Source organism: Mustela lutreola, chromosome 1 (assembly GCF_030435805.1).
Source record: "Mustela lutreola isolate mMusLut2 chromosome 1, mMusLut2.pri, whole genome shotgun sequence".
In the NCBI taxonomy this organism is placed as follows: domain Eukaryota; kingdom Metazoa; phylum Chordata; class Mammalia; order Carnivora; family Mustelidae; genus Mustela; species Mustela lutreola.
In genome coordinates this window covers 285889447-285958189 of record NC_081290.1, presented here as the reverse complement: position 1 = coordinate 285958189, position 68743 = coordinate 285889447, and the positions used below count along the sequence as shown (strand labels likewise).

Here is a 68743-nt window from a genome sequence, read left to right as displayed (position 1 = left end):
CTGTCTGGCCTGCTGTTAACAGCCCCAGAGCCTTGCCCCTTGCCCTGTTGGGGTCTCTTTCTTCTAGGCCAAAGCCCCCCATGCCTTGATGTGGTCTGGCTCTCACAATGGGACTCAGCTGGGAAGACAAAATGCAATTTCTCCTGGGTGTCACAGGGCTCTCCTTCGCTGAGGCCTGGCCTGTGGAGCCTGATTGTCCCCCAGGCTCTGTGGGTGGGTAGCCTGCTTCCATGTGAATGCAGAAGCACATTCTCCAAGCCTCCTGCTCCCCTCCAAGGACATCTTTGTGCAGGAGGCAGGGTGTGGGTCCTGTGACTTTCTGGCCTGATGCTGGTCCTTGGGCACATGCTGGTGGCACCAGCTGACCGCCAGGGGGATGCCCATGGTCTGCCTTCCACCAGGGGTCCTGCTGACCCCTTCCATGACTGCAGTCCTTGGCCAGCCATGTCCACCACTGACCAAACCCACTGGCTGTAAGCCTCGTCCTCCACCTGGCCCAGGACAGCGCTTGACCCCTGACCTTTGCCTTCGGCTTGCTGTGCAGCACCACACCTGGCAACCACGGCAGGTCTGTTTGCTTTGCTCCAGGAGGCTGCCCTGGAACCAGGAGAGCCCCTGCTGACCCCCTGGAGATGCACAACAGATCTTGATGGGACTGTGCCCAGGAGGCAGGGGCAAAAAAAACTGGATAGGGGTCTTCCCAGAGTTGTTACTAGTCCTAAAAATGTGTAGGATGTTAGTGACATTACAAGAATGGGTTGTGACGGGTGCTGGGTGGCTCAGTCAGCTAAGCGTCTGCTTTCAGCTCAGGTCATGATCCCGGGGTCCTGGGATCGAGCCCCGTGTCAGGCTCCCTGCTCCGCGGGGAGTCTCCTCCTCCCTCTGCCTCGGCCCCTCCTCCCTGTCCATTGCTCACGCTCTCTTTCTTGCTCTCTCTCAATTAAATAAGTAAAATATTTGGAAAAAAAAAAAAAAGAGTGGGTTGTAAAGCTAAGTAGTATCTTTAAACTATTTATAATACAACACAATTTTTGATCAACCATGCTAAGAAAAAAGATTATATTAATTCTCAGTTCCCTTTATGGAAGAAATTCAAAACTGTTACCTATGAAAAAATGTCAAAGAGTGCGCAGCAAGAATGGTAGAAAAAATATTGCAGATGTTTTCCTGTATTTTGCATTATTTGTGGTATTTGTCACTTATAAAAATCTACAGTTTGCTATGATTTCTTGTCCTGTTCTAAATAAATGGTCATTGTTGCATCTAACTTTGTATTTATGATTTTGTTTTCTTTTTCTTAAGGAGCATCCCCCTCTTGTTGATAAGCTTTGGTCCCCACAGAATCTGTACTAGGATGGAGGACAGAGGAATTACCAAACTCCAGGATGGTCAGCAGGACTCAAAGGGGGACCACTGAGCTACTGTCATAGACATCCATGAGTAGGAGGATCCCCAGGACCACCGGGCAGGGGGCTGCTTCCAATGGCCCAGGATAGCTCATGTGAACAGAATGACAACTCAAAATTCTAATGTCTTGTTTTGAGGTTAGGACTGCGATTCAGGGACTCTCTGTGACACTGTGGAAAGAAATCTGTGAGTACTGAGTGTGTCTTCAGTACACAACCCACACCCTCCAGAGCTGGGGCCAGCCACTCGTCTCCAGCTTGTTCATGAATCTGTGATATTTTTTTTTCTCCCTTCTAGAGGGCAATCTCCCTGTGAGGCGGGCCTGGCTATTTTCAGCCTCATCCAAGGCTAATGGCAAAGACTGACATCCGTCAAAAAGAACTTGACTTTCAGAATGAAAAAACAAGTCCGTGCATGAGCTGCCAATTTGCTTTATCTATTTTGAAACTAGGTTATTAGGAGCATACAAATTTAGGAATGTTATATCATCCTGGGGAGTTGGGGCTTTGGTGACAAATTATGAAGTTACTATCATTGATCCTAGTCATGATACGCCTTACGATCTATCTCATCTGATACTAACTTGGCTGCACCAGCTTTCTTCTGGAGGGCACTTGCATCTCCTTGCCTTCTTTGACTTTTGACCTTTTGGTATTCTTCGCTGTTAGATCTATCACTTTTAAACAGTTGAGAATTGGGTTGAGCTGCACCTTTGGACATTAAACCCAACACTACAGTGAGCAGGCCTGGTCCGCCATCCCTCCCGGCTGTCAGTCCTGATGAGCTGTACAGGTGAGCAGTCCTCACTAAGCTGTTTTAGTGATTGAGGAAAAGGACGGGCTCTGGTTTTCATCCCGATTCTGTCACCACTGTCCTGGGTGCCCTTGGGCCCACCTTGCACCCTCTCTGAGCTGTCTTCTCCTCTGTATACTGGGACAATCACCTCCCTCCTCTACCAACCTTCTCTGTGGAAAGGACACACAGGTCCCGCATCCATCCATCACTGGGCACTGAGAAGCACCACCCCAAAGGTGGAACCCTGGGCCTGTAGTGGGTTAGAGATATATGGGCACAGCCCAGCCCTGTCTGAGCTATCCCAGGCCACTCTATCCTGTCCCAGGGCCACCAGGGTCCATTAAAAGATGTCAGCGCAAGGGGACTTGCAGGCTCCCAAAGGATGAACGCTCCTTTCAAATAAGGTCGTGATTTATTTGGCTCTTGAGTCTCCTATGTTGCATTTTCTGAGGCAGGGCTGAACTCTGTCCTGCACTGGGGCATTCTGCTGCAAACTTGGAAAGCCCAGGACCTACTCAGGAGAGTAAACAGAGGGCTGGCCAGGGGCACTAGGAGGACAAGAGAAGTCAAGATGACAGGGACAGCGGGGTTGGCGGTACACAACCTCCCTTCCAGTCCACTCTGCTGCCAAGATCCCCCACCCCCACCCCCAGAGGCTCCTCTCACCTCCCTTTTGTCAAAGGGAACATTTGCCTTTTCCAGACCTGGCTCCCTGCGGTCTGTCTGGGGCAGAGCCAGGAGCGTGCAAAAGAGGGAAATGCAGAGAGAAAAAGGAGAAATGGGCCGTCACCTCCCGAACCTTCCTCCTGCCCCAGACTCCTCTCCCTTCTCAAGCATCGATGAGGGAGTGGGGAGCAGGGGAGAGAGGGCCACTTAAGAGAGCCCCGAGACCCTGCAGGTGTAGGTGTAGAGAAGCTTCTCAGGCCCCACGAGAGAGGCACACAGGGTGCTGTGGCACAGTGACCGCCCCGCAGAGTGCTCAGCCCTCCGAGAGTGACCTGAAGCTGGCTGTCCTCTGGCCAGGCTGTTCATCCTGCACAAACAGAACCTGATCACCGGAACAGGGATGCGAATCAGGACCCTGGGCGCGCCTGCCCCTGCCATAGGGCACAGCCCTGGCCCCACCCAGACAAGCCCCATCCCAAGCCCAGCACCCACTCCAGCAGGCCCCTTCAATTAAGCTATGCCCCAGGCTCCACACACCCCCACAGGCTCCTGCTCTGCCCACTGCAGGCCCCTCCCAGGCCGCGCCTGAGCCCCACGCCCAGTCCCGCTTTGCCTAGCAAGCTCCACAAGAACACCCGGGCCCAGCTCCCGCCGGGCCCCGCCCCCCACCCTCAGCCTCCTAGAAAGGATTCCCCCAGCAAGGGCTGGAGTGTCTTGCCTGGCGGAAGAGGAGCAGGCCTGCCTGGAGAAGGGGCAAGTACCGGGGAGCCCTGGAAGCTCCAGAGCCCCCCGCGAGAGCCCCTCTCGTGCACAGAGCCTCCAGCAGCCACATCCCCACCCTGGAGTCCCTGCCCCCTGAGCTTGGATCCCAGGGGCGCCTGAGACAGCCTCCCCTTACCCAGCCGGGTCAGGGGAGGCCATGGGCTAAGTAAAGGCGCCCTGCATGATGACCACAGCCGCCCCCTTCTCCGTCCCCCGCTGCGACATGACCCAGGACTTCCCCTTCCAGGGGATTGCTCGTAGGGAAAGAATTCACTGAATCTACCGTACAGGTTTACAGTGAAGTTGAAATGAGCTAGAGCAGGGGAAGGACCGCATAAGGCCAGGCACATAATACGGACGCAGCACGTGACTGTAAACCAGCCATGACTTGCCGGCCGGCAGCCCCCGCGACGGACCAGGCGCCATTCTTAACACTATACGGCCATGAACTGTACAGTCCCCCGCAGCACTGGGAGGTGCTTCTACCAGCACCTCCTTTACAGCTGAGGCAGCTTGGGTGGGAAAGGGCTGACTGGCTTGTCGGAGAACCAGGAGGCTGCAGAAGGAGGCTCTGAGGCCAGGTATTCAGCTCTAGGGTCCCTGAGCTCGGCCCACGTGCTGTCCTGCCTCTGGAGGGTGGGCGCCGGCGTGGGAGAGCGCATCGCTGCATTTCACACTCTTCAGCAAACTCAGAGCCCAGCCCAAATTCACATTCGTAAACACCAAGCGGATGACAAATGCTTAGTATTCTCCAAAGTAAAACAAACCAGCCTCAGGTTTGTATCTGGCGACAAGACCAAGAGCAGGAATATGGGGCCGTTCTGGAAAGGAGACAAAAGTGAAAGCACACCCTGGTCAGAGCAGAGACCCCCCAGCTCCCTGGGCAGAAGGTGGGAGGGTCCTCACCGGGTGTGTTAGGATGCCTGTGGCTGATGCGACAAAGGACCACAAGCTGAGTGGCTTCAAACAACACAAATGTATAATCTTACGGTTTAGGAGGTCTGAAATCTAAAATGGATCAGCAGGGCCGAGTTCGCCCTGGGGGCTGTAGAAGGGAATCTGTGTCCTTGCCTTTTCCAGCTTCGGGAGGCCATCGGCCTCCTCCATCATCAAAGCCAGTCAGCCACCACCTTCACATCACTCTCTGCTACACCCCATCACCTTCCTCTCACAGGCCTGCTTCCCTCTTTTAAGGATTTATTAAGTCCGCCCAGAAAATCCAGAACCACCTCCCCATCTCAAGATGCTCCATTATGTCTGCAAAGTCCCTTCACCATTAAAGTCACTCACATCCTTAATGGTGAGGATGTGAGTGACACAAACATCCTTGCGGGACCATTATCCTGTCTACCATCCTGCAAAATGGCCTATCCAAGAGATGAGACCTACAGAGTGTGTGTAGTGCTTTCTTACAAAAACCAGTGGTCCCTTCTCTATAAACTGATAGTGAAGCCAGTAGTCAACTCAGCCGGCCCCCCCATCCACAGAATTATCCATCAGCTCTTAGTACCATACTCTTAAATAAAAATAGAGTGGAAGATCTCCAGGGAAAGTTTAAACATGAAAGACAAGATGTGAAAACAAAATGGAGAAAGAAACTCTGAGGAAACAGACCGTGCAGGGTGCTGCAGGAAGCAGCAGAAAATACTGCCTTCCAGCATCAGGCTGAAAACGATCCTCAGCCTATGATCCAACCATCAACCCAAGTCTGAGACCAGATAAAGAAAAGTCTTCCAAAAAAAAAAAAAACCCCAAAAACAACAACAATTCTACCATACCTTTACTCTCTAAAGGCCACTAATATCAAAAAGCAAGAAAGAGGGGTTTTGAGTTTTATGAGAGTGTTTGAGGCTGTGCATAGAAAGTGCATAAAAGGGTGCCTGGGTGGCTCAGTGGGTTAAGGCCTCTGCCTTCGGCTCGGGTCGTGATCCCAGGGTCCTGGAATCAAGCCCAACATCAGGTTCTCTGCTCAGCAGGGAGCCTGCTTCCTCCTCTCTCTCTCTGCCTGCCTCTCTGCCTACTTGTGATCTCTGTCAAATAAATAAAATAAAATCATTTTTTTTTTTTTAAAGATTTTATTTATTTGACAGACAGAGATCACAAGTAGGCAGAGAGGCAGGCAAATAGAGAGTGAGAGAAGGAAGCAGGCTTCCTGCTGAGCAGAGAGCCCGATGTGGGACTCGATCCCAGGACCCTGAGATCATGACCTGAGCCGAAGGCAGTGGCTTAACCCACTGAGCCACCCAGGCGCCCCAAAATAAAATCATTTTTAAAAGTACATAAAATTTAAGCAAATGAGAAAAACAAGGCAATCAATAACTAGTAAAAACAAAGAGTTGTCCAAGAAAGGAAATATAATCAGCACTTATCATATTTATTTCCTCTAACCTGATTTGTCCTCCACATGAGCCCATCTAGTCCCATGGCCTATTAGCATTATAGAGTCCGTGATACCCTGTCCCCTATTGTACCCCATCACCCGCCTGCCTATTGAGCTTCCAACTTTCGTATCAATCTGGCTTCTTTTTTTTTTTTTTTTAAAGATTTTATTTATTTATTTGACAGGGAGAAATTACAAGTACACTGAGAGGCAGGCAGAGAGAGAGAGAAGGAAGCAGGCTCCCTGCTGAGCAGAGAGCCCGATGTGGTACTTGATCCCAGGACCCTGAGATCATGACCTGAGCCCAAGGCAGCAGCTTAACCCACTGAGCCACCCAGGCGCCCTCAATCTGGCTTCTTAAAAATCTCTCCTCGGGGGGGTTCCTGGGTGGCTCAGTGGGTTAAAGCCTCTGCCTTCAGCTCAGGTCATGATCCCAGGGTCCTGGGATCGAGCCCCACATCTGGCTCTCTGCTCAGCGGGGAGCCTGCTTCCTCCCTTTCTCTCTGTCTGCTTCTCTGCCTACTTGTGATCTCTGTCTGTCAAATAAATAAATTAAAAAAAAAAAAAAATCTCTCCTCGGGTGTCAAATAGGCTCCACAAACTTCACACATCACCCGAAGAGTCCTTGCAGTCCTGTGTAAATCCCAGCTCCAAAACTCCGTTCGTCTCCTGGTCTGCTCTATCTCAGGAATTATAACCCCATCCACCCAGCTGCCTAAGCCCAAAACTGAGGAGGTGGGGCGCCTGGGTGGCTCAGTGGGTTAAAGCCTCTGCTTTCAGCTCAGGTCATGATCCCGGGGTCCTGGGACCAAGCCCCGCATTGGGCTCTCTGCTCAGTGGGGAGCCTGCTTCCTCTCTCTCTCTCTGCCTGCCTCTCTGCCTACTTGTGATCTCTGTCTGTCAAATAATAAATAAAATAAAAAAAAAAAAACCTGAGGAGGTGTCTTAACCCCTCTCTTCAACCCCTCATCTCCCACAGTCTCTCAGCAACCCTGTAGGTTCCAACACCCAAAATATTCTGCATCCGCCCAATTCTCTCCATCAAACCTGCACTCTCTCTGTCCCTGAAGGCTGTTTTCTACAATCCTGGGGGTCTGCCAAGGACCTCATACAGGTTGGCTCTACGCAAAATCCAAGCTCCCTTCCATGGTCTCTGAGGTCGCACCACTTGGACCCTCCGATCACTCTGTCCCTCTCACGCTTCCCTCCTACTGACTCCTCCACAGTGCCCGTTGGGTTCCTGTCTCCGAGCATTTGCACTTAACTCTTCTTCTGCCAGTTGGACTGAGAACTAGTTGACATGCATCTCTCTACAAGTTTAAGGTGTACGGCATTATGGTTTGACTTACACACACCCTGAAATGATCACCCCGATGACGATTCGGCTAACATCGCAGTCACTCCTGTCCATGCTCTTCACATGGCTTCCCCTTCTCAACGTCAGATCTCGGTTCCAATATCACCTCCGCAGGTGTCACGTCTTTGGAGAAGTCTTCTTGGATCCCATGACTTTCCCCTGGCCACTCTCTGAGATACTCTGACTTCACTGTCCCTCTCCCCACCCCATCCAGCATCACTTCCAGAACATTCCATTCCCAAGGGCATCAGGAACCCTGATGCTTTGTTCACTCCACGCCCCACTGTACCCCAGGATTGGATAGCACCTGCCATTTCACAATATATTTTGAAGAAATAAAGAATCCAAAAAAAAATCATAAATGATCTTACTCAGGAGTGAGCAAACTTTTTTCCGTCCTGAGTCCAGGACAGGAAACATTACAGTCTGAGCACGACCCAGTCCCCACACAGCTACCTGGCACCACCACTTCAGTCAAAAACAGCCACAGGTAAACGAATTGGAATCAAACTTTGCCAACAGACACTGAAATTCACACTTAATACCACTACTGTAGGTCTTCTTTTGACTTTTATTTTCCCAACCATTTAAAAAAGTTAAACCCATTCTTAGCTTGCGGGCCATACAAAGAAGGTGGTGGTGGCCCAGATTTTGGCCGGCGGGCTCTACGTGCCGATTCATCTAAATAAGAAACGCCGGGGAGAGTGGTTTACAAAATTATGGAGAACCTCACAATGCAACCCCAGGAGGCTATTTAAAATGACAGTTGTGACAAATATAAATATGGGAAATGTTTGTGTCTCATTCAGTGAGAAACAGCGGAGCTCACTGGGTCTGGGCAGTTTGATGGCAACCGTGCAAACGTGTGACGCGTGCGGAGGGTAATCTGCAAAATATTAAAACCGCTGTGCTCAGTTAGCATATCATGAGCAGTTTTTATCATGATTTCTTCACTTTTTTTTTTTTTTTCCCCAAGGAGAACCATTATAACAAGGAACGGCTCTGGTCGCAAAATGAGATTTCGGAGGCTGGGGGAAGTGGTGTAGCCGGTGATTAAAATCCTAACTTTTGGCTGGAAACGGATTTGATCCCGGCTCTGGTCCTTAAGCCTCCTGGGACCTTGCCGTGGCTATGCCCCCGCTTCCTCTCCGGGGCTGCTGCGAGCAGGAAGTGTGCACCAGCGTCCGGCAGGCTCCCTACGCTGGCGTGGAGACCGCAGGTGTGGAGACGCCTCTCCCACGGGGACCTTCCTCGGAGCCTTAACTGCAGCGCGTGGTGTCCTCCTCGGTCACGGTCCCTCATGGGCACCTCCTGGACAACGGTCTCCCGTGTCTTGGTGGTCAGCAAGTGCCCCGCACGCGTCCCCCGGCCTGCCAGCAAGCCCGGCCCAGCCCACACAGGCACTAGCCGCGCTCTCCTCGCTCAGAGGGAGGCGTGGAGCCCAGGTGGGGAGGCCAGACCGGCCAGGGAGAGTCAGCAAGTCTTCTCGTGGCCCTGTGCCTCAGTTTCCTCGCCTGAAATATGGAGCTAGCGAGCACACGCCCCTCACCGAGGAGAGTAAGGGCCAACGGAGTGGGCGTCACGAAGAGCCTGGCGGACAAGGCAGGCTGGAAGTCTGGGGCGCTTTTCAAGAAGTCAGGGGAGGACGGCGGGGTCGGGGGGGGGGGTCGCTGGGATGGTGCAATCAGTCCAGCATCCAGCATCCAGCTCCTGGTTTCGGTTCAGGTTCTGATCTCGGGGCCGAGCCTGAGCCCCGCACCGCGCTCTGTGCCCAGTACAGAGTCTGCTCCAGGCTCTCTCCCGGGCGCCTGGGTGGCTCGGTTGGTTAAGCCACTGCCTTCAGCTCAGGTCATGATCCTGGAGTCCCGGGATCAAGTCCCGCATGGGGTTCCCTGCTCAGCGGGGAGCCGGCTTCTCCCTCGGCCCTCCCTCCTCTCATGCTTTCTCACTCTCACTCTCGCTCTCAAATAAATAAGTAAAACCGTTTAAAAAAAAAAAAAAAAAGACTCTCCCTCCCCCTCTGCCCCTCCACCCCTCTCTAAAATAAATACATAAATCTTTAAAAAAAAGTCAAGGGGACTCCAACTGACCATCTGAGACCAGTGAAAACACGTTCACGTAAAAACGTGTACACGGATGTCCACGGCAGCATGACTCACAACAGCCAAAAATGTACCCAACTGAGTGGATGACTAGGAACGGGTCCATGAAGTGGGGTCTGGCCGTACAATGAAATCGTGTCCAGTCGTGGAGAGGAAGGAAATCCTGGGCCGTCGGTGAGGCTTGAAGCGACTCTGCTGAGTGAAAGCCGCCAGACACAGAAGGCCACGGAGCGTACGAGTCCGCATACGAGAAATGTCGTATAGAGAGAGTGCATAGAGACAGAAGACAGGCCTGCAGAAGGAGAGGTGACTGCGAACGGATACAGGGCTTCCTTGTAGGGTGGTGAGAACGTTCTGGGGCTACAGATAATAGCTGTACATCCTTACGAAGCCCACCAAACTGCACACCTTATAGCGGTTAGTTTTAGGTTTTGTGAATTTTACCTCCACAAAAAAAAGCAGCGCCCGGGGAGTGGGCCTGGGGGTGGGGGACTGTCGAGAGCCAGGCCAGGAGTCCTAACCAGCCCCTCCCACAGACACACACACACGTGACACACACACACACACACACACACACACGGCTCTGCCACCCAATACACATGCACCAGCACCCCCGGGAGGCAGACCCTGGGTCAGCGAGGGGAAGAGCTCAGACGGGGACCCTCTCCCTGAAGAGGACAAAGAGCTCCCAGGAAGTTCCACTTCCACCAAGACGCTGCAGCCTTCCGTGCATCTGTCCCCGGCCCCGTGCCGCCCACGGTGAGCCCCGGAGGGACTCCCGCAGAACAGACTGCCGGCAGGTGCCACGCGGCCCGACAGGACTGGAAAATCTGGAGTTCCTCATACGCATACATCCCTGAGCCCGCAGAACTTCCGGGCGGCACGTGGGGATTAAAAGCGAAAGAAATACATTATTATTAAGAACACTGGGGCGGCCCTTCCTCAACCACTCATGGTTCACCTGGGCCAGAAACCTGAAGATCTTCCCCACCCTTCGCGCCACCATGGGTCAGCCGGGCGAGCTCTGATGCCCGAAGCTGCGAATGTTCTACACTTGGGCCTTGCCGCCCTGCCCAGCGCCCCTGCTCACTCCTGCTGCCCTCCCAGCAGGGCCCCCTATGTGATCCGCGCCCACCCCAGGGCACACGCTCCTCATGGCCTCCCCAGAGCCATGTTCCTACAACACAGCTGGGGCCTGTTTCCTCTCCCCGCCACCTGCCTTCCCCTCCTCCAACCCGTGTGAGACCCACAGCCACAGTCAATGACCACACGGGGCCCCACATGGTGCGCGTGGACCCCAGACCCAGGGGGATTCCCGCCTGCCCTTGCCTGTGACCCGCTCCACCGACGGCTGCAAAGCCAGCCAATAGGAGTCATTCCGTTCCAGCAACAAAACCAGTACTCAGCATCGGCGGAAACTTGAAGGAAGACAAGTGCAAACAAGATAGTAAGAATCCCACCAAATCCCAAAGGTGACAGACGTTCACAGTCTGGCCTTACGCCTTGTCACCTTCTTTTGTGCGTAGACAGGTGTTCCGAATAAGTGGGACACTGAGTACGTAGTGTTACGTCCTCCCATTGCCGGTAAACATTCCCGCTCGTGACCGTGTGTTGCAATGACAAAATGATTCCACTGGGGCACCTGGGTGGCTCAGTGGGTTAGGCCTCTGCCTTCGGCTCAGGTCATGATCTCAGGGTCCTGGGATCGAGCCCCGCATCGGGCTCTCTGCTCAGCAGGGAGCCTGCTTCCTCCTCTCTCTGCCTGCCTCTCTGCTGACTTGTGATCTCTGTCTGTCAAATAAATAAATAAAATGTTAAAAAAAATGATTCCACTGGTTCACTTTACACAGTGTCCGTGAGAAGAAGACTTTTCACGTCACGGAGGAGCTTCGGGGCACAGAGGACGGACAGAACCCCCACACCGATGGAGGTTCGCGAAACAGACACGCACCACGCGCTCCCTGAAGGCTCGGGGACGGGGCCCCGGGGGCCCGGGAGGCGGGGTGCGGCGGTGTAAGGGAGGAAGGAAGCGGTGGGTGAGGCCCGAGGGCACGCCCGGGTCCGGCCCCTCCCTGGGCACGAGCGCATGACTACCGGGCATCTGGGGACAGTCCTCGTGCCAACGGGAGACAGGAAGAATATGGAACAAAAACGAGGCAGGAAGCAGCAGACCTCAAACAACACACCAACACCCCCCAACACCATAGAGAGGGCGCGACACAGAGGGACACAGGAAATAGTTCTTCAACCGTAAAAAAGGGGCAAATGTTTACAACCTAATTAGAAGGGGCGCCTGGGTGGCTCAGTCGGTTAAGCGCCTGCCTTCGGTTCAGGTCATGACCCCGGGTCTTGGGATGGAGCCCCGAGTCGGGGGCAGGGGCTGCTCGGCGGGGGGCCTGCTTCTCCCGCCTCTCCCCCTCCTCCCTCCCCCCACCCCCCTCGTGCGCTCTCTCTCAATCTCAAATAAATAAAATCTTTAAAAAAAAAATTAAAAAGAGCAGAGGAATCAGCACAATGGGTGCAGAAAAGGTTCCTGGACAGAAGCATGAAGAGACACTGCCCTAGCTGCCAAGGGGGCCACCCAAGTGGCGCGCTCGACAAGGGATGCCTGGAAACCTCCAAGAGGCAAATGCTCCCGCCCCGGGGTGGGGGTCACAGAAAGAGCCACGTGGGCAGCGCGCGCAGACCCCTGCACGGAGGTCTCACCCCACAGGGCTTCCCTGCACCACGTCTGCTTGTTCTGATGGCTCTGCACACCTTCTAGTCCGTTCGTTTCACTCTTGGTCACCGCCCTGCCCACCACCTAGCACGTGGACTTCACGGCCGGCCACTGGGAAGATGAAAACCGAGCACGAAGCTGGCGGTGCGGGCCGACACGCGCGGGCCCTTCCCATCAAGCTCCGCGTTCTGTCCGCCCGACTCCAGAGACCCCGCTTGCGTCCAGGATGGCCGCTCTGCCTGCCCGGCTGAGAATCAAGGCAGGAGGCTGGAAGGCCGGGGGATCCGCTGGGATCTGGTCAGGAACAAGGGAAGCCACAGCAGGCGCCCTGAACCACGGGATCTGATCTGGGACACTGAGATTCACAGAGAGAATCACCGCGGGAAGCAGCCACCACCTTCAGCACAGGGAGGACGGATGGGGACAGAGAGGGTGTCCAGAATGCAGGAGCTCACAGGACGAGCCCCACAGAACTCCAGGGGCACCGTGCAGCCTCTGAGGTCAGGCGAGAAGCTGCTTTGGGAAGTACCAGGAGAGGCCCGGACAGGAGGCAGCTGCCACTGCTGGGCGAACGCTGGGAAGGACAGGACCACAGTCCCTCCTCCCCACTCCCAGTCCCCTTCAGAGCGTCTGCCCCGAGTCAGAGAGCAGAGGAGAAAGGGGCATCTGGAGCAGAAGCATGTGGTGGGAACACCGCGGCCCTGGGGTGAAGCCGCTGCTGGGGTCCGGGGACAGGCGAGCACATTCTGAAACCTGAGCAAAGAGGAGCAGTTGGCAGATCAGGGTGCAGGGCAGAGAGGTACATAGTGACCACAGGCATTTGGGGGCCTGGAGGACAAGGCGCAGATCTGGAAGGTGTGTGACTGTCCTGCGGTGGCCGTGACAAATGACCACAGACGAGATGGCTGAAAAGAACAGAAAATTACTCACTCATGGTTTCTGGAAATCCGAAATGAAGATGTGGGTGCGCTCCCTCCAAAGCTCCGGGCTGGGGGACGGGGTCCTCCCTGCCTTTTCTAGCTTCCGGGGGCCCCAGGCCTTCCCTGGCCTCAACCTTTGACCTCCCATGGGCATCTCCTCCTCTTGTGTGTCTGTCCCCTGTGTGTCTCTCAGAAGATCACCTGTCATTGGATTCAGAGCCCACCGGCCCCCAGAACGAGCCCATCTCAAGATCCTTACCTACCTCTGCAGACCCCTTCTCCAAAGAAGGGCACCCACACAGGTTCTGGGTATGAGGATGCAGGCGTATCTCTTGGGGATCACAATTCAGCCCACGGCCAAGCGGCACACCAGGCCACTCAGGTTGGGATGTGAGTCTGAGATGCCTCTTAGATACCTAACTGGGATGTGAGTAGGTGGTCACTCGGAGCTGGGGGAGGACAGCCCAGCAGACCACAGCTGGGGACCTTCAGCGAACGCCCGGCACTTAGAGCCCGAGGCTGTGCGGAGGGGCTCAGGCCTGGTTTGCAGGATACGAGCCTGGGACCGGACTCCAGTGCGCGGGGTTTGTTGGGAGAGGCCACGGGGGAGAAGAACGGCCACAGGGCAGACTCGGCACTAGTCAGAGAAGACACGGTCCTAGCTGGAGACCAGTGCCATCAGCGTGACCCCACGGTGGCTCTGCTGATCCCACAGGGGGCAAAGGGCTGGCCTCGGAAGTCTGCCTTATCTGAGTTCCTAAGCCCCAGAACCCACAGGCACGGGAAATGGTTTCGGGTAAGCGTCTCATGCACCCGTGGTAACGGGAACAGCCTTTTCTCCTCTGTTGAGTCAGGAAATCCTGCCCCAGCTTCTAGCTCCAGAGCGGGACCTGGGCTCTGAGCCCCCCTGAGAATCGGCGCTGTCTGTCCCTCTCAGCCACGGGGAAGCACCTGGCAGGCCCACGCTGTCCACACCGCTGCCTGCCCTGCTGGGTTTCTGGAAGGTGGAGATGTTTATCTTCTTTGGAATGTGGCTCCATGTTTTTAAAACTTTTTCCATTTTGTGTGTCGCTGCTGAGTCTGAGTCAGGTCAGACGGGGGCGGAGGGGGGCCGTGCCTCCCAGCATAAACTTGCCATGTCACCTTGACCTCCTACGAAGCGAGCTGCCCTCCATGCTGGGGGCTGGGGACACGCCCGTGGGGTGAGCCTCCTGCTGCCTCACCGCTCGGGAATGAACGCCACGGGACCGTGACGGTTGTCCCGAGCAGGCCGTGGCGGACTGCTGCCTGGCCTGGAAGACAGCTGCGTGTGGGCTCGGTGGAGGGAGAGGAAAGTCATTCCCGGCTGCAGGGGCCCTCCCCGCTCAACGACCCTCTGGCCACCCGCAGGAATGTGTTTTCCCATACATTCGGAGACCTAGCTAGCGGGCTGGAGGGGCTTTGCTACAGCTCCGCCCCGAAGATCTCAGTGAGGAGGGGACAGAGGGGGACAGGGAGGAGCAAGCCTCGAGCTCTGTCCACTCTGTCCTCTCGACTGGAGGGACGAGTGTCAGAGACACCAGGACGCTCCTTCATTTGTGACAGTGGATGGAGCAGAAACTCCCTGCACGGGGTGGGCTGTGTGATCTCCCTCTCGCGCCCCCTCCCAGACCACAGCCAGGGCCGCCAGCAGCCCCTGCAGCGGCGCCGAGCAAGCTGGAAGCCGGCGTCCCTTCCTCTGAGTGGCCGCAGCCTGAGGGCACAACTCAATGGAGAACGGCAGCCCCAACTCAGCCACAAAGCCCCCCCGCACGGTCAGACACGGGGGCCTGACGCGGAAGGTGCGTGCTCGGGGCAAGGGCGAACATGCGTGCGTTCCCACCGAGGACGGTCTCAGCACTGCGCTCAGTGGGGAAGAAGGGGCACGAGAAACCCTTCGGGGTCTGTTTCTCGAAGTCCTAGAATCCCTGTCTCATTTGACGATAAGAACCCAAGCGCGGCTGTCCCACAGAAGGAGAGTCACTTCCGATTCGGAGCAGACCCCAAAACGACGGTTTCCAAATATGCCCGACCACACAGCCTATCGGCCACACGTACTTAAATTAGACACCATGACCGAGTGGGATTTATCCAGGAGTTCGAGCTTGGTTTAACATTCAAAAATCAATTAATGCGGGCCACCTGGGTGGCTCAGTGGTTAAAGCCTCTGCCTTCAGCTCAGGTCATGATTCCAGGGTCACGGGATCGAACCCTGCATCAGGCTCTCTGCTCAGCGGGGAGTCTGCTTCTCCCAAAAAACAAAAACATAAATAAAATATTTAAAGAAAATCAATTAATGTACTAGAGGCCATATTAACAGAATAAAGGACCATCTCAAAGGGCACAAAAAACCTTTGATGAAGTCCCAAGTCTTTGCATGATTTACAAAATAAAAAGTCTAATAAAACCTGCATAAACAAGTAAATGGGGGTGCCTGGGTGGCTCAGTCGTTAGGCGTCTGCCTTCGGCTCAGGTCATGATCTCAGGGTCCTGGGATCGAGCCCCACATCGGGCTCCCTGCTCAGTGGGGAGTCTGCTTCTCCCTCTGCCTCTGCCCCCCAACTTGTGCCATCTCAAAAAACTTAATTAAAAAAGTTTTTTTTTTAAAGATTTTATTTACTTATTTGGCAGTCAGAGATCACAAGTAGGCAGAGAGGCAGGCAGAGAGAGAGGAAGGGAAGCAGGTGCCCTGCTGAGCAGGGAGCCGTAAGCGGGGCTCGATTCCAGGACCCCGAGATCATGACCTGAGCTGAAGGCAGAGGCTTAACCCACTGAGCCACCCAGGCGCCCCTAAAAGTGTCTTAAAAAAAACAAGTAAATAACTAAATGAATACATCAAGGGTCCTCAAAGCAAGGGCAGCAGGGAACATGCGGCCTCATCGCCGCAGCGGGGTGCGAGGGAGTGGGTGGGCGGCGGCCGGCAGAGCCTTCTGCGTCCCCCGCCGCCCACCGAGCCGCAGGCTTGCAGGGGTGGCTTTATGATCTGGCGACGGCGACACACCGGCCACGAGGGCAGGGCTGAGAGACGAATGGCCAGGCAGCCGCACGCAGGACAAGGGAGCAAAACAGTCCTCACGCTGGACACGGTGTCCCGGCAGTCACGGATCCACCCGCCCAGATGAGCCGTCGGCCTCCTTGTCCCCCTTTTCCTCCAAGCAGAGAAGTTTCCAGACCAAATAAGGCTGCAGCTTTTGCACTGCTCCCAGCACACGCCACAGTTCCCTTTAAATGCCAGGTTATAACTCCGGCCTCAAACGTCCCAAAGCAGCACGGTGCCCGTCAGCCCGCCGGTCCCTCGGGTAACGGTCCAAACAATCTGGTAAACACAGAGCGGGCGGGTCCCGTCCTTGGCCCACCAGCAGGGGGGGAGGGTGAGCCCTGTTGTCCCCACGGAAGCCAGGTGTGCCCACGCAGGGCTGACTGGCTCCTGGGGCCCCGGGCGCCCTCCCCAGGGCCCCAAGTGGGCAAGGCTGTGGGTCAAACCCTCCCGAGGCACCTGCCCCTCCTGGTGTCTGCAGCTTTGCAGACCTTCCCTGAGCACGCACGTGCCAGGCAGTCTTGGGGGCCCTGGGACCTTAAAGCCTTTCACCTGCACAGCAACCTGGGGGGGGGGGGTGGCAGGTCCTGTTATTCACCCACTTTACAGATGGGGAAACAGAGGCAGGAGCCACACAGCCCATATGGGGTGAATCTTGAATGAACCCCCAAACTGACCTGGTCCACGCTGGGGCTCCATCCTGTGCCATGTTGCTCCCTAACCCCAAAAGGAGAGACGGGGCTCCCTGCTCAGTGCCCACCCGGAAGGGAATCCTCAGCGCTGGGCGGCTCCTCCAGAAGGGCTGTGGCCCGCAGGTTACCAGCAAGACCACCCTCACAGCCTGGGAAGATATCTGGCTTGGCACTTTTTTTTTTTTTTTCTTTTTTTGGGCTACCCTGTCCGGGCCAAATGTAGAACATTCTTCAAGCAACCAGCTACAAATATCATCCTAACAAGGTCTCCCTGGGATGAGAAACAGAAACTTTTTGTGCTGCAACAGTCAACTCTGACATTTTAACAAGGCGTCAAAACCAGCTGGGAGGTTGGCGGGGGAGGGTACAGGCTCCTGCAAGGGGCAGGTGGGCGTGGCGGCCACAGCAAACCCTGTGCCCGGCACTGCCACGGAGCCTAACCCAGACCTAGGGCTTAGGACACACGACGCTGCCCACAGATCCTTCTGTGGATGCCTTGGCCTGGCTAGAGGTGAAGACTGTTGTCAACCCCATCACCGATGAGCAGAGGAGCTCAGGGAGGTGGGCACTTGTGGAAGCCCACCCAGGGCCTTCTGATTCCGGAGGCCTCCCACCACCCCAGCCCATGCTGTATTGCCTTCCTTCCTCTACTTCACGCTCTTCCTGGCAAGGTGGCCCCTGGGAAGAGCTCTCTCTAGAGCAGAGGTGTCCTGATTTGATACTGCCTCCATGCTGGGACTGAGTATGCCCAGTAAGATGTACAGACAAAGGCATGACTAGACCAGCAAAGATCGTGCTAGCTGCAAGTAACAGAAACCTAAGGCAGACCTTCTTCAGCTAAAAAAAAGACACTAGTTCAGGACACTGGGAAGAATGGGGTGGAGGTCAGGTATGGCTGGATCCAGGTGCTCAAACCACATAATTGTGTTATTTTCCTACCCCTGTTTACCTGTTTCTATGCTGGCCTCCTTCCCGCCTACAGACGGGCTTCCTCTCTGCCAGCCACTCTCAGGAAAAAGAGCGAACATCTTTATTTCAGCATCCGCATGTGAACCCCAGGCTAGACCCCTGATGGGCCCTGTTTGGACTCTGGCCCGTCCCTGAACCAGGCCTTGCTGTGGCCAGAGGATCAGAGTTTATTACCACAAAGACAGGGAGAAAAAGCAAGCATCCTCAGCATGCGAGACAGGTGCCACTGTGTCCCTCGAGGACAGTGAAACACTGCTCTGTGTGCACAGATCTCATTTCCTCGAAATCTTGTTTCCCACCAACCACTGGCTGCTAGGGGCAGCGAGAACTTTAGCTAGCCATCTGCGATGCTCCACGTGGCTCCTGCAGGGGGCGGCACCCTGTGCTGACACAAACCACCCAGAGGACTGTGTTTGGCATGCCATGGGGTCCCCACTGCTTCCCCTTCCTGCACAGTTCAGTCCTAAAGCCAGCTGACAGGAGCAGGGAAGGCGTCCACATGAGGAGGAGGTAGGGGGCCACGGTCCAACCTTGGCATGGAGAGAGGGTGTCTGCCCTAGGCCAGGGAACGGGCTGGCCCCGGAAGAGGGTGGCCCCACATCTGCGAAAGCAGACAGTCCGAGAGCATGAGCCTGGGGCCAAAGACACAGTCAATAAACGAGCTGAATAAAGGGCACTTGGGGACCAGTGGCAAGACAAGACAGAGAAGGCTCCTAAGAACAACAAAGACATCTTTTTTCTTTTTTGAGGATTTTGTCAGAGAAACAGTCAGAGAGAGAGAGGGAGAGCACTCACGATGGGGGAGGCAGAGGGAGAAGCAGGCTCCCCGCTGAGCAGGAGCCCGATGCCGGGCTCGATCCCAGGACCCCGGATCATGACCTGAGCTGAAGGCAGACACCTAACTGACTGAGCCACCCAGGCGCCCAGAACAACACAGACATCTTGAACGCCTGGTCAGGGAGGCTGAGGTCACAGGGACACGAATGGCATTTTGGGTCAGCAGATGCAAGTTCTGTGAGACCAGGTCTGGTGAGGGCAGGCGGGTCAACCCTGGGTTCTGAGCCCGCAGGAAGGCAGGGTCTCTGCCACCTGCCTTTCCTCCCGGGGGCGGCAGCCTCTCTCCTGCCATCTCTCCACGGAGGCTGGCCTGGTTTGGACCAGTTACAACCCCAGCCTTCCCGACTTCAAACTTCCGTTCTGATAAAAATGCCAAGGGTTTCTTCCCTGCCCTTTGTCGTCTGTGAATGGGGACAAGGCCCCCACAGGAGCCCTGCATGGCCACCTCCTTGCTCTGGGTGCTGCCAGCGCCTTCGAGATGCCGAGCGCTCGGAGCAAACGTGGGCTGGCCCTGAGCTCCGGGCCACTCCGGGAAAGGCACAGGGAGCAGAGAGGGGAAAGCGCGTCCACCACAGACACACAACACACACGGCAGGCGGTGCGCGTAGATCTTTATTTTACTCTTAAATAATTTATGTCCCACTTAAACAAATAAAACTCCGAGACGAAGACATCACATCCGTCTGAGGCCGTCCTCCCTGAAGCAGCTGGTGGAGAACGCTAGGGAGCACCTATGGGAGGGCTCCTGCTTCGTGTCGGCCGCACCGCCGCTCTGCGGAAGCTCTTTCCCGAGACCGCCGCCCGCGGAGGGCTCACCCGGGCCACCTGCCTCAGTGGACTCCAGACCTCGCAGGAGCAGGAGCGGTCTGAGCTCTGTCCGCTGCCCTGCACAACCAGGACAGGGCCCCACAGCCGGCAGGGAACAGGACACAGATGGAAGCGGGCCTCTGCCAAGGCAGCTACATGCGGACGCATGGGAGAGGTGCCCGCGTTCTCAGACACGTGATCTGACTTTTCAGGTGTGCTCCCTCCTTCCGGCGGCCTGAAAGCTGGCCGGCCCCGGATGGTGGGAATTTCCTTGTACAAAGATTGAGGGGGTATCAGTCCAGGGCAGGGGGACTCTCATGGCAGCACCCCAAGGTTCAGATGGTGGGATTTCTGTTCTAACTAGGAAGACACCGGGAAATGCTCCAGGCAAGAGAAGGGGGACAGGGGCACAGACGGGCCAACCCACACCAATTCCAGAGAGGGCCACGCGGCAATGACCACGTGCCCTGGGCACCCTCCTCCGAAAGCTGTCGGGGGGAAGAGCTCATCTCCAGAGTCCAGAACCCCACCCTTGCTCCCAGACCCTGTGCCCCACCTGGCTCCGGTACAGGCAGGTGGGTCAGGTTGCACACTGTCACGGAGCAGCTACAGGGAAGCAGAAAGCAGCCCTGCTTGCCCTCGCAGATGTTTTCCAAAGACAGCAGCTCTGGGGCTGCACGCAAAGAGCCTGCCCGTCACTTTTCCTTCTCCTGCCGCTTACTCTTCCTCTGGCCGCTCAGTTCATCCAGCTTCTTGTCCAGCCTCCTCTGCAGCTGGGCCCTCTTGGCGGGGTCCAGGGATCTGTCCTTGGTTCCACTGCCGGCGTAGAGGATTCCCTCCCGGCTGATCCTCTGCCGGGCGTGGGCACGAGCCCTCTCCCCACAGCCATGGATCTGTGGGGGGACACAGCAGTCAGCGTGGAGCCTAACGGGAACAAAGGCCCTGCAACGTCGCCCATCGCAGAGTCCGGGGACCGTTAAGTCCCAGCATGAGGTCTCGGAGGGGCTCCCTCCTCTTCCTGCAGCCGGGCCCCTCCCCATCAGGCTGCCGGGGTGGGGGGTATGAGGAAGCACCCTCCACCCCCGCCCTCAGCTCAGCCCGAACCATCCTCTGAGCACACATGGACGCGTGGCCAGATCCCCACAAGCTCCCGATGGGGGGTGACGCACGCACAGAGCCACCGGCAGCGGTGTGGCAACAAAACGCCAATGCGCTGTCGGCGTGACCCTGCGGCCACGCTGCCCTTCCGTGAGCTCCAGCCCAAGTGCAACCGCCGTCCCCTCCGGGCCAAAGGCTGCACTCTTTAGTCTGTCCCCAGCACCAGGCCTGGGCCAGAGCCCCAGAACGTGCCTGACCCCATGAAGGGCCCCCGTTTCCGGGAAACTCTCACGTAGCTCCTCCATTTGAAAGGAGAGGAAGGGAGACGGGAGGAAACCCTTCGAGCACCTCCAGCACCAGGCGTGACAGCCAGCACGCAGGTCACGGGGCCTTCCAGAAAGCCCGCGCTTCCCCGCTGCACACACCGAGGGAGTTCCCTTGGGAACTGCCGGGTGGGACCCAGTTTGGACCTTGCTTGTCGGCGTCCCCAGCCCTGTGCCTGACAGCGAAGACCCCTGTGGCCCACCACCCACGCAGCACCTGTCCCCCTCCCTCCCTTACTCACGGGGTGTCCCCACCCTGCCCCTCCTGGGCAGCCCTGGGCCCGCAGGCTGCCTACCACGGCTCCCCCAGAGACAGTCGTGTGGCGCCATGCCCTCCACGTGGCCCAGGACCCGACACGCAGTGTCCCTGCTCCTCACCGCATCCCAGTCACGGGGCAAAGACTGAAACACGGCACCCAGGGAACGTGTGGGGAGAGCGGCCCTGGGCTGAGGCAGAGTTCCCTCGCCCACGTCCCGGAAGAAGCAGGTGACAGCTGGTGCTTGCGGCCCGGTCCCTGCCACCCAGCCCTGCGCCAGTTCTGCACAGCCTCAGCCCACAGAACATCTCAGAGCAGGGGCACCTGTGGCCCTGCCCGCAGCCAGCATCCCGTCAGACGGACACCGTGCCAGTGACCTCCTCGACACTGCCACCAGCCGCACGGGGAGGGCGTGCTCTCGGGTCGGGAGCGGGAGCCGCCCGGGGCTGCCGCCTCTCACCACCCTGCACAGAGACCCACACAGGCTGTGCCAGGAATGCGAGCTGGTTGCCCAAACCTCACACCTGATGATCTCTAAACGTTCTAGATAAACAGATCCTAAAACGCCTCATGCTTTGTCAACAGGAACAAACACAGACCGTGCGCACGTGCGCGTGCGTGAGGAGAAGAAACTGTGTGCGGGCGTGCGCGTGGAGGGAAAGGGGGAGGAGGAGGGGGAGGAGACCCTGCCCCAGGGGGACGCCCCGTCTAGGTTCCGAGGCAGCAGAGCTCCCTGTGGGTAGGCAGCCGCACCCCCTGACCCAGAGTGGCACACCGCCCCGACCCCCACGCAGCTCATCTGGGACAGTGCCAGGACAGTGCCAGGACAGGTGCCACGTGCCTTCCCCACACCCACCCCTCACCAGCCTCCAAGAGCCCCACCGCCACCTCCCATCGGCCCGAAGCAGAAACCCAATGGCCCCTCTGGGTCCTCCTTCCTGTGCTATCGTGACCCACAACCCATTCAGGGCCCACGCCCACCGCCCCACGCTCTCCACAACCCACCCCAGGACGTCCCAGTCTCGCCCTGAGCCTCCCCGGTACTGCAGCCGGCGCTCCGGCAACACAGAGGGCGCTCCAGAAGCCCCACAGCTTTCAGAACCAGGGCCCCACAGCTTCCAGAACCAGGGCTCAGCTCCTCGGGGCAGAGGCTTCTCGGCCTGCACTCCGTCACCCTGCCTCGCTCTGCTCCCAGCTGGACAAGGGCACCCCCTCTCTGGGGCCTTCACACGTGTCCTCCCCAGCCCAGCCCCCGCCCCTGCTGCCAGCTTGGCCCCAGATGCTCCCTCACCACGGTTGGCACGTGGCACCAGATGTGGTCTCATACCAGGTGCCTACAGGTCCTCACTCCTCAGGGCAGAGATGAAGCCTGCTCTGGCCCCCAGCTCCCCAGGCCCGGCAGACGACATTCCCATCCAAACAAGCTCAAGAAATGAATGAAAAAGCAGCCGGGCAGCCAGCCCACTTCAGATCTAAAGCCAGACCCCCCACCTCCCCTAGCCTAACCCACTGACGGACCCCAAAGACACTGGAACAAAGTCCTCTCTGTCCAGAATTCCCACCAATTTTCTCACAGTTTGGCAAGTGTGACATTTTACTTTCTCATACCCTGATGCATTCAAAACAAAGCACGGGTCTACACCCATTCAGAAAAACCCAGCGCTCAGCCCCAGCTCCCATCTGTGCGTGGAGCACGTCTGCCCAGAGCCCCGGAGACACAGCCGCCCCGCCGCCCGCCCCGCAGCTGTACCTCGGGCAGGTGGTGGCTGAGGCAGAACCGGCGGCCGCAGTGCAGACAGAGCTGGCCCAGGGTTGCCACGCTGGCTGTGCACTTAGCGAGGCCACAGGTGTTATCAGCCTTGATGGCAGCCGCGACCAGGGCCTCGAAGTCCTCCTTGCCGGGCAAATCTATGGCCGTGTTCCCTAGAGAAGAAAAGGGTCACTCAAACGGGGAAGAACGTGGATGTCGGGCCCACGGCTGCCCCGAGCTGCCGCGAGCAGCTCCCACTCTCGGTTCACAGTGATCAGGCCAATGGCCCTCGGTCAAGCCTGGTGTCCGTCCAGCCAAGAGCGACCGTCCTTCCAGCGGCCTAATAACCGGCCCTGCCAGGTGTGGGCAGCACGCGGACTTCCTAGAAGGGGCTGGCATGGCACGTGCCCCCGAAAAGCCCATTCTCTTTAAATTTTTTTTTTTTTTTTTTAAGATTTTATTTATTTATTTGACAGAGAGAAATCACAAGTAGTCGGAGAGGCAGGCAGAGAGAGAGAGAGAGGGAAGCAGGCTCCCTGCTGAGCAGAGAGCCCGATGCGGGACTCGATCCCAGGACCCTGAGATCATGACCTGAGCCGAAAGCAGCGGCTTAACCCACTGAGCCACCCAGGCGCCCAAGCCCATTCTCTTTAATCAAGAAAACTTCTAAGCACGAGGACGCTCCTCACGATGGGAACCGCACCAGGGAGCCGACAGCGTGTTCTGAGGACTCCGGCGTACTCGCGGGTCCCCGCGGTAGGGGACCTCGGCGTTTCTGACCAAGTACACAGAAACCTTTTGAAGAACAGAAAATGCTCACAAGTGGAAAACGAACCTGAGACCGCGTGTAAGTGTAGCTCTGTGAAACAGGCGTGCACGACCCGAACACACAGGCGCGGACAGCCGGGGAACACCAGGACGGCATCCGCCAGGAGGCCGTTGCCAGTGACGGGGGGCACAGCACAGACGAGACGCTTCCCTGAGTGAATTCCTCACACTCGGCTGGTACGCAGGTCAGGACGGTCGGCCGCGGAGGGGACCCAGGGGAAACGGGGCCCTCGGCCCCTCCGGCACCTCAGCCGGCCGTGGCCACGCCGCTCCCTCCATACAGGCACAACTCTGCCATGGTCCCCGGCCCTTCCCCCAGACGGGCTGAGGAGCCTGGCTCTACCCCACACGCGCCGAGCAGCCGCACAGCAGAGGGCAGGGGCGAGACAGACACGCTGAGGCCCAGGAGCAGCAGCAGGAAGCTTGGAGAAGGGCTGACGAGGTGCCCACTGCTCGCTGGCATTTTCAGGGAACAGAGAAGACGCAGGGACCAGGCACAGAGTGTTCAGAATGACACCTCAGTGTTCCGACCGCTTCTCCCACGGGCCCGAGTGCCTGTCACTCCCCCGACCGTCCCGAGCAGCAGGCAGCCCTCGATGCGTTCAGCGGCAGCCTTCCCGGGGGGCCACCGCCATGGCTCTAGGGGCCTGCTCAGACCAGCCTCTGCTTCTCAGCTGTGACAACCTCAGCAGAGCCTGGGGACCAACTGGACAGGGTCACGTTCTGAGCCTGAGGGGCAAGGTGAATTCTGAAGGTGGCGGCCTGAAGAAACTTCAAACCTAAGTGGAGCTACCATCGCCTAAATGGGGCAAAGTCTCCCCAGGATACTGTCCTCCAGTGAGCGTGCCATACACGTTGCGGAGCACAGACCAGGACCCCATCACGGTGCCCCCGCACCTGCCCTTCACGGCACGAACCATCTTCTCAGTGCGGCTTAGAAAAGCACTTTAACGGGCGCCTCAGTGGCTCAGTCCTTAAGTGTCTGCCTGATCTCAGGGTCCCAGGGTCCTGAGATCAAGGCCCACAACACGCTCCCTGCTCAGTGGGGAGTCTGCTTCTCCCTCTCTCACTCCCCCTGCTTGTGTTCCCTCTCTCCCTGTGTCTGTCAAATAAAATCTTAAAAAAAAAAAAAAAAAAAGAAAGAAAGAAAGAAAAGAAAAGCACTTAACATTTCTTTCCTCTGCGCAACATTTCTTTTCCTCTGTCCACAGGGTGGATCGGCTACAGCCTCAGGCCCGAGGCTGCTTTCTAAGACCGAGTCAGGTGTGTACAGCTTTGCTCAGAGGAACTCAACGGAAAAAAGAAGACACAAGCGACTCCACGGGCGTGCTCGGAGAGGAATAGCTGGGGTACAAGGTTACCCAGAGGCTTCAGAAAACCCAAGTCTTCCAAGCTCAGCGCCTGTGGATGCACGATCACAGTGAGGTACGGGGGTGGCGGAGCAGGGCCCCAGGGGACGCGTCAGTGCGCAGCCACCACAGTGCACGCAGGGCCGGGACGCAGGCCAGCGGGACGTGCGAGAGCCCGATCGGGTCTGGCAGAACAAGCCGTCACCCAGCGCGGATTCTGCCTGCCTGAGAGCTTCTGTCCACCGTCCTCATCTCCTCCTCCAGGCTCTTCCCCAGCAGTGTACGCACCCCGGGGCCCTCCTGCATTTCCGTGTACTTGGTCAGGGACACTGAGGTCCCCTCATGCTGTGACCCGTGAGCACGCCGGGATTCACCCGAACACGCTGTCGGCTCCCTGGTGTGGTTCCCATCACGAGGAGCGACCTCGTGTTTAGATGTTTTCTTGATTAATGAGGAGGCCAGGCCCTGCCTGAGGTCTGGGGACGCGATGGTCACCGTAAGCAATCACTGCCCCCAGAAAGCTCACAAACCAGTTAAAAACAAGTAACAAGATGCACAATCAGGGCCTTAGCACGCAGGGGAAGTCCCAAACCTCTCCGAGGGTCACAGCGGGCTTCAAGTGGGGAAACACCACAGTGAAGGGGAGGCCAAGCTGGCACCACCCCCACCAGGTGAACCCACTTACCTTTTGCTTCTTTCTTCTTCTTCTTCTTCTCTGGTAACGTGCGCGGCCCAGAGCGCGAGGCCTGCTGCCCGTCCCTGGCAACCCTGTCCGTGGCAGCCCTGTCTGTGGCGGCCCTGTCCGTGGTGGCCCCGTCCATGGCGGGCCGCTCCTGCTTGCTCTTCGCTCTCTGCAGCCTTTCCAGGTGCAGGGCCTTCAGATTCAGGGTGTCCGGGCCGCTCTGCCCCCCAGCAGGGGGCTCTGTCTGGGTGGGACCGGGCGCATCCCCAGGGGTGTGGTTGCCGGCCCCAACTGGAGGCGGCGGCGGGGCTGGCAGGGTGGGCGGGGCCGGCGGGGCTCTCTTGCTCACGGTGACGAACCTCTTCTTCCCTTCCCCGGAGCTGTCGTGCCTCAGCCCGTGCTCCTCAGCGATCTGGTGGACCCACATCCTGTCGTGGGAGTTCAGGGAAGCAGGAAACTCCAGCTCAGTTTTCTCGCTCGCCACAAACTCGGCGATCTTGGCCCGGAAGTGCTCCGCGGGGTCTCTGGTCGCCGCTCCCTCTGGGCTGCCTCCATTGAGGCTGGGCTGAGAAGGGACCCCAGGGCCCGAGGGTTTCCCACCCGTCCTCTTCCGCTCCAGCCCCGCGGCTGCTCTGGTCTCCCGGGTCCCGTCCTGCGGCCGGCCTCCACGAGGCTTCCTGGCTGACACCGCGGAGCCGTGGGGCTTCGCCCCAGCTTGGCTGTGGCCCTGGGAACTCTCGTGGGAGTAGTTTTCAGGGACGATGTCATCAAGATACTCAAAGGCTGTGCGCACTTCCCCGTGCTCCGTGAAGTGCCCCAGCAGGGTCTTCAGGAAGGTGTGGTTGCTGACCGTGCGAGAATCGCACACGACCGCCACGTGGCGCCGAGCGCGGGTGACCGCAACGTTGATCCGCCGGTCCTCAGCGAGGAAGCCCACGTCGCCTAGGAGCAAGCCAGGGTGAGTGGCAGAGTGGACCCAAGACTAAGGAACAGGAAATGGACTCTTGCACCGGAGCAGCACAGGTCACCGAGGGGATCACCCAACAACACCCCCCGCACCGAGCACCCCCCCACCCCCACCTGGCAGCCTGCCCAGGGGTCCTGCTGCCCTCCCAGGGCTCCCCAAGTCTGGCTCCCACCGCACGTGGTCTGGCCGTGGCGGGTACCAAACCACTGTTTGTCTCCAAGTACGAGCTCCTCCCTCAGCCCAGCTGGGGGGTGACTGCAGCCAGCAGCAGGGACAGCATGAGCGGTGCTCCAGGACCTTAGCTCCCCAGCAGCCCCCCACTCCGCTGTCCTCGGCTCTCCGCCGACGGTGCCTTACGAAGCCCAGATAAGCCGTTTCTGAGTGCAACACTGAACAGAAGAGCCCCAAACTGCAGTGGCACAGAAGCCAGGCCCTGAGGCTAATGGCGCCCTAAGGCCAAAAACCGAGCTCTGTGTTGCAAGGGCCTCCCTGTCCCAGGCAGGGCGTCCAGGCGGTCCCCGAGAGCGCGCCTGCACTCCCACGCAGCTTGACCTCATGCTCTGCTCCCTCTGCTGGGGACACCAGGCCCCACTCCTGCAGCACCCCAGGGACCACGCCCACCTCCTGCAGCTCTGGCCCCCAGCAGGCTCCAGATGGGGCCCCACTGCCCCCCACTCCCTGCCTGCTCTCTCACTGGGGCCCAGCACAGCCCCCAGCAGAACCCCAGTCCGCCCTCTGTGCCACCCAAAGGGACTCTACTGAGCCCCACATACCTTTCCTATTGGATCTGACGAAGGACAAGACCACAGCCTCCTTCTCTCGGCCTTGGAAACCATCGACAGACTTAATTTCAAGCTCGGGGTACCTATGGGCAAGGCTCTGCCTGAGCAGGTCCACCTGGAACACAAGGAAGCCATGTTCTCAGCTCGGCTCAGGCCGGGGTGGCCTCGACACTCAGCAGAGGGCCTCCCACTGCAGCACGGTCCCCGCCGCTGTCTCACAGCTCAGCGAACTCACACAGCAGCACACGGACAGGTCAGATGGGGCCCCGCACCCCAGCACGACATTGACCCCGCAGAGCCACGGGCCTCAGATGCCCCGGTGGGTGGTGCCTGTGACGCAGGAAGGGTGGCGACCAAGCCACAGACCTCACAGTATTTTGCTGCGGCTGCATCAAGCACACAGGCATGGAGAGAGAAAACGTGAGAAACCCTGGAAAGAAAGGAGCTGGCAGGTGCTTCCACTGACCCGGAGAGGGCAAGGATCCTGCTCTGGCCACAGCAACCAGCTCAGGGGCAGGGGCTGGAGCCAGACTCATAAGATTCTAAGCTGAGAGCCTACGTGAGATGCCGTGGAGGGACTGGTGGTCCAGGGCCACCCTGTAAGGATGCCCGAGGCAGCAGGGCCACCGGGGAGGTGGCCAGAAAACAAAGCCAACCAGGGAAGGGGGGAGGGGCAGAGCAAGAACAAGGGGCGGGTGGGCAGACAGAGATGCTCGCCGATGTCACATGAGCCCCAGACGCAGTCATGAGGCAGTTGATTCTACCTGGAGTTTATAGCCACAGATGCTACATGACCCGTCCTCGGGCACTTGGGGGTAACTGCGCCCCTGACACACAGACAAAGCAGCCCCTCGCACCTGGAGGTTGTACGGCGTGATGACAGCGATGTCACTCGCTTGGACACCAGCGTCCACCAGGGCCTGGATGTGCAGACTGACGAGGCGCACTTCACCTGGGGGCAGCAAGCAGGCTGTTGGCCCAGTCACCCCATGCTGTCCCGCCACCCGTGCGCGTTCCTTCAGCCTGCCCCCCACTTTGCCAGATCTTACATTACGCTTGGGGTAACGCCCTGAGCCGCGGGGTCGCAGGTCCGGCCTACGAAGATGCAGGCCATGTAGCTGAGCCTCAGTTTACCCGGCAACACGGAGCATGCGGCCCGGCAGGCTGGTACTAGGGTGAGCAAGGATCTTGCCCAAGCCTGAGCAGGCAGAGCTGCCAGCCGAGAAGGGCACTGCGAGGGCTCCTGTCTGCCTCGAACCCCCCAGCTCATTGGGGACGGGCTCCCACTGCCCCTTTCCTCCCGCCCCGCTCAGCTCCTCTGAGGTCGGCAGCTGCAGACACTGGGGTTTCTACAAAGAGGAGCCCAGGGTCCGCGTCAGCCAGAAAGCTGGCCCCATCCGAGCAAGCTCACCAGGGTTCCCCTTAGACTGGTCGTCGTCCTCTTCCAGCTCAAAAAGCCCGCAGCCGGCCGTGTCCACGAGCAGCAGGGGGACACTCGTCTCCTCCGTGGCAGCCACTCCTGGGAGGTCCCTGCGCACAGCGGGAGACGGAGCGTGTGAGGCGATGAAGCGGGACCGAGGTCCTGACCACAGAACTCGCGTCTCCCGTCAACCCCCGGGCCCGGGCTCTTCCCACGGCAGAACGAGGCTGCTCCACAGAGAACACAGGGGGCGCGAACGGCGTCAGAGACCGAGCACCCCACGCCAGCTCTCCGGAGCAAGGCCCCTCTCCCCTCCTGAAGATCAGCCTCAGAGAGAACTTTGACTCTAAAATCTCTCCTGAACGCAGTTCCCGGGGCCCTGGGGGAAACAAGTCAGGCCGGGTGGGCAGAACCAGACCACTCACCGCAGGAGGTGCCCCGCCACGGCAGGGTGGGCGGTGAGCCGCCCGCTGTAGAGGGCGTCCGAGGCCCAGCGCATGATGGCCTGGTGCATGCGGTACTGCACCGTGAGCGTCCGCACCACCTGCGCGCCGAGCTCGTCCGCCAGCCGCTCCATCAGGCTCCGCGACAGCCCCGCCAGCGCGGCCCTGCGCCAAGACAGCAACCGGGGAGAGAGGCCTGAGTGCCCGCGTCCAGCCTGAAACCACAGGCCAGGGAGGAAGGCAGTGCTAGAGCCTCAGAACCCAACCCCCGCCACGTTAGGACTGAAAATTAAGGGTGTGGTCACCCCAGCGATGCCCGTGGCCTCACGCCAGGACCTGCAACCATGCGACCTGATGTGAAGCTGGGCCTAGTGGAATCATGGGCACCTTCTAAGAGAAAGGCAGGGGGGTCAGGCTCAGGGCAGAAGACGCGACCAAAATGAACCCTCCCCTGGAGCTTCCTGCCACCATCCTGTGACCCCCGGACGCAGAGTTTGGACTTCCGAAGTCCAGAGCCGGAGACAATCCACCTGGCTTACGCTGGTGATCCGACAGCAACAACAGCCGCGACGGACAGACTCTGAAGGGGCAGCACGCGCCGGCCTCAGCAGCCCGGCAGCAGGCCCTCCGCGCTCCCTCCACACTTCCCGGGAACGCTCCCCGCTACGGACTCACCTGAGCCCCACAAAACCTCAGGAGGTAGTTCCTGTCGTGCTCCCCACTGCCCCAGGAGGGGAGCGAGACACAGAGAGCTCAAGGGACCAGCCCAATGCCACCCCGCCAGGGGGCTGCAGAGCCAGGAGCGTCTCTCCTCCACGACGGCGCACCAGCTCCCTCCGAGCCGGCAAGGCTAAACCCGCGCGAGAGCTCCCCGTGCTTCAGGGGCTCACTCCGTGGGCTCGTATGACCTCGTGGTCACCCTCTTCCCACACGGACGCCTGCTGGACCCAAGTTGCGCCGAAGACATAAGCGAGGCGGCTGCCAGTCCCAACCACAGCGGACTGGCCGGCACGCATCCCGCCAGCACGGGAGGGGGGGTCCCTGCTCTGTGACTTACATCCTGGCTGGGACAGCCAGGAACCCGCAGACCAACTCGCACCACCGCGAGGGAGCCAGGAGTGCTCAGGAACACTGAGAGGCGCTGAGACAGGGTGGTCACGGGGCGCCCCGGGGGGCTCACCTGAGAGACTACGGAACGGAGGAGCGCACAGCCACCCCGGGTCCAGGAAGGCGCCGTCCGGATGGAGAGAGCAAGGGCAGAGACCCGTGTGGCCAGAGCAGTGGGTGAGGGGAGCGGCGGGAACGCGGTGAGGAGGGGGCTGGGGCGGCTGAGCTCACCCATGCCGGGGACTGCCACTGCGTCTACGGCACATGGGACTGGAGCCTACGGAATCGCTCCCTGTGGCCTAGGTCGCAGGATGTGCCGACAGGACTCGAAGACTCCACACCAGGCCAGGGGCGGACCGACCCAGAGGCCAGTTGGCCGGCCCACAGAACCATCCCTCAGACCCCACCCGGCGGGAATGGGCACATCGACCGGCTGGCCGTGCCGGGGAAACTCCATCCAACTGGCCTGGACTGGGCACGGTGCCAGGAGCCACGACTACGGAGACGCACATGGTGACTATGAACCCCGAGCTTGGGCACACACAGCCTGTCCCACTGACACCTACAGCGGCACGCACAGTACAATGGGCAGGAGACCCCCAGGGAGGGCATGTCAGGGCTTCTTGGTCACCACACCCCAGGCTGCACCAAAGGGGTGGCGGGCAGGGCGGACAAGGGCTCCGTGGGCAGGGCCCTTACTTGTGAGAGATGGTGGTGGGGGGCAGCTGCTTGTGATCGCCGGCCAGGACGCACTTCCTGGCCTTCAGCAGCGGGATCCAGCAGCTGGCTTCCAGGGCCTGTGCGCACTCGTCGATGACCACCACGTCGAAGTGGCCGTCGGGCAGCAGCTTCAGAGGGCCGTCGGAAGAGGCGCCTGGGGAAACCGGAAGTGTGAGCCTTCACCGAAGGTGCTGGCTGCGTCCCACCGCCGCGACCTCACCGAAAGAGACACCACAGGCTGGCTGGTTCAGAGCCCAGTCTGGCATTCAGAGTGTGTAAGAGGTGTGTGTCTTGGAATACACACCTGGGAAGAACATTAAGCACATCTGTTCCAGCCCACCTGTGTTTCAGTGTGGGGCAGTGCGCCCCCAGGAAGGGCCGCCCCAACATTCCAAGCATCAGAATCCATCACCCCTTGTGGCTGGGACCAAAGCCTTGGAAGGGCATCTGATTTCTAGTGTTATTTTTATACCATTTTCTAAATCTAAACCTTCATTAATTCCCCCGTAAGATGTCCTATTGGACACACAGAACAATGGACCAAGCATCGGTCCGGCAGGGAAGGGAGGACACACAGACCCCCGCCCCCCGCCACCGTGTACTTGACAACAGCCCCAGCTCCTCCTTGGAACAGCCCTACCCTGGCAAGAGCTCACGTGCGAGCAAGACCCGGACCCCACGCCAAGCCTCATAACCAGCAGGGGCCCAGGCAGGCCGCCCGCCTGAGCCTGCTCCTCATCTACAAACGCGGGCACCACCTGAACTGCACAGGCCCGTGACAATGACCAAACCCTAACACGGCACACAGGCACTAACACAAAGGACACAAGGTGCCTGCCGCAAGCTGGGCGGTTGCAACAACTCTGAGACTCAGACGCGTGTCGTGATGAACCCCACAGGACAGGGTTTGCAGGGGTAGCTGGAGAAGTCGCTGGAAGAGGCTTGGTGGGTTCAGCGTACGGACACGACTTCACGGTGCAAAGAGAAGCACGTGCAAGAGACCCGGTCTAGCTCCCCTCCCAACAGGACGGGAGGACTTAAGAGCCACAAGCGGACCTTGCTGAGTTGGCAGGGGGAAGGCTGCACTGTGGTTTCTAGGAAGCACCATATTTAAAGATCTGGTCCGGTGGAGAAGGACCTCTGGAAACCCTCTCCCTCCAATAAAACGAGAACACTGGCAGCACTGCCGGAATCCATCTTCTCAGAACTCTACAGAGAAGCTAGAGGCTTGGAGCAACCCAGAGAGTGTTTGTTTTAGAAGACACGGCTCTCAGGGTGCCTGAGAGGCTGAATCCATTAAGCCTCTGCCTTCGGCTCAGGTCATGGTCTCAGGGGCCTGGGACTGAGTCCCACATCAGGCTCTCCACTCAGCAAGGGAGTCTGCTTCTCCCTCTCTCTGAGCTCTCTCACTCTCAAATAATTAAAATCTTAAAAAAAAAAAAAAAAAAGCCGTGGCTCCATCTGGGCCAGAACAGTGAGCTCTGCAGTGTTCCTATGGGAAAAGCCTTGCCCGTGTCCTGACTTCTGTGGGAGCCTTGAAGCCAAGGGCCAGCGATCATGGGGAAAAGCCGCATGAACTCCCTTAAAGTCCCATTCCCTGAGAAACGCCACAGCTGGGGCCGTCTGCCAGCGCCCCGGGTGATCCCACTACCAGGACTGTATTTCCCCCAACTTGGGAGCTGCCCTGATGCAGACAGCCCTTCCTCCTGGCAGCTGCCCAAAACCATCCCTCTCTGAGGCAACGTGGAACAGCTGGAGAGAGCAAGAGGTAACCAGAAAGCTCCCAAGGAAGAGTCGGGGAGCAAGAAAAGCTCCAGCCTGTCCCTGGGGAACCTGGAGGGACACACACACACACACGCATCGGGCTACGCGTGTGCACATGCAAGACATGAGGAGGCCCCCAATGCTACCAGCTGGCCCACCCCTGGCTCTGCACCAACAGAAAGTGAGGCCTAAGGGCTGTAAAAAGTGCACCCCAACACGTACACTGAGCCCCCTGGCCAAGCCCAGCAGACGTGCTGCTTCTGGAGGAGGGACTCAGCACAGTCCTTCCTGCCCAAGCCGGCGGCTTCCGTGGCCTCGTGGGACGACACAGGCCTTTCAGAGTCAGCACTGCAAAGTCACTCAACACGGAGCACAGCAAGCCCCGGGGAGGAGGGGCCCCGATTTCCAAACCAGTTACAGACCACACAGATGTTCTTACCACTAGGAGATGACACAGACAGCTCCAGACCTACGCATTCGATCGGTGAGAATATGAACAAATCTCTCAAAGAGAGCAGCTCGCTCAAGAAGACACCTGTTCTTGTGTCACTACCAAAACTTCCTTACCAGGACAACTCCCCGGCGGACCCTACCCACCCTCTCCGGACAACTCTACACCACTCCAGCCTGCCCCAGGAAGCAGGAGGGCGCGTTCCAGCCCCTGGGGGTCAGAGCCGGCCGGCCCCGGCCCCCTCACCTGTGTTTGTCGCCAGCACCACCGCGGCCGACCTGAGGCTCTCCAGCATCGCGGCCTCCTCCCTCTCCTTCAGCTCCTTCCTCAACAGCTTGATTTCACCCCAAACGCCGCTCTTCTCTCTCTTCTCCTGGGTCTGCCTGTTCTTCGCCTGCGAAGGAAAACCAAGAACACACACGTTTGTGCACCGACTCTGCACCTACTTCGCTCTTTCACGCTCATGAAGCGATTGCGTTCATGACCAGCTGGCGCACTTCATAAGTTTCTCGAAAGGCACTAAAATGTCCAAAACCTGTCTTAAAGGAGCAACAGACCCATACAGGTGAGCAAGTGCCTGACACCCCGTGTGGCCCTCCAGCCAGTGTCACCTGCACAGGGACAGGCAGAGGGTGGAGTCCAGGCCCTCTACCCACACGGCATTTTGAGCTTAACTCAGATGAAACCAGGAACCGGGACCCACGCTCCCGAGCACAGGCCCCACACAGGCTCCACGCAAGAAGGGCCCCTGCCGTCCAGACCTGGGTCCCCGCTGCTTCCCAGTGAGGCCACCCTTCAGCGGGGATTCCACACTTGCCAAGATAACAACAAATCTTCAGCCTATAAAATGCTTACCTAAGCCTTGACTTTCTGTAATACTAAATAAGACACCCTTCCTACGTGTGATTTCCGCTGTGAAGGACGGGGTGTGGCCGGGTCGGCCGGAAGGGTCTTCCTGCGCCTCCCTCCCGGAGAAGACCCAGGTCGATGGGGACAAGAGGCAGAGTCCTCCACACTGTGGCGGAGGCAACACCATCTGTGTGTACTGCTAACCCCTTGACCCTTGCGTGACATGCCTCATCTGTCCCCACCTCTGCTGGGCCAACAGGGGCATCTGAAGCACCACCCCACCATTCCGGCACCACCGTGAGGCCGTGAGACCAGCTGACGGCGAGCACGCGGAGGGGACGTGAGACTCAGAGAACCAGCGAGCTCCCGAGTACCGGACTGCAAGATAAAACATGTCTCCAAGGAACCTGTCACTGCTGCGTCTGTCCCACAGGGAGGTGTAAAATGGACCAAAAATTGGGAAGATGAGTTTTTGAATTTTCACTTTCAGGCTGCTGGGGTTTTTCTTGCTGATGTTACCCAGCCATGACCAGACCCAGGGATGCTTCCTGAAGACGACCCTCACCTGCTCACGAAACTACTCAGAAAACAGTAGAGTCCCTATTACATGCTGAGTATAAGTTTCTATCAAAAGCGGCCAGTCCTTTATTTCTTAATAAAACTGGGAGGAAACTTTTTTAAATGAGCAGTCCTGAAGTTGAAATTCTTTTTTTTTTTTTTTTTTTTTAAGTAGACTCCAGGCCCAGTGCGAACCCCAACACGAGGCTTGAACCCATGACCCTGAGACCAAAACCTGAGCTATCAAGAGCCAGACACTTAATGGACTGAGCCTCCCTGACATCTGAAATCCTTAATAGAACTGACAAGAGCCCAAAAAAAGCGAGAGGAACACAGACAGAAGTGACTCCTAGAAAAGTCTGCGGGTCAGAACCCACGCAGAGCGGTGGCAGGGAGGCGGCGCGTACGAAGGCCTGATCGATGTCCTTCCTGATGTCTGCGACAATCTGGGCGCCGTCACTCCGCGCTAACACCGCGTCGAGGGAATGCTGCTGAATGGAGTCCAGCAGGCGGGCAGGGTGCCCGAGGCGCACGATCCTCTGCTTGCTGCGGGCCAGCCGCTCCACCAGGTTGTCCACGGCGACGTTGGAGGGAGCACAGCACAGAACCTGCGGGAGCACAGCTCCACTTAACCACTTAAGCTCGCAAGAAAACAAAGAGACAGTCTTGAAGGCAGAGGAGGCCGGAGTGTGCACAAGTGGTCAGAACGCAAACACAGGGCTGGCGGGATGGGTGGGCGCGGCCTAGAGGACTCCGACCGCCGCAGACTCTATGGGAGCTGGAACGTGGGTCTGCAGAACTAGTCACCGAAGCACCAGAAGTTTAAATCATCTGCGACCAGGGAAGAAAGGCCTCGAAGGTGAAAGCAGGCCCTGAGGTGACCGGGTCTGGTGACCAGCGCACCACCAGTGGAATCACCTCATCGTCTGACAAAGTGGAAAGAGGGAACATCTTTCTGGTGGGCTCAGTCCTGTTCCTAAAACTATTTTCTGCAGTGATTTCAATCAGGAGAGAAAAGCCTCAAGTGCCGCTGTGAGGAGCAGGTGACAGCCGGCAGGGGCGGCGGGGAGGGGCCGCTGCAGCTGACCCCCGACCCCCACCCAGGGCCTGAGCGGGAACAGGGGCGTGTTCCGTCTGCCTGTGCACACAGAGGCCGTCCAATCACACCTCCAGACCCGCTTTCTACCGGTGAGTCGTCACTCCCTCAAGTTTTCCAGTGCCTCCACCAAGTCACTCACTCGTAGGAAACTACTGGCCAGCTCCGGGACCCAGCGCCAGACCCCCCTTCGCCCCAAAGCAGCAGCACTTCTGCCTGCAGAGGAGCGTGGGGCTTGGAACCGGGCCCTGGAGAGCGTCGCCCTGAGCGCACACCCTGGCCTTGCCACCCGTGGCTCGGGACTGGGGCGTGTGCCCTGAGCTCTGTGTCCTCCGGAAATGGGGGGCACCGGCCATCCCCAGCACCCAGGGTTTCTGTGAGGATTACCAGACAGCACTCAGAAGGGGAACTGCTTCATAAAAAACACCCAGTACAATGTTGACATTATTCTAATTCTTACCATGATCTGACACCTACAAACAAGAAAGATTTTCTAAAAGTTTCGCACGTGCTCAGAATCCATGATGACTCACGATGACGCGGGAAGAAAAAAGACCCTTTCCCAGCCAAAAAAACGTAAGTGAGCAGTGACACACAACACTCGCCTCGGAAGGTCGGACAGCGGCGCACAGCACACAGGCAAGCGCGGTCCTGACCAGGCTGGGACCCAGCCGCGCACCCACGAGCCAGGCACAGGAGCTCACGCGTGTTCACAGGAGCTCATGCGTGTTCACGGGGCCCACCTTTAAGCCCTGCCTCACAGCCTGAAGAATGATCTCGATCACGGTGGTGGTCTTCCCGGTGCCAGGAGGCCCGTGGATGATGGCAAGCTCTTTCTGGGACAGCGCGAAGGAGACGGCTTCCTTCTGGGAGGCATCCAGGCACGGGTTGCAGAACGGCAGCGGCTCTGCGGGAGAGGACAGTGGGACAGTGTTAGGCTCTGGCTCGGCGCGGCTGGCGACTGCTCCCGGCAGACGGAGCCAGTGGAAGGAAGCACCGCCTGTGGGGCTCGGAACCTCCCTGGAGCCAGCCAGGCGACACAGGAGCAACCTGCTGGGTCTCCCACCAGGAGAGGAAGTGGCAGACCACGGACCACAGGCCCAATGCAGCCGGCCGCCTACTTCCATGAGTGCAGTTTTCGGGGGCCCAGCCACGCCCATTCACTGGCCCACGGTCTCTGGCTGCCACAGCGCCCACAAAGCCGAAAATATGTACAATCCATCCCTTTATTTGAAAAGTTTGCCAACTCAGGCTCCACGATAACAGATTTTCCTCAAGTAAATGTTTCTTGGAACCTGTTTCTCCCAGGGGCGCCTGGGTGGCTCATTTAAGCATCGGACTCGTGATTTCGGTTCAGGTCATGATCTAAAGGTCACCAGACAGATGAGCCCCACGTGAGGCTCCGTGCTCAGCAGGGGGCCTGCTTAGGATGCTCTCTCCTCTCTGCCCCTCCCCTCCACGTGCGCCCACTCCAGCTCACTCTCTCAAAACTAAAAAGAAAATTAAAAATCAACAAAAACTAAAATAAGTTATTTATTTCTACCACGTTGCCCCTTTTTAAGTGCCCATAAAATGACAAAAAAGAATTAGGAGCAAATTTTGGAATCCTGTTTCTCCGCTGAATCTTCCACAAGGACCAGTCATCTGCCTCCCGTGCTGGATGCTCTGAGAGTAGCTACTGCGTGTCCAGAGTTGCAGGGCCCCTGTACGTGGAGACACCGGACCCGTGAGTGAGAACTCCCGGGCACAACGCCCTCGTCCAGGCTGGCCAGACAGACACAAAGCTGAAAAGCAGCAGCAGACCTGACCCAAAGTCCCAGCATGTCCCACTCCGCACTGCTTCCCTTTTCCTTAAATGCCCGCCTAACCACAACGTACCGTGCTCCCTAAAACACGGTATATAAATTTCTAATTCAGCTTCTACTGCACAGCAGCCTCTCGATAAATATTTGACAGAATAAAACACTGAAACGTCGTGCCTTCAGAACCCAGACAGGGGCCACCCAGCAGCCCTGTGTTTAAAGCCAACACGACCCTGCGTGGTTGGCACAGGCACGACATCACGTGGGCCCAGGATAACCCCCATCCCCCCAGGCAGCAGGAGACCGAAGGCTTCACTGAGGGCATGCTGGGAAGGTGGCAAAATCAGAATGTAGATTGACAAGTCATGGCAGCCGCTTGAGACAACATGCTCCCCTCAAAACTGGAGTTCTTCAAGACCACAGAAGGCTGGGAGAAAGCGCACCTACAAGGAAGGGGTGCGTGTGAGCACGTGTGTGCATGTGTCTGTATGAGAAAGACCTGGTGTTCCACATGGAAAAGAGTAGACTAGACACAAACACAGGGAGGTTAACTCCAGATGGCAGGTTCGCAAGGCTTCTGTTTCCCTCGTTAACACAGGTCTTCATTTCCAAATATTCTATAATTAACACCTAACACAGTACTCTTCTCATCAGAAAGAAACAACCTTCAATTTGAAGGACGTCGAGAAACGATCAAATGCCTTTAGAATCTGAACTCAAACAAACACAAGAACACTATTAAGCACAGACTGTGCTCAGCCATCCTATTTCCACAGACCACTGAGCTAGAACATCTTACATCCTAAAAGAACATACATTCGTTCGAGAGGACATTGTAAAGTCAGCAGAACGAGCTGCATCTCTGCGCGGAGTATGAGAGTCTAGTCCACACGAGTCACTCAGGTTTACAGAAGACACAAAGACGCCGTCTAACCGTGTGTCCTCCAACTCTCGCTCCGACACCCGAGGCCCTGCTGTTCTCAGAGCTTCCGCAGTGATTCTGAGCAGAAAAGAAAACACAGAGGTTCTTACGGATCTCACTGGCGGCACTGGGGGCGGAGCCACCGAAGAGAACGTCTACGAGTGAGCACGCGGGGCCGGAATGGTACTTCTTCAGTGTGATCAGAGCCCTGCCAAGGGAGAAAACTAGAATTAGGAGCTTTGGTGAAAACCAGACATAGATTCCCTGCCCAAGCCCCTGCCCAGCACGGCCACCACAGCCGCCGTCTCGCACGAGCGGCCCCCAGTGACTGCACACTCAGCCCAACAGCTCTCTTGTGTCCAGCGGAACGCGCGGTCAGGGCGCGCTGCTTGAGGAAAAGGAACATGGGACTCCCAGTCACACACGTGCCCCCTTACTTTTTCAGTCGCTTGTAAGTGACATCATTGGCCAGTTTTAACAGCCTGTAGGTCTGCTCCCTGTCCAAGTTCAGCTGGAAGTCATGGGACTCGTCAAAGGCCACCGTGACCGATCTCTGCGTGATCCGGGTCAGGATCCCCGTGGCCAGCTGACTCCCTTCGTCGTACAGACCCACTATATCGCCTGCAGAAACACAGATTCACGTTACACGAACACTGAGCAGACTTAAGCCGTGGATTATTTTATGTAATAAATTCCAGCATGTTTCAAATATCCCATCTCCACTGCTTTCTTTAGAAATGAAATCAGTAACGGTAAAAAAAATTTCTTTTTTAAGATTTTATTTATTTATTTGACAGAGAGAGATCACAGGTAGGCAGAGAGGCAGGAAGGGAAGCAGGCTCCCTGCTGAGCAGAGAGCCCAATGCTGAGCTCGGTCCCTGGACCCTGGGATCATGACCTGAGCCAAAGGCAGAGGCTTTAACCCACTGAGCCACCCAGGCGCCCACAGTAAAAGCCTTTTAACCAATCCCTCAATTAAACATGAAAACTGACTTGAGACCAATGAACTATTTAAGACAAACACACCCGTCAATAGAACACTTCAAGAGCCGCTCGCTCTGTGCCAGACACCGCTCTAGGCAGGGGTCTGACTGGGAACAGGACACAGACATCCGCACCAGAGGTTTTAAGGAAGATGAAGCCAGGAGGCGATGGGGAGAGACGAGGACATCATTTTAGAAACAGTACGGCGAGGGCCCCCGAGTGGTGACAGGTAAGCAGGAGGGCCCTGAACAAAGTGGGGGCCACAAGCACATCTAGGGAGGAACGTTCCAAGCAGAATGCGAAGAGGCCCCCGTCTGTCCCGCCGGATCAGGAACCTGAGGGCATGTCGGGCCAGAAGGGCTATCATGTGTCGCCTGAGAAGGAAGCCAACCCAGAAGAGGGCAAATCCAAGAAATGGAGAGAAACTAAGTCCAAGCGACCTCCTGTGAGCCCTGAAGTCAACTTCCTAGTATTGCAACCAATGCAATCCTTCTTCCCCAAGTCAATTTGGGTTGGCTTTAAAAAAAATTATTTTAAAGATTTTTATTTATTTATCTGTCAGAGAAAGAGAAGGAGCACAAGCAGGAGGAGTGGCTGGCAGAGGGAGAAGCAGGCTGCCCACTGAGCAGGGAGCCCGACGCAGGACTCAATCCCAGGACTCTCAGATCATGACCTGAGCCGAAGGCAGATGCCTCACCAACTGAGCCACCCAAGCATCCCTGGCTTGGCTTTTCATCACCTGGAACAGAAGACAGTTCTGACCCAAACAGACTCCACTCAGATAAAGCCAGAGCTACTCACAGATTTCCACCCCCCACACTCCCCTTATTCTGCGTCAGAAAGTGAACACCACGGGTGCCTGGAACAACCAGGCACCAGACACGCTCCTAGCCCAGGCTGTTTTCCGCCAGGCGATGAGCTTCATCTGCACCTTGAACCTCTCTCGGGCTCCTTCCCAACGTTACAGAGACAAGCAGCAGGCGGCAGCAGTGCTCCTGGGGCAGGGTCTGGTTCTGTGTGCGGGGCCCACTATGGGGTTGAGCATACTGACCCCACGCCTGCTGGGACCTCCCCACCAGCGCCCTGCAAGGGGTCCATGTTTCTAGGCCGAGCCTGCAAACTGCTCTTCAGAGGATGAAGAGGTGACAACCCACCTCGATCTGATCCACAGTTGCAGTGACACACCAGATTTCCACAGAAATGCCGCTTCCTTGGCTTCCCGTATATGAACCACTCAGCAGTTTCTGCGGTCACAGCGCACGGTGCGGGCTGCTGCATCTACTACTGAATGTGCGTCCACTCTCGGACTGCAGAGTGTCCCCCACATGGACATTCGACCCTGACAGCAAATCAGAAAGGGGCCACCATATCGCCCCCAGCCCCACCTACCGACGTGGGGCGGCGAAGAGCTCTCGCTCACTTAACAAGAACGTGGAAGACCGGACTCCAACCAGCAGCCCCTCCATCCCCCCTGTCTCCGAATCCAGCTGGTACTCCTACAACCTGCGCAAGAGTTTGGGAAATCCGAACAGCAAATGAGAAACCCCCATCACCACCAAAACAAGATGGAGAGTTTTCTAGAGCCAAATACAGCGGTGGCAAGGCTGCTGTCCCCAGGTCTGAGGGTGACACCAGGCACCCCTCATGTGGGTTCAGCAGCTCCTCGCCGCCGCTGCTCCTCCCCAGCAGGGCGGGCACGAGCGGCCCCCGGGCGAGCTGGGCTCAGGAAGCCGGGGAAGACAGAACTGCACACGGCACCACGGCGGTCCCAGACAAATATGACGGCAGTTGCGTGGAGTTCTGCACTTTCTAGGAGCCGCGATAAAAAAATTTAAGGGGCGCCTGTGTGGCTCAGCCAGGGAAGCATCCGCCTTCAGCATGATCTCAGGGTCCTGGGATCGAGCCATGCGGGGCTCCCTGCTCTGCGGGGCCTGCTTCCCCCTCTGCCTTTGCCCCGTTCATGCTCTATCAAATAAATAAAATCTTTTAAAAAAATTTTTCTTAAAGACACAAGTGAATTGATTTTAATAACAACATATTTTAACTCAACACACGACAGATACTATTTCCACATATATCAGAAATGACTCTGGAGATAATCTGAATTTTTCTGTACTGGGGCTTCAAAATCCGACGAGCACCGCACACACAGCACTCACGGCCGCAGTCCGGGCGCCCCGAACCACCTGCGGCTCGCGGCTGCCATCCTGGACACGCTGACCTGGACTACCGAGAAGCCACGTGAGAGGCAAACTTCTCTAAGCGTTCACTGTCCGCGTTAACTCTCCCGCTAGCCCCGTGCGAGCCGGGCTTCACAGAGTCCCAGGCACGGCCTGGAGGCCAGCGGGTGCAGCACGCGCCTCCGCTGCAAACGCACAGACCTGACGTAAAGCTGTTGCTGGGAAGCACCGCGGCCGCCACACATCTCCTGGGCTCCAAGGTGACCAGCAGCCGCCCGTAGAGCCCCGTCCGCTGGCTGGACACCTGCAGCTTCAGCAAACACACGCCTCGGCTCTGGAGTTCTCTCAGGGAGATGTTTTCCTGCCAGGACCTGGAAGACACCCAACACTGAGGGTTCAGTATTTACACTCCACCAGCTTTCACTTCCACCCACCCGGGATGAACGTAAAAGGGAGAGGGAAACAGACAAGGATCTGTGCCCAGGCTCTAAATAAAACCCCAACGGGCTCCGTACCTGTCCCTGGCGTCCTGCCCCTCCCCATCCTGTCCTGCTGGTACAGCTGGTCTCTTTACCTGCTCTACCCGCACTCTGCACCCCGGTTCCCCTGGGTCACTAAGCCCATCGGTGCCCCCCCCCAACGCCTGCCATCTGTACCCACACGAATCCACTCTGCCTCTCATCCTCACCACCACACCCCTGCTTCAAGCCACATCCCTCATCGTCTGGACCAGACAGAGCCTCCTGCCTCCAGACTGGCTGACCTCGGGGGCTTGCCCCGACCAGTCACAAGCAGCAGCGCCCACACGATCCACCTGAAATAGAAATCTATGGAAGTTAATAGAGGGAAGCCTCACCAAAGTGGAGGGGGGAGACCAGCAGGAGCAGCACCGCCCCGTCAGTTACAGACCCTGACAGGACAGAACCCTCCATCACGCAGCAGGGAGAGATGCACATCGCACACCCTCAAGAAACCAGCCACCCCTGCAACTCAGGCAGTGAGCAACAGTCACCCACGTGAACTCCTGCCTTTCCGGAACGGGCTTCCCTTCAAAGAGACCCCTCCCACGCCCTCCTTCTCCGTGAACTGAAGGTCCTCTCCGTCACCGGCTACACTAGCCCAGAGCGTGGGCCACAGCTCCCTCAGCCCGAACTGCAACTCTCTGCTGGGACGGATAAACCCATCTGGCTGTTTTATTTTTAAGGTTAATGCCGCCCCTCCCCCTGCCCAGAGAGCCATCGCTGGGCACGGAACAGCACACGCTCGCCCACGAGGCCCTACTCAGTCTGAGCGCTGCCGACCTCTCCGCGGGTGGTCACTGCTCTGGGTACCGCGTGGAGGGCCTGACCGAGGCCTGTCCTGCGCTCACAGCAAACCTGCGAGGTGGGAACAGTCCCACTTTGCAGGCGAGGTGGCTGCGGCTCAGGGACGGACCCTGCGAGGTCCCACAGCCACAGGTGGAGCTGCGGTTCTACGTAGGTGCTGCCACCGCAAACGCTCGGAGCCTCCGGAGCCAAAGCCTCTCGCACAAACCCCTGCCCGTCTGCAGTGCAGCGACTCGCTGCCAGGCCCAGAATCAGACTGCCTCCCCTCCAACCCCGGGCAAGTCACCGAAGCACCCGCTGTCACAGCTCCTCGGGCTCAAAATCTGAACAACACAGAGGGTTCCAGGAGCCCGCGCGGCCCTCGGTGAGCGCTCGATGCTACTATTTCAGCTAAATGCGTATCCACCTTCAGGAGCAAGCAGAGCTCGCTCCGCAGCCCCTGTCCCTGCACCGCCGCCAGGAAGCCTCCCCCTCCACCCACCGCACCCATTTTTCTGTGAGCCTGGCACCACCTGTCCCCGAAGCCAGCCTTGGCCTCACCGGGCCCGGGGGCTGGTCTTCCCCCCCCCCCCCCCCCCCGCCTGCGCGCTCCCGTCCCCACGACGCCCACGGCGGGAGAACATTGGCTGGGAAGGCCCCGTTCACAAGCTCCCGAGGCCACTCCCTGGCCCAGATCCCCCGACCAGGCCCAGATCCCTGCCCACACCCCTCCCCACGGCTAGACCCACCCCGGCCCAGGACCCCTGCCCGGGCCCAACCCCGCTCCCAGGACCCCCGGCCGGGCCCAACCCCTCTGCCCAGGACCCCTGCCCGGGCCCAACCCCTCTCCCAGGACCCCTGCCCGGGCCCAACCCCTCTCCCAGGACCCCTGCCCGGGCCCAACCCCTCTCCCAGGACCCCCGGCCGGGCCCAACCCCTCTGCCCAGGACCCCTGCCCGGGCCCAACCCCTCTCCCAGGACCCCCGGCCGGGCCCAACCCCTCTGCCCAGGACCCCTGCCCGGGCCCAACCCCTCTCCCAGGACCCCTGCCCGGGCCCAACCCCTCTGCCCAGGACCCCCGCCCGGACCCAACCCCTCTCCCAGGACCCCCGGCCGGGCCCAACCCCTCTGCCCAGGACCCCCGCCCGGACCCAACCCCTCTGCCCAGGACCCCCGCCCGGACCCAACCCCTCTGCCCAGGACCCCCGCCCGGACCCAACCCCTCTCCCAGGACCCCCGCCCGGGCCCAACCCCTCTGCCCAGGACCCCCGCCCGGACCCAACCCCTCTGCCCAGGACCCCCGCCCGGACCCAACCCCTCTGCCCAGGACCCCCGCCCGGACCCAACCCCTCTGCCCAGGACCCCCGCCCGGGCCCAACCCCTCTCCCAGGACCCCCGCCCGGGCCCAACCCCTCTGCCCAGGACCCCCGCCCGGACCCAACCCCTCTCCCAGGACCCCCGGCCGCCCCCTCCCCCGCCCCGCCCCGCCCCGCCCCGCCCCGGCGGCCGCAGCCTCGCGCCCTCCCACCGGCCCGCACCGGAGGAGGAAAAAGGGCTGAGGACGCGCTGACGCTAGTTAAGACCCGGGACGGAAAGGTCGGAGTGGGGGCTCCCGGCCGAAAAGAAAAGGCTCCTCAAGGGCCCCGAGACGGGCCGGGCCGCCCGGGAGGCGACAGTCCCAGCTCCAGCGGCCGCCGAACCCCCCAGCGCCCCGGGCGGGCCTCAGGGCGGCAGGGGAAAGTCTGTGCCCGAGGCCGGCCGCGCCGGGGAACTGCCGACCGACCCCGTACCTGCGCTCCTCGACCTCCGCGTCTCTCTCGAGCTCCAGCAGGTCCAAGTGCTTGGTCACGAAGCTCTCCACAGCCGCCGAGGCCATGGCCGCCGCCGGGCCGGGGCCCGGGGGAACGGAGGGCCGGCTGCCGCGCGGGGCGGAGTTCCCGGGCCGGACCCTGTGCGTCGACGCACGAGGTTCGGGCCGACGCCGTTTCCGCTTCCGGCCGAAGCCGCGGGAAGATGGCGGCGGCCGTGACGACGCGGGCCGCGACGGTGGCCCTCGGACGGCTGGTGTCCGCGTGCAGCCGCGGCGTCCTGAGAGCGCCAGGGCCCGGAGCCGGTGAGACCCTGGCGGCGGGGTGAGAAGAGGGAGCGGGGCGCGCGGGTCCGTGTCCGCCGCTTCGGTGTTGACCCCCTTTTTTTGGTGCGCGAGGAGAGTACTCGCTTTGCAGCCGCGGAAACCCGGGTTGGGAGCCGGTTCCTTCGCTTAGCGGCTTCGCGGCTGCCGTCGGCTCCGCAGCTCGCTTGGAGCCCGTGTGGCCGGGGGAGCCGACCGACGTGGCTCGCCCGGGTGCCGCGGCCGGGCGGCCGGTGTGTCCGGCCGCGAGCTAGGCGGGACCGCGGCCCCGGCCTCCCGCCGCCCTGCGCGCCCGCCGGGGCCTCCGGAAGCCGGTGCTGAGCGGCCGGGCCGAACCCGGACCTTAACGCCTGCGTCCGAAGCAGCGGCCTCGTTCTCCGGCAGGGCCGAGCGGTTCGGTCCGACAGAAACCGTGGATTGCTGCTCGAAGTGATGGGTGTGGGTATCTGTGTCCGGAAGCGTTTCGTCGTGTTTTATTTTTTGTTAAAGATTTTATGTATTTATTTGACAGAGATCACAAGTAGGCAGAGAGGCAGGCAGAGAGAGAGGAGGAAGCAAGCTCCCTGCTGAGCAGAGAGCCCGATGCCGGACTCGATCCCAGGACCCTGAGATCATGACCTGAGCTGAAGGCAGAGGCTTAACCCACTGAGCCACCCAGGCGCCCGTTTCATTGTGTTTTAAAACTAAGTCCGAGTGTATGTTCCATAGTAAAGAATTGTTCTCTTCCTGGGCGTGGACACAGCGCCTCGGCGGCCTGCAGTTCTTGGTGACGGTGTCTACTTCGGATAGAAGCGCTGGCGACCTTCCGATGGAGCCGTGTTCCTGGGCTTTACTGAGAAGAAATTGCCAAGTGGGGCCCGAGGCCGTGGGAATCCAAAATCCCGGTGGTGAGCTGGTAACCGGCCAGGCGGCTGCCGGAGGGCTCCAGACCCACCATTCTGCTTTCTTTCCTTCTGTGCGCCCGACGTCTTCCGTTAGTGCAGCTCGGGTTGAAGCCGGGAGGGACGTTCTCGCAAAAGCAGGGGGAGTTACCGGGGCCTACGGACGTCAAACCGCCTCTGGAATGCTGTGTTCGACGCCGGACCCCCCCCGCGTTCGGAAACACAAGTTCCATGGAGTACAGAGAAGGGGCCGGAGTGATAGGCAGATGGGACCGTGAAGACTGAGAGAGGGAAGCAGGATGGAAGGCGCACCACAGTCCTTGTCCTTATAGAGCTAAAGGACGACCCCCCGCCCCCAGGAGAGGAAGGAGCACATTTGTTCCTTCTGGGGTCCAAGGCTAAGGCAGGACCGTAGCTCAGAGTTACAGGGAAGCAGATCAGGTGCAGAAACTTTGCAGCTGAGCCTTCCGCAGTGGGGCGGCCCCCAGGAGAGGCGCGGAGTCCCCCGTCAGAGCATCTTCCCAACCGGGGCTTCGTGTGCTGACTCAGCAGACTGGGCTTCCTTCATTCACCCACCATTTATTGAGCACCTTTTCTGGGTCAAGCAGGGGTGGGGAGGGGGTGGAATACAGGAGTAACAAGCATAGATAAGCCCTGCTTTAATGAGGTGGCATTTGGGTGGGGGAGGGGGGCATGGCAAGACAGGCAGTGTCTAAAAATAAGTGACATAGTGTGTTAGAAGCCGTTCAGTCTTATACAGAAAGATAAAGGGTGCAGTGGAGAGAGGGGGTCAGTTTTAAATAGGACAGTCAGGGAAGGCCTCTCCACTGAGATGCTGTTTGAATGGACACAAAGAGAAAATGGGGGAGGGGAGCCAGAGGAACAGCCGTCCGGGCACCCAGGCTTCAAGGCAGGCGCGTGCCTGGCACGTTATGGGAATGGCCAGGAAGCTGGAGTGGCAGATGCAGAGTGAACAAGAGGTAGGGCCGGAGACATGGGGGGTGGGGGGACGCATCATGCAGCCACGCCCTAGAGGCCCCTGTAAGGGCTTTGGCTTTTTCTCTGAGTTGAACAGAAAGCTCTTGTGAGAGTTTCAGCAAAATAGTGACAGGATCTGACCTAAGTTTTCCCAGGATCACTTTAGCGGCTGCAGAGAAAGGAGGTAATGGGGAAGGCAGGGTGTCCGTAACCAGTCGGGCAAGGGGGGGTGGCTTGGAGGGTGTGCGTGGGCAGAGCCTGGATCTCTTGAAGAGAGAGCCAGGAGGATTTGCCGACAGCTCTGAGGGCATGCCAGAGGAAGGGTCCAGAGTGACTGAGATTTCTGGCCTGCGCCCTGGGGAGATGAGGATGCCATGGTGGGGGGTGGGGTGAAGAAGCAGGCGTGGGGGGTGCGGGGGTCTGGAGCCTTCGCAGGTTTTGAGATGCCTCCTAGAGTTGCGAGTGGCGATAGCAAATACACAAGTGGATCGTCAAATCCAGGCTGCGGGTGTAAACCTGGGAGTCGCCAGTGTAGACGGGATATTTAAAAGTCATTCCTCTGGGGTCAGTCAGCGGAGGAATGGTCATAGAGAAAGAAGAGATAAAGCCGAAGGTAGGGCAAGGCAGTAGGGGAGAAACCAGCCCACGACACCAATAACTGGGAACATCTGCTAACAGGTAACTACGGAAAGGTGAATTTCAGGAAATGTAAATCGCAGCTCAACGTAAAAAAAAATGCATCAGTAGATGCAGGAAGTAGTTGATGAAAGTCGACATGCGTTCGTAACAAAAACTCAGATAGATGCAGATGAAACTTTTATTTTTTTTAATTTAAGTTGGCTCCATGCCCAACATGGGGCTCGGAACAACCCTGAGATCAAGGGCCACGTGCTCTACCATCTGGGCCAGCCAGGAGCCCCCACGAAGGAAACTTCGGGAACAGGACATCTTCAGACGAAAGAATAAATAAACCCTCGACAGTTCCTGCGTTGCCGTCCTCTGCTTCTTACTCCTAAGCTCTGCATTCCCGGCCCTTCGCCGGGTAGACCGTGATTGCCTTTGTCCCTTGGCGTAGTAGTCGCCTGTCGCTGCAGAACAAGAGTTACCCCAAAACGTAGCAGCTTGAGATGACCAGCATTTGTCGTGCGCACCATTTCCAATGCTCAGGAGTCCGGGGGCCGCTTAGCTGGATGGTTCTGGAACTCTCGTCAGCTGGGGCTGGACTTTCTGTTTCCAAGCTCACACCTTGGCCGTGAGCAGGCGGCCTCCGTGCCAGTCTTAGAATTTAATCTCAGAAATGCCATGCCCTTGGTGCGCCTGGGTGACTCAGTGGGTTAAGCATCTGCCTTCAGCTCAGGCCATGATCTCAGGGTCCTGGGATCGAGCCCCACATCGGGCTCCCTGGTCCGTGGAGAGCCTGCTTCTTCCTCTCCCTCTCCCCTTGCCTGCCACTCTGCCTATTTGTGCTCTCTATCTCTCTGTCAAATAAAAAAATAAAATCTTTAAAAAAAAAAAAAAAGTGCCGTGCTCTTCCTTCTGCCGCATGCCACTGGCCGCAGAAACCAGCTGTGTTCAGGAGGTGGGCTCTGCAGGCTGTCTCGGGGGGACAGAGCTGGATCTGAGCCCACCAGGCATGTGGCGGTCAAGGAACAGATCAGTGGGTGAGTGGTTCTGGGTTTAGGCGCTTTCCCGTGGTGTGATGAACACATCTCGGCACGCGCGAGCTGTAACTGGGCGCTGCTGTCCCAGCGCTGCTGACCTGGCCTTCCCGCAGGTGCGTGGGGAGCCGGCGCCCTGACACGGGTGCCCGCAGAAGCAGTTCTTGTGTGTTTTGCCTTCTGAAGAGCGGTGGCCTTTCTTACCGGTGACGATTGCTGTTTCTTGTTCCCTCAGCTTCCCTGGAGTCCGCTTCCCGAAGGTTCAGTTCGCAGAGCACCACGGTTCCGGAAGGGTAATACCGAGATGTGGGTTTGGGTGACTTGTCCTTTGTAGGACTGTCTTTCTCAAGTCAAAACAGCAGATGCGTGGGTTTTCAAGAACATCTACATTTTCTCTTAACTTTTTGATGGTATTTTTTCAAAAACCCTTGACATAAACTTAGACAGGACTTTGAGTGTCCGGACAAATGTGCTGCTAGGGCTTATGCAGCTGATTCTGTTAAGGAAGGTTCATGGCTCCTAATTAGAAACTTCTGAGAAGATGGAATCACAGGAAGGTTGGATCAGAATTTTTAGGGAGAACTTAAATACCATTTGGAAGAAAAATCACACCCACTCGTAGGAATATCCAGGAGCAGTGGAGGATAGCAGTTAGGAATTAGGAAGCTCCTGGGCCCTCTGCTGGCCCCGCCCCTTGCCGGCCAGGGTCCTTGAGCTTTGTTTCCTGTCCTGCCAGATGGAGATGTTGTTAGTGTCTCTCTCCGTAGGGTTCTGTGCGCCTGCAGTAGATTCCTGCATCTGAAGAGCTTAGGACCGCGCCGGGCAGCGACTTGTCAACAGTGTTGGCATCACAGGCTCAGAAGTGGGGGAGATCAGGGGGCTCTTAGGTTTCTCAAAAAACAGAACCAGGTGATAGAGATCCTAAGGGGGAATGTCCGTTACTTTGCCCTTTCTGTCTCTTCCCCTTGGAGTTCGGGTTTCCAGCGTCCGTTGTTTCGCTGTCTGTAGCAGGGGATGGCCAGGCCCCGCGAGGACGCCGGGGCTTCCCCGTCCGACCCCGTTCCTCCTTGTCCATCAGAGGTCCCCAGGCCACAGTTCAGGAGCGTGTTTCCAGGTGCTCTGAGCTGAGCGCAGTGGACGAGCTCCGTTTCATTTCCTTGGCCAGTTGACGCCACGGCGCCCAGAGCTCCGCTGTGAGAAGCGCCTACTGGCTCCCCGCACAGCACAGGGGCCCGGGATGGCTGCGGAAGCGGCTCTTCCCTGGCGAGCTGCCTTTGTTCCTTGCAGGAGCTCTGCCACAGAAAGACTGACCTTTCCTTCTGGCGGCAAACAGCAGCAAAAGCTTTAAAATGGTTCTGAGTAACTGAATCCGATGTGGGTTCTCGTGAACTCTCCCCTCTTTGTAGTCTACAGAAATTCAAGGCCAAATGAGGGCAGGAAATGAGACAGACTTTGCCTCCTCCTTTTGCCCGTGGGCTGCGCTCCACGCACAGCTGACTCCTCTGCTACAGGATAGACGGACAGCAGTGCCGTGGCCCTGAGCACGTCCCCATACCACCCAGTCCGCGCGGCCCTGGGGGCAGGTGCTTTTGAACCCATTTGCTCCGTGAAAGAAACTGGAGCGCGGAGTCATGAGGGGCTTGCCAAGGTCATGTTCACCTGGTGGCCGAGGCGGGGTTCAGTCCCGGGGCTCCTGTCTGGGCATGAAGGCCAAGCAGGCACGTGCCTGGTAGAGGAGTTAGGGGTCAGGGCAGACCTGCTAGGGGCAGAGCAGTGGTGTTCCTGTCGTGGGAGCCCTGCCTACAGAACCCCGGAATGTTGGGGTGACACGCAGGAGCCCGGCGGGGAGGCAGAGAACTCATGGCCTGGCAGGGGGGGAGGTGTTGGATGGCCCGGGGGGGGGGGTAAGTTATTCCCAGGAGGGACTCTTCTGGAATAAAATGTTTGGATTTCCCGTTTTGATTACTGAGGGATAAGCGGGTGTTTCTTGAAACACGGGGTCATGTGGGAGCTGTCCCCAGTGCCACCAGGGGGCGGGTCTGTACCAAAGAGTCCCATGTCGGCAGGCAGTGACGGCCCTCCGACCCGAGCACAGCCATTTCTTACAGACTCTGAACTGTCTTTTCCCACGGACGGGCCACACACGCGTCACATGTGTTTTACAGATACGTTCCTAAAACATCGCTGAGTTCACCGCCTTGGCCAGAAGTTGTCCTGCCAGACCCCGCTGAGGAGACCAAACGCCATGCAGGTGACCCAGGCGGACGCCGGAGGGAGGGGCGGGGAGGAGGGCCTGTCCCCGGCCACAGAACAGGATCTCACGTCTTCACATGCCCTGAGACCCAGCGTGGGGTGAACGCTTAGGCTCATTTTTGCCACTGGACACAAAAACGTCACCCCTCGTTCATTTCGCACCCGCCAAGGTCAAAGAGGCAGACCAGCGAGGGAGCGGCCCGGGGCCTCTCCATCTCCGCAGCCGGGGGAGCACTGGGTGCTGGTGCTGCCCTGGGGGGTGGCGAGACTGTCAGGGTGCTGCGACAGGAGGAGGGACTAGGTGGCCGGCCACCAGTGTGTGAGCGAGTGCAGGGCTCTGTTTCCCTCACGAGGCTGGAGATGCAGGTCCGCGTGGGGCGTCTTCCAGTTTATTTTGTTCTGTTTTTAAAAGATTTTACTTATTTATTTGATAAAGACAGCGAGAGAGGGGACACAAGCAGGGGGAGTGCGAGAGGGAGAAGCAGGCCTCCCGCTGAGCAGGGAGCCCGATGCGGGGCTCGATCCCAGGGCCCCGGGATCATGACCAGAGCCGAAGGCAGCCGCTTAATGACTGAGCCCCCCAGACGCCCCATCTTCCAGGTTTAAAGTACCATTTGAGATGCGGCAGGAGATCCGCGGTGATCTGCCCCTTCTCCAGCCGCGGCTCTGGCCTGACTCTGCTTCGGGAACAAGAAGTGTGTGTTCCTCTCCGAGCGCCAGCCCCAGGCCAGGCGGGGAGGGTCAGGGCTCATAGACGCTTACCAGACAGTGACCAGGGTGGGAAAGAGCAGGTGATGAGCCGAGGTGAGGCCGTGGAGCCCAGAGCTGTGCGGGCAGCAGCTTGAAGGTAGAATCTAGCACAGGGTGGGGGGTCATTCTAGCTTCTCCTGGGTGCAGAAAGGCCTCTCCTTCACTTGACCAGTCCTCTGGCTTTTTCTTAATAAAGACCGGGAGCTCCACAGGGTGAAGGTCTGCCCCCTGCCCTACCCAGTCAGAGAGACCGAGTCAGGCACACTGAGTGCTCAGGCCAGAGGACACAGGCGGCCGTGGGGCATTCCGTGAGGTCTGGGGGACACGTGTCTTTAGGTGCCCCCCGTGCCGAGGAGCCCATGCCCCTGGGAAGGGCAGGTTGAGCCCCAGCTGTGCAGAGAGGCACGGTGACAGCTGTCACACCCACCCCCACCGCCACTGGAGCTTGCCGTCCTGTGAGGGAGAGCGGGGGCACGGGGCCTCATATGACCATCGCTGCGGGCCTGGGCTGTGTGGGGCCGCGTGGCTGCCATGCCCGGTGTGAGTGGCCGACCGGCCCGCCACCATCCTGGCTTTCTCCCCCACAGAGGTCGTGGGGAAGGTGAACGAGCTGATCGCCACGGGCCAGTACGGCCGGCTCTTCGCCGTGGTGCACTTCGCCAGCCAGCAGTGGAAAGTGACCTCCGAGGACCTGATTTTAATCAATAACAAGTTAGACATTGCGTGTGGAGAGCGGATACGGCTGGAGAAGGTGAGAGCATCCACATCTCAGGGCGCGGTCACCAAATGTGCCCTCCTGCCCCCGGGTTCGTCCTCAGGAGGCTTTCTCAGGTCGGCAGGCGAAGGCGAGCAGAGCCGAAGGCAGGAGCCAGGTGTCCCCCCTGGGTGCGGGCGGCCAGCGGAGCAAGAGGAGGTGTGGGTGGCTGGCCCCAACCCAGGGTCTCCAGGGTTACCTTCCGTGCAGGAAAATATGTGTGCTGAGGTCCCACGTCTCGGGAATGTTCTCCCGGAAAAAAGAATGAGCCTCCCAGGTACAGGCAGAGGGTTTGCAGCCGCATGGCCGTGGAGAGTGTCTCGGCGGGAGCGCTGCGCTGGTGTCAGATGGACGGCGGCTGCTCCCGGGGCATCTGGCTGGCACTGGTGGGCTTTACTGGCCATTCCACGCCCTTGGTCTGTGAGTCTGGCGTTTCCACCCACCACTTAAAATGCTTTCTGCTGTTTCGGGTGGCCTTTTTGTTTTTTCTCTTACTCTGTTTATAAAAGCATATAAAGTCTAAGTTTTCAGGGGTGCCTGGGATGCACAGTCAGTGAAGTGTCTGACTCTTGGTTTTGGTTCAGGTCATGGTCTCAGGGTCGCGGGATCAAGCCCCGCCTTGGGCTCCCCGCTTGGCACAGGGTCTGCTTGGGACTTCTCCATCTGTGCACTCGATCGAGCTCACTCTGTTTCTCTCAAATAAAGCTTAAAATATATATTTACTCAAGTGTTCTGCACTAGCTTTCTATACCTTTCTTGTTTTGTGACTGCAGACTCTTCGAGTCTGTACACCAAGGGGAGCATTAAATGCTCTTTTGTTTCGTTTAAAGATTATATTTATTTATTTGTCAGAGCGCGCACAAGCAGGCAGAGCTGCAGGCAGAGAGAGAGAAGCAGGCTTCCCGCTGAGCAGGGAGCCCGATACGGGGCTTGATCCTAGGACCCTGGGACCATGACCTGAGCCGAAGGCAGCAGCTTAACCGGCTGAGCCACTCAGGCACCCCTAAACTCTGTTTCTAAGATGGTGTCATCCCCGCCTTCAGTCTGAGCTCCGAGCTGCGCTGACTGACCGTGTGGACTGCAAGAGCCACCAGAGCTCCCTTCTCCCGAATGCCACGGGGGCTCTGTCGTGAGCTCCTCAGCATGGGCTCGTTTACTCCATAACGTCTAAAGTAGGAGGGGGCCGCCCGGGGGCTCAGTTGTTAGTGTCTGCCTTCAGCTCAGGTCATGGTCCCAAAGTTCTGGGATCCAGCCCCTCATCGGGCTCCCTGCTGGGCGGGAAGCCTGCTTCTCCCTCTCCCACTCCCCCTGCTTGTGTTCCCTCTCTCGCTGTGTCTCTCTCTGTCAAATAAATAAAACCTTTAAAAATAAAATAAGTAGGAGACTCGAGTGTATCTGAGAAGATTTCTAAAAAGACATTTTTTTTGAAGTTTGCTTTTTTTAGTAATCCCTACACCCCATGTGGGGCTTGAACTCACGGCCCCAAGATCAGGAGTCACGCATTCCACCAATTGAGCCGGCAGACGCCCCCCAGAAAGATACTGTTTTGAAACCTGTCGCATGAACAGAAACATTCTCAAAAGGACCACGCGATCCGATTGCTTGTCCTCACTTAGGTTGAGTGGCAGAGAACGCGTCAGCCTGAAAGTCACTGTGAGACGGTGTCTCGGTTATTTGTCGCTGAAGTCGCTATAAAGTACGCTTCGTCTGTCGATGTTTCGGTTTTACACGATCCAGTATTTTCCTTTTTTCTTTTTCTTTCTTTCTTTTTTTGTTGTTGTTGTTGTTGAAGATTTTATTTACTTGAGAGCAAGAGAGCATGAGCGGGAGAGGGTCCGAGGGAGAAGCAGGGTCCCCACTGAGCAGGGAGCCCAGTGCGGGGCTCGATCCCAGGACCCCGGGTCATGACCTGAGCTGAAGGCACCTAACTGACTGAGCCCCCCTGGGCGCCCTGATCAGGGATTTTTCTTATCAGTAAAATTTAAGATGGCCTTCCAACATCTGCTAAAAACACCGCTGTCCTCGCAATGCAAAGATGTCTTCATCTGAGGCCACACTTGGCCACGCCTGGCCGCGCCGAGGACGGTTTCTGGACCGTCCACGTGGACTTTCCCAGTCTTTAAAAGAACACACCTGAGCCTCCGTCTCGGCGGGGTCAGCAGTTGTGAACCGCCTCAGGGACGCCACGGTGTGGCTTTCCCGCATACATTGTACCTTCCCATGAAAAGTTTAAAAAAAAAAGGACATCCTTGTTTGCACGGGACGGTTGACACTGTCCTCCAGGTGGGCGATCAGCATGTCAAGTGCTCAGGGGACACCGGTCCGGGCTCTGCCATTGGGCCGGCCCAGGAAGGTAGACCCAGCACTGGGGCCAGAGCTGGCTGCCTCCCCACCAGTTCGAATCCCGGGAAACATGAGGTGGCGGGTACCTCCTTCCTGCTCCGGTGTTTGCGCCGCTGACTCTCCTGGCACTTGGTGACACGGCCGCTTCGTTCACAGGTCCTGCTGGTTGGAGCTGACAACTTCACGTTACTCGGCAAGCCGCTCCTCGGGTAACGCGCACTTGTGCGGGGCTTTTTCTGGGACTCAGTGGGCTGTGGGGGGAGGCCAGATAGAGGACGCCCGGGCCCAACTAGTGCTGCTAATTTCTTACTGTGGGGCGTGTAAGATTTGTTGACAGACTACCCTGTTCTTTTGTTTTTTTTTTTTTTTTTTTTTAAGTAAATACTACCTCCCCTATGTGGGACTTGAACTCGCAATCCCAGAATCAAGTCCTGTGCCCTTCCAACCGAGAGAGCCAAGGGCCCATGTGCTGTTTTTTGGGTTTTTTTTTTTTTAAGGTTCTATTTATTTGTTTGACAGAGATCACAAGTAGGCAGACAGGCAGGCAGAGAGAGAGGGAGAAGCAGGCTCCCTGCTGAGCAGAGAGCCCGATGTGGGGCTCGATCCCAGGACCCTGAGACCATGACTTGAGCCACCCAGGCGCTCCTGTTTTTTTATTATTCTTATTAAATTACAGCTCACTTACAGTATCATATCTGTTCTCTATACCTTACCAAGTGCAGACCTCCATCGGCCTAGTTACCCTCTGTCTCCTCCCAAAATGATTACAGTCTGATCAGCTGGATTCCCCGAGCGGAGTCACAACCCCGTGACTGATTTATTTCGTGACCAGAAGTTCACACCCTTGGTCCCCGTCCCCTCAGCCTTCACCCCTTCCTTCTACACCGGGCTCGATCATGCTTCTTGGTGGTTTTCAAAAAATACCTGCAGGAAGGACGTGTTACTTTTATAATTGGCGAAAAAGAAAGTAAAGGTTTGTTTTGGAAATTCTTACATAGAGCATTAGTAAGATCGAAAAATAATTGAGAAGGTGTGTCATTGATTATCTTTCTCCCTCCTAGAAAGGATCTCGTTCGTGTAGAGGCCACAGTCATTGAAAAGACAGAATCATGGCCAAAAATCAATATGAAATTTAGGAAAAGGAAGAACTACAAGAGGAAAAAAGGTAAGTTAGAGAAAGCGTGGCAGGTGTCATGTCCCCACCCTGCTCCGTCGGATGGTCCTGCGGCTGTTGGGGGTCTGGGGCCACTGGGATGCACCAGCCACAGACATGGGGGAGAGAGCTCTGCCCCAGTACTCCGGTGTGGAGGGGCAGATGGAGGCCCGTCTTAAACAGGCCAGAGGTGTGGAGGAAGAGGACCCCGGGAGCTTCAGGCCCTCGCCACAGCCTGACGCCGCGTGCCCCGGGAGACACGGACGCAGACGCCAGAGGCAGCAGTTACGTCCCACACAGACTGGACAGAGAAACGGGACGTGGCGGTTGCCAGGGGGTCCTCTCAGCGCAACGTCACAGAGAACGGGAACGAATCTTGGAGCAACACCTGACCTTGTGCCTCTGGGCACATATGTCCGTCCACATACGCTTGTACCCACACGTGTGTGTGACGGAACATGGGAGGGCAAGCCCGTCTGCAGAGCCTCCAGGGGAGCAGGGAGGCCGGAAGGTGGGGGCTGTTGATAGAGAAGGGAGAGCCAGAGGGGCCGGGGGGGGCCGGGGGGGGGGAGCGTGGGCTTCGGTGTGCCCGCGGTCGGGGGACGCCTCGACAGGAGCTTGGCTCTCTGCAGGGCCGTGCCCACAGGAGCTTCTGCTGGAAGTCACCTTGTGAGGCTGCTCAAGGCTGGGCTCATGGGCTGCGGCAGCCTGTCTGGGGAAACCTGTAGCCCTCACAGTCCTTGGTCACCACGGGAACTGCTGGCCTGAACTACCAGTAGTGGGGAGTTGGTAAAATACCCTGACACCGTAGGGTGGCCTTTACCACAGGTCAGGGCCACAGGAGACTCTCCTCCGCCCTCTGTCACCCCCAGGCAGCCTGCAGGTCTCACCGCATGCCAGGAGGAGGGCCGGGCTGCTCCCGGCCTCCGAGGCCCCGGGTCTTACAGCCTGTGCTGCTTCTGATGGGGGCTCACGGAGCACCCTCAGGAGGCCCTCATGGCATGTGGCTGGCAGGGCCCACACGGGGTCTGGGTGCCATCTGGGAAGGGCTGGTGCCAGGCTGACCCGCACTCACTCGCAAAGGGCAGGTGGTCCGGCAGCAGGGTCTCACCGCGGCTCATGAGCACGCTGGGTGCGGCCAAGCTGTGACCCTGCTCTCTCCCTCCCAGTGATCGTGAACCCGCAGACTGTCCTCCGGATAAACACCATCGAGATTGCTCCACGTTTGTGCTAACCACGAAGGCCATGTTTACAGAATATAAAAATAAACGCCTGTTTTCTGGAGACCGTGTTTCTGAGTTCTGATACAAAAAGCTTGGCATTCCTTTGGCCGGTTGTTCGAACCTGAGCACCGTGTCTGTGAGCTTCGTTCCGTAAGCAGCTCCCTGAGCTGGAGAAGCTGGGATTTGGGAGGAGTGACAAGCACGGCCCTCCCAGGGCTGCAGCCCGGAGGCCTGCTCGGGAGACAAGGTCGTGTTCTTGGCTACTCCACGGCCCCGAAGGTGGCAGGGCCCAAGGGCGTGGTGCAGGGGGCGCAGCTGGGACCCAGGAGCTAAGGCCAAGAGAAACAGTCTGGATTCCGCTTCTGGTGGGGTGCACAAGGCCTGAGCAAACCCCGTCTCTGAGCGGACCGGTTGCTAGGGTTCTGCTCTTTTGAGAAGCTTGGATTCAAACCAGTCTGGGCCCAGAGCTCATATTCTTGTCCTTTGCTCCTGGTCCAGCAGAGGAGGAGGGTCACAGTGCAGGGGCTGGTACTCCGACCAGGACGCGGAAGGACAGGCAGCGGGGGGCAGGGGGGGTGGAGGGACAGTGGCAGAGACAGGCGAGGGGCCGGAGGCCTTGCGGGGATGGATCCAAAAAAGCCACCTGTCTTGGGAGGCTTTGGGTGGCCCAGATCTGTGTGGGACCTGTCAGGCAAGGAGGGACAGCAGGTCCTGAACCCCTGAGTGGCTGCGGGAACAGGAGAGCGGGTAGGGACGGGGGGCTCTTTGGCGGCTGGGCCCCCTGAGCTGTGTCCTTCCCAGAGGCAGGGCCTTCCTCCCAGAGGACAGCCGGGGCTTGCGAGCCACACAGAGGACCTTCTGTGGAACCGTAGTGGATGTTTCCTTCTGCAGGAGTGTTCGGACAGTCCCGTGGGGGTCGGGGGCCGTCCCTACCACGTGGATTTGGTGGCCGCAGAGCCGGTGGCCCCTGGGGACACTCCCCCTGTAGTACCCTCCGTGGACGGCAGGGGGCGCAGTCCTGCAGGACGAGGAGGCCCAAGGGGGCTGGTGGGGGCTGTGATGCTGGGGTGTGAGGGGTGGCGGGACCCAGACCCCAGACCAGGACTGCTCTCCCCCAGGGCCACGCTGCGAACTTCCGTGGATGTCCCTCAGGCCGGCAGGATTCCCCTTCCACGTTTTTGCCTCTGGCACAGCCACATGCTGGAAGCATCCAGTAGGTTCCGGAAAGCCTGTTCTGGAACGCCTGCTCCAGCCAGCAGTATAGCTCTGGGGCTCGGGGTGGTTCTGGGCCACACAGCTGGGGTGTGAGCCCCAGACCCGTGCACCCTGGGCCTTGAGACTGCCTCCCCCCGTCCAATGGGGGAGATCGCAGTACCCGCTTCACTGGACCACCGCGGGGACGCCGGGGACGCCGGGTGAAGGGAAGTGCTGGGTCCGTGTCCGCTGAGCGCATCACCCAGAACGAGACGCGGCCGCTGCTCTGGGAAACGGGATGGGCCTTCCGGGCATCAGCAGGGCTGTTGAGCTCGTGAACATTCACTGCTTTTACAAGCTGGGCTAGGCTTGGGGCAACTGGGGGGCTCAGCTAAGCATCTGACTCTTGATTTCAGTTCAGGTCATGATCTCCGGGTCGTGGGTTCAAGCCCCGCGTCTGCTTGTTCCTCACGCTCTGCTCCCCTGACTCTTGTGCATGCATGCCCCCTCTTTCTCCCACAAATAAATAAGTAAACTTTAAAAAAAAAAATCACAAAAAATTGGACTGGGCTTGTTCATAGCAGCCAAAGTGTGGACAGAACTCCAGGGTCCGCAGGTGGGTGGAGAGACATAGGTGGCCCCTCGTACGGTAGGACGTTGTTCAGCCACAACGATGACGAAGGCCCACGCGGCCGCCGCGTGGATGGACCTTGAGTGACCCTGAGTGGAAGAAGCCGGTCACAAAAGGACACATGTTGTGTGATTGCACTTGAATGAAACACCTGGGATTTGCAAATCGCAGAGAAAGCCGGAGAGAGGCTCCCAGGGCTACAAGCCCTGGGGAAGAGGGAGCTATTGCTTGATGTCGGAGGTCATGGGAAATCTGCAAGCAGTTGGGGGTGAAGGTTACACAACATTGGGAATGTCATAACTTTAAAGTGACTGAATTGTCACTTTAAAATAGTTGAGGAGGGGTGCCTGGGGGGCTCAGTGGGTTAAAGCCTCTGCCTTCGGCTCAGGTCATGATCCCAGGGTCCTGGGATGGAGCCCCACATCAGGCTCTCTGCTCCGCGGGGAGCCTGCCTCCCCCTTTCTCTGCCTGCCTCTCTGCCTACTCGTGATCTCTGTCTGTCAAATAAATAATCTTCAAAATGGTTGAGGAGGGGGCGCCAGGGGGGCTCAGTCAGCAGAGCAGCGGACTCTTGGTTTCAGCTCAGGTCTTGATGTCAGGTCCTGGGACCGAGCCCCACGCGGGCTCCTGGCTCAGCGCGCGGGGTCTGCTGGAGATCTTCTCTCCCTCTGCGTCGCCTCCTCCCTCTTCTCACCTTCTCTCTCTCCCAAGAAAATGGTGAAGATGGTAAATTCTATGGGACATAGATTATGCCACAGTAAAAAAAAAAAAAAGAAGAAGAAGAAAATCGGACTAGGTTAATGATATCCCTTGACTTAAAAAAAAAAAGAAAAAATGACCCACGTCTGTATTTTTGCAGAGTATGAACATGAGCTCATGGGTTCTTTGCGACACAGCAGTGCAGTTCTGGCAACGGATGGTGGACGGGTGCCCCAGGGTTGGCAGGGCACCCTGGCCCTGCTCCTGCTCTGTCCCCATCCAGCTGCCCCCAGCTCCCTCAGGCCAGCTTTCTGCGTGCTTTTCCGCAGGAACGCCTTGCAGCTCCGGGAACGGCCTGGGCTTCACCCAGGGCCTCCAAGCACCCGCCCACCTCACCTGTTAGCCCCTCTGCACAGCGGCACCGACCTTGGCCTGACCCTCTCTGACCGCTGCCCCTCAACGTGGCGCCCCAGTGTGTCCCCCTGGCCTGCAGAGTGCGCTCACCCTCTCCAGGCCACCATGAGAACTCTCGGCCGATCCCAGCATGTCCCAAGAACACAGGGGGGTATCAGGTGTTGTAAGGAGACCGTGGAAGGGGCCAGTGGGAGGCAGGACAGCCCCAAGGTTAGGCACAAGGGCTAGGTCCCCTCTACCACTAACCCACTAACCCACCCCTCGTGGTCCCCCCCACCACTAACCCGCACGCCAGGCTGCTGTGGGTATGAGTCACCAGCTCGGATGGGGCTGCTGGGCCATCCCACCTCAGGGGACACTTCCCCGGGTCACTGTGGATCCCTGCCTTCTCCCTGGGGTCAGTGCATGTGTATTCATTTGCCCCAGGTTCCCCGCTGGCCTCCCTCCTGCCCTCCCTGGACGGCCAGCCCCAGGACGAGGATGACTCTGCCTGGCTCCCTAGCGATGCTGATGGCCCAGGGGTTTCGTGGGGGAGATGAGCCGTGTCTACGGGAACCACGCTCAGACCGAGCTCTAGGAGCATCAGAGATGTAAACTGCGCAGGCACAGGAGGAACTCAGCGACGGAGGGAGGCCCAGGGCTCCCGGGAGCCCGCAGGAAAGGCTACACGTGGCTGCCACGCTGACCTTTCCTCCCGCCATGCCCACACCCCGGGCCTCAGACTCCAGGGGCCAAGGGCCACTTCCGTGAAGGCGGGGCACAGACCATGGCTCTAGGGGACCGGTGCCACACCCCGGGAGTCTGGGTGCACTTCAACCCACTTCCTGTGCGGCGACACTGTGGGGACTGAGGACACATTAACTAGGGACACCTAATGTCCCCTAAAGATGCCCTCCGGGTTTCTTCTCTCTTTGCTCCTGCTCCTGCTGCCGGGCGATGCAGCACCCCCTTCTCGGCCCGGCCAAGAGTTCAAGGTCCACGTGAGAACAGAATGGCGAGGTGGGGGTCTTGCCCTGCCCCACCGAGCTTCTCACCAAACTTCAGGGCCGGCAGAGTCTATCAGATTGTCTCCGGGAACAATCTCTGAGGGACAGAGCACATCGGCAAGGATTATTTTATTTTATTTTATTTTTAATTAACATATAATGTATGATTGGTTTCAGAGGTGGAGGTCAGTGACTCATCCGCTGCATGTAACACCCAGCGCTCATCCCATCACGTGACCTCCTTCATGCCCGTCCCCCAGTCACCCCCCTTCCCCTCCCCCCGCCAGCAACCCTCAGTTTGTTTCTTTCCTATGATTAAGAGTCTCTTATGGTTTGTCTCCCTCTCTGGTTTCATCTTGTTTTGTTTTTTCCACTCCTACCCTATGATCCTCTGTTTTGTTTCTAAAATTCCACATATCAGTGAGATCATACGATAATTGTCTTTTCGAGGGGGGTTTCTGAATCGTTCAAAGGAGAGGGTCTGTCGGCCGGGGAGGTCGGCCTCCGTGCCCCGAGTGAGCCCAGGAGACTCCTCGGTTTCCTGTCTGTGCTGGGGGCACAGGGGCAGCGCCGGCCTAGCCCCGCACCAGCGCCTGTGCTGGGGGAAACGTCCTCATCGGCACGGGCCTGGCTGATGGCGGACGCACGTGCTGCGCCCCGGGTCTGGCCCTCCGGAAAAGTTCTCCAGGGATGACGCCGTGCATGCAGGTGGGCACACCTGGTATGTCCGCCCCTCCCGGGGGTCTCCACTGAAACTGCCAAGTCCAGGCTTTGTAAAGAAACTGGTATTTCCACTGGTAAGGGATGTTTTCCTTAAGAAAACCTTCTAAGTCTCTGAAGGTGCCAAAGGGAACCTGTTCCCTTGAACAGCCTGTGGCTGGACGTGGGAGCCAAGTGTGTCTTCTGATGTCCCCCCTTCTGCGAACAGCCCCAGGCCCCGCCCCCATCTGTTGCCCAGAACTTTCTGGGGCTCAGCTGAGGCTTGTAGAGTTCTCTCTCCTGGAATGTTTGGACTGGAATAAAATGTCCTAGGATGGCTCCGGCGGTTAGGCGTCCCACTCTTGATCTCCACTCAGGTCATGATCTCAGGGTCACGAGTTCGAGCCCCACACTGGGCTCTGCTCTGGGCTGTAGAGCCTACTTTTGTTTGTTTTTAAAAAAACAAAACAAGACAAAACAAAACAAAAAAAAAAAAAAAAACTAAGATTCTCAAAGCGGAGCCATTTCAAGCAGCAGAATTCGAGGCCTGGGCTCAGACCCCTCCATCACCCCAGAAAATACCCTCCCCCCACTGCACCTTCGCCTCCGGCTAACACCCCCCTGTTCCTGTGCCCTCCCCAGTGATCACAGGGTTAATGTTACTGTATGAAGAGGCGCCTGGGTGGCTCAGTGGGTTAAAGCCTCTGCCTTCAGCTCAGGTCGTGATCCCAGGGTCCTGGGATCAAGGCCTACATCGGGCTCTCTGCTCAGCAGGGAGCCTGCTTCCTCCTCTCTCTGCCTGCCTCTCCGCCTACTTGTGATCTCTCTCTGTCAAATAAATAAAATCTGTAAAAAAAAAAAAAAAAAAAGTTACCGTATGAGCACGTAGCCTTGTTGAGTCTGCCGTGTTCATGACGCAGGGTCTGGGTGGGGTTCTCTTGGTGGGATCCCTTCACCAGCTCAGGACGGGCGGCCCTGTAAGAGTTCCGGTTCTCACGGGTGAACACTTCATCCTCCTGAGCCATCAGTCTTAGTCTCCAGAAGGACCCGTGAGCCCTTCCCTGGCCATTCAGTCCACCTGGCCAGGACCTCAGGGCACGTGCCCGGTGGTCACCTGGGCGAGCCTCTCCTCCTGGCTGGGGGAGCTGCAGCCCTCTGCCTTGTTTCATTTTATTTTATTTTATCTTCTTTTATTTTATTCTATTTGGCATATGGTTTAAATCTTTTATAACTGATTTTGTTAAATTATGCATCACACTCTCCGGTAACAAGTCATGCAGAGTGGGATTCTACGGAATAAAAACCATTCTTCGGGGGGCGCCTGGGTGGCTCAGTGGGTTAAGCCGCTGCCTTCGGCTCAGGTCATGATCTCAGGGTCCTGGGATCGAGTCCCATCGGGCTCTCTGCTCAGCGGAGAGCTTGCTTCCCTCTCTCTCTCTGCCTGCTTCTCCATCTACTTGTGATTTCTCTCTGTCAAATAAATAAATAAAATCTTTAAAAAAAAAAAACAAACCATTCTTCGAAGCGGTCTCTTCTCCGTCTTTAGTTGTGGGGCTTGTTCTGTCCGTCTTCAGGTCAGTTTCTGGGATATTCAGGATGATTTGATAATTACCTAGTCATGCTCAAGGGACAAGACAAGCCTGGGGTCCTCCTACGCTGCCACCACCTTCCTCCCTTCTTCTGCATCCCACGGTTTCAAAAAATAGAGCTCTTTTCTCTAAGATTTATTTATTTACCTATCTATCTATTTAAGAGTGAGCCCAAGCAGGGGGGAGGGGCAGAGTTAGAGGGAGAAGCAGACTCCCCGCTGAGCAGGGGGCCTGGTGTAGAATTTGATCCCAGGACCCTGGGATCATGACGTGAGTCAAAGGCAGACGCTTCACCAACGGAGCCCCCCCGGATTCATCACCAGTGAGGTACAGCGAGGCCGTCAGATCCGGAGTCTGCTGTCCTTGAAAAGACCGTGTGCTGCTCACAGATCCCGAGAGGCAGGGGCGCACTGCCACGGGGGGCACACAGGAAAGCAGCAGGGGCGGTCAGGAGGCAGAGGGAGACGGGAGCTGTGGGCAGGAGCCTTCCCTGTGGTTTCTGCAGGACAAACAGGCGGGGGCAGAATGAACAGGCTGAGGCTTGGCTAGTCTGGATAATTTCAGGGGATCTGGGACCCAGGGGCTGTCCCTGGCTGTCTGGACCTGCCGTGGGCTCCTCAGGACGGGAGACAGAGGCCCCGAGCGGGAGAGCCCAATAAGACAGGTGGGGGGGTGAGGCTCTATGTGGGCTTCTTGGCACTGGAAAGTTGCCCTCTCGGGCTCGTTATTCACTGTCTCTAGGAATCGCTAACCCTAGAGGCGCCGTCCCCCTGGAGTCAGCAAGGCCCCCAGCGCCAGAGTTTCAGAAACACAGAAGATAAAAGACGCGGTTGACACACACGCAGGCCAATAGCACGGAAAATTTGTGAGCCTCTAGTCCCTGCACACGAATCAGAGCAAACAACCCCCTTGCCCACTGGGGCCAAGTCCAATACGGCCACATGCGTGGTGACGCCCAGAACATGGCCAAGCCCTGTCCATGCTGCCTTTCTCCCAGGACAGCCGCCTAGTGCTCACACACATGCACACACCCACACGTATGCACACGCACACATGTGCACACCCACATGCACCTATGTGCACACACCCATGCATGCACACCCACGTGTGTACACACGCACATACGCATGCACACACACAAACGCACACAGCAGCCGGTAGACTCGCTCCTCTCTCGAGTCCTCACTGAGACCCGGCATCGTGCAGGAGGCCCAGGCAGGGGACACTGCAGTCAGCTGGGCCACTGGCTGACCCTTCAACCGACAAGGTAGGAGCAGCGTGGGGCCAGGAGAGGACCCCTCAGCAGGACACTGACCGTGATGCCACTCAGAGGAAATAAACAGCACCGAGTTCCCAGCGCCCTGGAGGAAGGAAAGAGCTCGAAGGTTCTGGGAATTGTCCATCAGGCGGTCACTACGGGGGAGGGGACCAAGAGGCCAAGAGACACCATTACGAAAAGCTGGACTGGAGAGAATAAATCCCTTTTGTGGCCACAGTAAACACGGGGGAGCACCTGGGTGGCCCAGCTGATTAAGCCTCTGCCTTTAGCTCTGGTCATGATCCCAGGGTGCTGGGATCGAGCCCCATGTCAGGCCCCAAAGGGAGTCTGCTTCGCCCTCTGCCTCCGCTGCTCTCTCTTCTGCTAACTCTCACTCTCTCTCTCTCAAATAGATAAAATCTTTTTTTTTTTTTTTTTTTTAAGAGTAACTATAGGCTTTGTTGCAAGCGCATTTCGATGTGTCTCATGCTGTTTCTCTGCTTCGGGAAGCAGCTGAGCCACATTCTGTGCCCCGTGTCAAACTAACTGCCACCTGGGGCCAGTTTCCCAGAGCGGAGCCCTGCCAGGGTGTCCAGGCGGCATGCAGAAGCCTCCGGCACCGGGCGAAGTCTGCGCTGGCGCGCAGCAGACCCTTGGTAAGTACAAGTACCTGTTGGGTAACTGGGCCTTGGGCATCAACAGAGATTAAAGGAACTCTGGCCTTTCTTGGCCACTCGTGGAGCAGGAGCGGCCGTGGCGTGTCAGTCTCCTGCCGGAGTCTCCCGTTCTCTGCTCACAGCAAGGCGGGAGAAAGGCCACCTCCATGTACGCGGTTCTCGGACCACACTCTCTGCTTCTGCTCCTGGGGGGCTCAGGCATCCTATCGTCACCCAGAACACAAGCCCAGGGCCTCTGGCCACTCAAGGGAAGCCCAAGTCCAAGCTCAAGCAGCCTCAGGGCAGCAAGACACGTCACAGCCCAGCCCTGAGCGCACACAGGTGCATACTGCTGCCAGGGCCGACACGGAGAAGGGAGGCAGCCCCATTAGACGGTCGTGCTGCGTTGAATTGTGTTCCCTCAAAATTCTTATGTTGGATCCCTTACCCCTGGCATGGCAGAATGTGGCCTTATTTAGACAGTGTCATTGCAGATGTGACCCGTTCAGATGACGTCGCACTGGGCTAGGGTGGGTCCTGATCCCTTGAGACCGGGTGTCCTTAGGAAAGGGGAAACGTGAGCACGCACACCGGGAGGACACACTGTGACATCGGGAGCGACACAGCCACGGCCGCTTCAGGGGGTGAGGCCTGGGACTGCCCCTCCTGGCACTTGCCACGGAGCCCGGCCCTGCCCACCCAGTGATCTCAGACTCCGGGCCTCCTGCACCATGCGACCACAGACAGACGCCCGCTGGGTGAGCCCCGGGGTCTGCAGGACCTTCATCCAGCAGCCCCAGGACACGAAGACAGTGGTGAAGATGGGGGGGTGGTGGTGGTGGTGAACACATTCTTGAGCCCGGAACTCCGATGCCCACCATCTGATGTCCCATCTGGCTCCCTGCGTCTAGCCCTGGGCTTGAGCCACACGTGCTCTTCATTTTCCTTCAAAAGCTGAGCCAGCTCACAGAGACCGGGCTCTTCCTCGCTCTGGTGGCCGGCGTCCCTCCAGGGACTGCCCAGCGTGAGCTGCCTAGAGTCACGGAGGAGCAAACCCATCAGTCCCAAAGACGCACCCGCCGGCTTGTCCGCTCTTCACCTCGACAGGGTGTGGCCCCGACCAGCCCCAGCCGCTAAGACGTAACCCAAAGCACCTCGCGTCAGACCTCCCAGGGGCCGCTAAGAGCAAAGACTGCAGTCGCAGCAACTTTTCCTTCCTTCTAACTCCCATCCCTGCTGATCCCTTAACCCCGAAGGCAGCCACGGACCCCAGGGGTGTCCCAAACAGAACCCAGGCTGTGTGTGCTTGAATCCACTCTAGGTCACCCTTGGTAATGAAAGGTCACCTTTCAAATGTAGGGACCCAAGGCCAGGGCGAGGGGATGTGTAGAGAGATCGGGAGCTCTTTCAGAAATCTCTCTAGGACCATGGACCTGGCCCCCAGCCATGTACTTTTCCAGCAACCCTGCCAGGACCCGACACACCCCTCCTCCTCCTGCTTGGACCAGCGGGTCATGTGCCCTGCCACTCACTCGACCCTTCACAGCGGTGCTTGGATGGTTCCTCCTGGACCTGTTTCCTTTGGCAGCAGAGCGGCGAGCTGATGCCTGAGCACTGTGCGAGCCTCCGGCCCAGCCTTCCTGCCTCCGTGTTTGTCCTTCTCTGCAGACGCAGCCCCAGCCCACGCACTCGGTCTCCAAGCCTTGCTCTTTGTCCCCGGGGGAGGCCGAGACACCAGCAGACGAGGACAACATAATTATAGCTTCGGCGTCCTTCGGAAAGCCCGGCCGGGCGCCCCACCCTGGTGACAAACTGTTGGCCAACCCGGGCTGGTGGAGCCCGCTGCTGTCTGTCGCCACCGGCCACGGAGCCTACCTGCGGGGTCAGCCCCCAGCTCTGCCCTCGTAAGCCGTGGAAGCTGGGACAAAGTGGCTCAGCCTGTCTCTGGCTAGATGTTTGCTGCAAAATGGGCAAAATAACTGTGGGTAAACCAAGATTTTTTTCTTCCTTTTTTTTTTTTTTTTTTTTTTTCAGTAGGCTCCACACACAATATGGGGCTGGAACCTATGTCCCTAAGATCAGAGTCTCATACTTTTTTTTTTTTTAGATTTTATTTACTTATTTGGCAGAGTAAGAGATTACAAGCAGGCAGAGCCGCAGACGGAGGGAGAAGCAGGCTCCCTGCCGAGCAGAGAGCCCAATGCAGGAGTCCATCCCAGGACCCCAAGATGGTGACCTAAGCCGGAGGCAGAGGCTTTAACCCACGGAGCCACCCAGGTGCCCCAGAACATCCAGCTCTTAATCTCAGGGTCCCGAGTTCAAGCCCCACATCGGGGATGGAGACTACTTAAAATAAAAAGTTAAAAATATATTCCTGTGAAGTCTGTGTAAATAAATGGCAGAATGAGCGACTGAACAACAGATACATCGTGCTGGGAGAAAGTCCTGGCCAGGTGATTTCTCAGTCCAGTTACGCTCATAGAAGATATTCCCACGCGGACGGGACCAGATTCCTGGGTAGGGCCCCCGCCCGTGCCACTGTGGAGATGCAGGGAGCCAGGGCGGGGACGCCCTCTGAGAACAAAGCCAGTCGTGCTGGTTGGTCACTTTGTTTCTTGTTTTAACATTTTATTCATTTATTTTAGAGAGACGGAGAGAAAGAGAGAGTGCACCTAAGCACGGGCTGGGTAGGGGGAGGCGGTAGGGAGACGGGGCAGTCAGAGAGGGAGAGAGAGAACCCCAAGCAGATTCCCCACCGAGCAAGGAGCCCCACAGGGGGCTCGATCTCATAACCCTGTGATCATGACCTGAGCCGAAATCAAGAGTCAGATGCTGGACCGACGGACGGAGACCCCCAGGGGCCTTGTTCTGATTGTTTTCGTTGCCACAGACAGACATGGGATAGTTGGGACCAAAGCCAAGCTTGAGGAGAGGGCCTGTCTTGATGTCTCTCATCATCGAAGACCGTGTCTGTGATGGGTTCGAACACACACTTACCCAGTTCCTGGCAGGGGAAGCTGCCCTGTCCACACTGCATTCAGGGTTGAGGGTCTTCAAATCACAACAGGACACTTTTCCTTGAGGGTCTCGCAATCCGGTCCGGCCCATGTCTCGTCTAGTTATCAGGAAATGTTTGTTCACGACGAACGAGCTGTCCTAAGATACCATTTCACTTGGGCAAAAATTGCAGAAAAGCATGTGTGTGTCCAACTTCGGACTGTCTCTGGCGGACGGGAGCGCGTCTCTTCAGAGTGGGGAGCGGGGAGACCAGAGGGCGGGGACGCAGGCTTTTCATGTTCGCCGTTGTGCACCTTTGGGGTTTGAGCCATGGGCAAGTATGGGTAAGAATTTCCAGAACTGACTAAAGCCGCATTCACCAGAATTCGTAA

General features: G+C 58.0%; 3 protein-coding genes across 6 annotated transcripts in view; 2 read left to right on the top strand and 1 right to left on the bottom strand.

Moving 5' to 3' along the window:
- MRGPRD (MAS related GPR family member D) overlaps nucleotides 1–1256 on the top strand; it is an 18752-nt gene extending 17496 nt beyond the window's left edge. For both annotated transcript variants that reach the window (XM_059150099.1, XM_059150091.1), the window contains exon 2: nucleotides 1–1256. This exon is cut by the window's left edge and continues 991 nt beyond it. The gene's annotated coding sequence lies outside the window, so the exon portion shown is untranslated.
- Nucleotides 1257–19255: 17999 nt separating this feature from the next.
- On the bottom strand, nucleotides 19256–45105 carry IGHMBP2 (immunoglobulin mu DNA binding protein 2). 3 transcript variants are annotated; one of them, XM_059150028.1, is made up of 15 exons: nucleotides 44895–45105; nucleotides 42002–42171; nucleotides 39074–39257; nucleotides 38747–38844; nucleotides 36656–36819; nucleotides 35194–35424; nucleotides 33656–33803; nucleotides 31174–31348; nucleotides 29350–29532; nucleotides 28916–29034; nucleotides 28362–28456; nucleotides 27496–27619; nucleotides 25759–26697; nucleotides 22897–23069; nucleotides 19256–20361 (listed from the first exon to the last, which is right to left on the bottom strand). In XM_059150028.1, the coding sequence occupies exons 1-15, from the start codon at nucleotides 44978–44980 to the stop codon at nucleotides 20164–20166; spliced, it is 3087 nt and encodes a 1028-aa protein (XP_059006011.1). In that variant the 5' UTR covers nucleotides 44981–45105; the 3' UTR covers nucleotides 19256–20163. The 3 variants fall into 3 exon arrangements, with proteins under 3 accessions (XP_059006011.1, XP_059006017.1, XP_059006025.1); XM_059150034.1 differs by having other exon boundaries at nucleotides 35224–35424; XM_059150042.1 differs by lacking the exons at nucleotides 38747–38844; nucleotides 39074–39257.
- MRPL21 (mitochondrial ribosomal protein L21) lies at nucleotides 45086–57289 on the top strand. The gene is made up of 7 exons (XM_059150056.1): nucleotides 45086–45217; nucleotides 48988–49045; nucleotides 50918–51003; nucleotides 52343–52506; nucleotides 55009–55061; nucleotides 55914–56017; nucleotides 57175–57289. Exons 1-7 carry the CDS (start codon nucleotides 45118–45120, stop codon nucleotides 57237–57239), a joined length of 630 nt encoding a protein of 209 aa, XP_059006039.1. The 5' UTR covers nucleotides 45086–45117; the 3' UTR covers nucleotides 57240–57289.
- Nucleotides 57290–68743: the final 11454 nt, after the last annotated feature.

Excerpts from the sequence above, each read along its gene's own strand:
- IGHMBP2 (XM_059150028.1), bottom strand. The coding sequence starts at position 44,980 with ATGGCCTCGGCGGCTGTGGAGAGCTTCGTGACCAAGCACTTGGACCTG. Across the intron at positions 29,533-31,173 it reads CCCACCACCATCTCTCACAA|GGCCGCGCTGGCGGGGCTGT; the intron begins GTAAGGGCCCTG and ends GTCTTGGCGCAG. Across the intron at positions 20,362-22,896 it reads TCAGCCACCACCTGCCCGAG|ATCCATGGCTGTGGGGAGAG; the intron begins GTACAGCTGCGG and ends GTCCCCCCACAG.
- MRPL21 (XM_059150056.1), top strand. The coding sequence starts at position 45,118 with ATGGCGGCGGCCGTGACGACGCGGGCCGCGACGGTGGCCCTCGGACGG. Across the intron at positions 45,218-48,987 it reads AGCGCCAGGGCCCGGAGCCG|CTTCCCTGGAGTCCGCTTCC; the intron begins GTGAGACCCTGG and ends TTGTTCCCTCAG. Across the intron at positions 55,062-55,913 it reads CTCGGCAAGCCGCTCCTCGG|AAAGGATCTCGTTCGTGTAG; the intron begins GTAACGCGCACT and ends TCTCCCTCCTAG.